General features: G+C 42.7%; 1 non-coding gene across 1 annotated transcript; it reads left to right on the top strand.

Moving 5' to 3' along the window:
- The first annotated feature begins 28241 nt into the window (after window positions 1–28241).
- Window positions 28242–28315, top strand: Trnat-ugu. The gene has a single exon. It is a non-coding gene; the product is annotated as a tRNA-Thr (tRNA).
- Window positions 28316–72089: the final 43774 nt, after the last annotated feature.

Below are 72089 nucleotides of genomic sequence, written 5' to 3'. Positions count from 1 at the left end.
ACAGTATCACACCCACTATCAGATCAATTCAACCGGAGTCAAGGTGACTTAAGGTACTGACTCACACCCCACTGCGTACACCTGCACAATAAAACGGAGAGAAAGCAAATTTATGACTATAATGAAAATAAAATGGTAATGGGTGGGACCTGCAGTAAGATCAAATTACAGTAGGTGGAGCAAGAAAGTTCTATGCTGGATTTTAAGGGATAAGAAAGGACCAAGACGTTGACCTAATGGATGGCTGGAAGATTACATTACAAAATGTTCGTGAACAACATGGATGCGTATGACTAAACACCGTAATACAAGCCTATAGGCCTTTATTCTCAAAACTTAAACTTTTACTCGTACATCTACATACGATTCTTAATCTTTATTGCTTGGTTTCTAAAATTTCTCTACACGTTAGTTGTTCCTAAAATTTCTAGATACGCTAGTGGATAGACTTAAGTAGGTAGTATACATTAAATGGTTCAAATGGCTCTGAGCACTATGCGACTTAACTTCTGAGGTCACCAGTCCCCTAGAACTTAGAAATACTTAAACCCAACTAACCTAAGGACATCACACACATCCATGCCCGTGGCAGGATTCTAACCTGCGACCGTAGCGGTCGCGCGGTTCCAGACTGTAGCGCCTAGAACCGCTCTGCCACCCCGGCCGGCTTAGTACACATTATATTTTGCTTACCTATGTGGAGAAAACAACGAGTTGGACAGTGTGTGCAGAAAAGATACCATTTTTAATTACGTGTTTCTAATTTGCTATTTATGTTTTCTACTGCTATTTCTGAAGATCTGGTCATAAACAAAACTTTTATGATTGCGTGTGACAGAAAATAAAACACATTATGATCACTCCACTGTAAAAATTTTGGCTTTGTAGTTCTTGTTGGGCCTCTTCAGTACTCTTTATCAGCAGTTATCATAAAGTAAAACACCACGCAAGAGCCCTCGGCTCCTTCGCCCTGTAAGTTGTGGAGTTCGGACTGTGGGATTACTAGGCGTTTCCTCGACTTTTTCTGGGCGCAAATTTTACTGGGTACAGTTCGCAGGACACCGAATCCACATCCTACTCTGTTATTAGGCCGTTACTGTCCTTATATGTAGGAAATTTCTTTATTCAAATTGCGTTTGGGACCACGGAAACTTGCTATCCGTATTGTACTTGCTTGATTCTATTATACAGTCGCGAATCCAGGTTTGGGTTGTTTGGTGGGAGGGGGCACAGTTTCCAACTTTCTCCTCTCCCACTCCTCAAATATATCTTGCTATCACTCCCAGTTTTAGCGTATCACATTTGCCTAGGATTAATAATAATAATAGCTAAAATAATTTCGATGTGATGTGAATAACTTGCTTACATTAATGCTTAGCACATCTCTCTAACGTAACTTGTAAAACTAATACATGACTTTAAATCGAAGTGTGCTCTCAACATCGTTAGTATTTCACTTAGTACTATGGTTGTGAAGACGGTCTGCAGACTGGGCTATGCCAACGAGTGTAAACGAGAGAAATTCTATTTGTTTCACTCGTTTCCGCCTACGGTCAGGAAATTCAGGTGTTCCTGTTTTCTTCCGTAGTAGAGGTGGTGAAAAGTCCCTTTAGAAAAATTAATTAATTACTGTGCTGATAAACCCCTTACGTTATTCGATTTTCAAACAGCTGAGCAAAACTGAACGTACTCAGACATTTCTCTGTTTACTTATTCTGATCATCACTAAACTGACACAAACAATTTTAGTGCAACCCAATCTGACTTTCAATAATCCCTACCAAAGAAAGGCCCTGACTAACAACAACCTATACCTTTCATGAATCACTTACCTCACAAAAATCTTCGTTACTCGAACTACTGCAATACAGCGAGCGCCAACACTGCCAGCTGAATAAAAGATTCTAACTACTGAAGGCACTAACTACTGATAGGCATACTTAGCAATGTATTTACCTTAATAACATTCAAAAGTCATCATATATATATCAGTTCATGACATCCAGTCTTACAAATTTACTGTCTCTGATGGAAACACGTTCAGATCGTCCGCTCTCAAAATTCTGCCATTTCTTCTCCCAACATCCACCACTGCTGGCGGCTCACCTCCAACTGCGCAACTCCACGTGCTGTTAACAGCCAACTGCCCAACACTGCAATAGCAAATTGCAACAATGCAAACCAGTCACAGACTGCACACAGCACAGTCAGTGATTTTCATACAGAGCGCTACATGGCGTTACCAACATAAAAAACTAAACAGCCTACTTACAGTGGTACCCCTTCCCGTGTTGCATTTCTCAGGTTCCTATGGTCTACAAATTGACTCAAGCAAGGTGTCCGATTTGGTATCGTCAGTGGGCTAGCCCTCTAGCGGGCAACTGAGTGGTGTCCTTACTTCAACATTGCTTGCAATTTGTTAGAATTCCTTGCCGTTTTTAGATGCTTATCACGCTCCTTTGTCTTTCGAAAGATATGTAAGGAAATTGGAAACCGATACTTTAAAGTATACTTCCAGTAGAATGTTTTTGGTTGTGCATGGGTCATGGCACCCCACCCTCTTCGACACGCAATGTAAACAGAATGTGTTGGACAAGCTGGAGCCGTCAGCCGGGACAGCTACTGAGCCGATGCCAGGCCAGTGGTCGGCAGTCGAGGTCGGAGCAGAGAACAGCGCAGCGGCTTCCTCCGCAGGTAGGGGGGGGGGGGGGGGGGCTGTCTGCTGCGGCACGGGAGACCCATCAAGCACCTGCCAACCCGCCAGATGCGATCTGGGACGCCTCTGTCTTGCCGTTCCGGGAGTCGAGGAAATGAGCCTTCAGCCAGCATCCTATCAGCGGCATCGCAATCCCGAGCCATCTCTTCCTGGGCAGCACGTCTGCCGATAAGGGAAGCTGCGTGTACTTAAAAACTCTGGAAGGTAACAAAGGAAGCACTGTTTATATCAGAACTACTACCGGAATGAAACTGTCGCCCAGCACCTGGCGCACATACTCATGTTTGCCTTGTCCCCACGAACTTGTGGTGCCAAGGTTTCTGACTGACTTTCATTTCAGCTCTTCAGTTCTCATTCCAGTCGTTGCATACAGGTCTTCCTCCCACACGCCCGTTTTCACCTCTGTTCCACATCGAACGATGTCTTTCTCTATTGAACACACTCACAGCCGTCTTGGAACTGTTTGTACTGTACTGATCGGAACACACAGTGCTCACCACATTCATTTTACACAACGCCCAGGTGTTGTTGTTGTTGTGATAGTGGTGATCCTCAAACTGAAAACTGGTTTAATGCAGCACGTTGTTTTATTCTGTACAACTCTCCTCATCTCTGCATACTTACTGCGACCCATTTTCATGTGAACTTGTAACACGCCCGGGAGTACTAACGGGTGTGGGAATGGGTGGGGGGGTTCCTTATACTGACTTCTCGTTTCTTGACCGTGCGCCCTGTCCACACCACGTACCTGACAATTCCGCGGCGGTCGTACTGTTCTGCTCCACAGCTGGCTGTTGGCTTGCCTGAAATTATCTATCGAAAAAATGCATGCGGGTTTAGGGGAGCCACTCAACGTTTAAACACAACACTGTCCTGTGTCTGGTATGAACATCTATATTCTGAGACGATATGGAAACCACAGGTTATACTGTTTACACCAGGCTGTTCCAGCTCGTCAGCTCCGTTGTGAGCCGCGGAGCGCTCCCTGCTCCAGGGAGCCGTGTTGCTCGCTGTGACCAGTAAAGTGGGCCGGCACGCCGGCCTGTGGCACGGCGGGCTGAGGCAGGCGGCAAGGCAAGCGTTTCGATATGCCAGCTGCGTTTTACAACATTCACTAACAGTTTAAAAAATGTCACATCCTGTTGCGGTATAATCGAGTGGTACAACATCCAATAGGTCTTCAGTTACTTGCAGCTCCATGTCGACACCACGCACAAAGACTGCAAGCTGAGCACAATCCGATATGTCGGTGCTTTCGTCAAGCGCTAGCGAAAACGCAACAAAACTCTCCGCCTTTTTTCTGAGTTGTGTCTCTAAATCCGCTGCCATGTCCAGGATTCGACGAGACATTGTTTGCTTCGACAGACAAACCCCTTCAATTGCCTGCACCTCCCTTGGAAACAAACAGTCTGCAACTGCTACCATGCACGATTTTACGGGTGGTCCCACCGAAAACGGGTTGCCACTCGTCGCAATGATGTGAGCGACTCTGTAGCTTGCTCGAATTGCAGATTCAGTAGTGTTGTCTCCGCTCTCATTCACCTGAAAATTATAAACGCATTACAGAAATATGTTGCATGTTTTGATATCCTCCGTATTACGAAACCGTTTTAAATTTGCGTCTCCTGGTATGTCGTTTTTAAGCCTGGCTACCAGTTCTCTGTGTGCAATGCCTTCTACCTGATCGTAGTGCGCTGCGTGAAGAGGTGTATAATGTCGTTGTATATTGTACCTCTTCGCAGAATTAAATACTTTATGACATACAAAACACTGCGGACGACCATCCCTCTCAATGAATAGAAAGGTATCCTCCAATAGAGGTACAGAGCTCACGCGGCTAGTCATAGCTGTCATTGGACACGGATTATTGCGTCAGTTGCGGCTACATGCGGCCAGGGGGCAGAGAGTTCGCTTTCCCCCTCCACGTGGGCTCCGAGCTGCCGCAGTGAGCGCTCCCGAGCGCTCCGGCTCCCTGGAGCTCGGTTGGAACAGCCTGGTTTACACTCTAAATCGTAAACGTTTAACCCAATTAACAATCTTGATGATTAACAGTCCAAAAATATAATTCAGACGAGCGTACGCGTAACCGACACGTTAGCGTAGTCGCGCGGTTCCGGACTGAGCGCCTGAACCACTAGACCACCGCGGCCGGCCCGTAGAATTGGAAGGAGAATGAAATGGAAGTGGTCTCTTGGGTTACCGAAGGAAGTGTTATAGTCCCTCTAATGTTGCCGATCAACATAAAAGGTTTAGGAGGTAATCTGAGTATCCCTCTTAGATTGTTTGCAGATAATGCTGTCATTTACCACGATATCGGATTGGTGTGAAAAGTGGCAATGAGTAAAAGTGTGAGCTCATCCACACGAGTAAAAAAAGAAATCCATTACATTTTGGTTAGACGATAAATCATACAAATGTCAGTTCGACTAAATACCCGCAATTACTAATACAAGCTACGTAAACTGGAAAGATCACATAGGTAATGTTGTGGGAAGGCAAACTAAAGACTAAGCTTTATTGGCGGAATATTTTTGAACATGTAACAGGTCTACTAAAGTGATTGCCTCCACCATGCTTGTCTGTGCTCTTCTGGAGTACTGATGAACAGTACAGGATTGACGGAGAACATCGAAAAACTTCAAAGAACAGCAGCTCGTTTTGTATTACCTAATGTATTAAATAGCCAGAGAGCCTCACGGATATGATAAGCGAGTTGGGATAGCAATCATTAATACGAAGTTATTTTTCGTTGCAGCTCGGTCTTTTCAGGAAATTCCAGTCAGCAACTTTCTCCTCCGAACGTCAAAATATTTTATTGTCGCCAATAGGGAAAATGATCCTCATAATAAAATAAGAGAAATCGGAGCTCATACAGAAAGATTTAAGTGTTCACTTTGCCCACGTGCTTTAAGAGAGTGGAACGGTAGAGAAGTAGTCTGTAGGTGGTTCGAAGAAATGTCAATAGCGGAGTAGTCATGTAGATGTGGATGTAGAGTAGCTATTCGGGCGCTTCTTCATATTTTAAAGGTAAGTGTACACCTTTTCTGAAATTACTGCTACCATAACAAGCATCCATACTGATTTGAACAATAGTGGCAAAGTTAACCTTCGTTGTAACATGTGTGTATCGAAATAACTCCACGAACATACGTCTTATAAACAGAACATGGTGCAACTGCATGAGTGCAAATTTATGGTTTCGTACGTGTACCAGTCAAATATGCTCTTTAAGTATGGTGCCCAACAATGTACGTATACACGCAAGTACAAACCCTCATTAACTGCCTTACGCGCCATGTCATCGATTCATAATTATCTTGCGTTTTATGCAATCACAATACTGTACAAGGAACATTTAAATGCACACAAGTTGCATTTTAAGCTGTGAGTACGCTGCCACCCATTAAAACTGAAATACCATGAAGGCAATATGTAACAAACGTCAAATTAACTTAAAGTTTTCTACATGCTTGTACATGCAAACTTTTAGCGTTTCATCGCAACCGCACAATGCGGAAAGAAATCCCTCTCTTTGATCTAACCCTACACAAGGATGTAGCGGCATAGCGTGGTAAGCCCCTTCACGAGCTATCTCCACGAAGCTCGTTCTGAGCGTGGTGACCTGTTTGTTGCAGATCCATTTCGGTCAGGCTCTTAATCTGTTGTATCCATAGTAATAGTGCTCGTCCTTTAGGTCTTCGACCGCCGACTTTTCCCTTTTATTGTTCTTTCAACTGCCTCTTGCCTTCCGGCCACGTGTCCAACATACAGAGTGTTTCTAAAAGAATGACAACATGTAGACGATAGGTAAATTCGTCATAAACTTAACGCAAAGCACCTCCTTTTACAGACGTTATGGCGGATATTATTCTCTTCTTCACTTATTCTATGTCATGAAGTAAGAAAAAATCGCATGGGGTCATGTTTGATGATCTTGGAGACCAAGAATTCAGGGCAGTGGCTCGGGGCTCCTTCCGCCCTATCCAGAGTTGAGGCAGAGTGTGTCATTGTTGTGCCAGTGCGGTGGAGCTCCAAACTGTTGCAAAACGAAGACATCGGAGTCCTCGTGAAGCTGTGCTAAAGGACATTTCCGCAGCTCACACCAGTCACTGTGTTTTCCTCAAAACAAGGAGCGTACATTTTTTCGCGAGAAATAGCACAAAAAATCTTTACTTTAGGTGAGTCTCTTTCGTGCTCAGTGATGTCATGAGGCTTCTGGAGTTCTCACACGCGCACGGTATGCCGGCTTACTTTACCTCTAACATGAAATCTTGCTTCATCATTGAAAATTAACCGTGATAAAAATGCGTCGTCTCCCATGTCCTCTAGCAGTGCATTGCTGAAGTCAACCCGTTTCCTTTTATCACCAACCCATAGAGCTTGCACTAAGTGTAGTCTGTGTGGTTTGTAGACGAAAAGACCCCTTAACACTCGCCAGACAGTTGCATCAGGCATTTCCACTTCTCTGCATAAGCGGCGAGAAGACTTTCGGGGACGCTGCTCAAACGTATGACAAATTCTTTCCACTATGTCATCATAAGTGCGAGATCGACCTGGACTCTTGCCAAGCATCCTGCCTCTTCAAATTGGCGATACTAATGTTGAATGTTTTTGTGTGCAGACGAATCAATGTCCAAACACCGAAGAAACGCACGGTGGACCGAAATCACTGACTCACTCTTTGCGAACTGCAGCGCACAAAACACCTTCTGTTGAGTGGACGCCATCTTACATCTGACTAACAGCAAACTGAGAAGACGCTTTGACTGGTATCTAACGGTGATTTTCTGAAAGTCTTGGCCACGACCATTCAAAAAACAAACATTTCCTTGCCGGCACGTCCCACGTTTCGTAATTACTGCCGTCCAACATCAGGTCATTCTTTTTGAAACAACCTGTATTCTAACTGATTTTTGGCTCACGAGAGTCGACTGCCTCAGTATCGATTTTCTAGTACGATGTGCTGTCCACGGTATTCGAAATAATCAACTATAGCACTACATTTCAAGAGCATCAATTCAGCGGCGATCCACCGTGTTCATCATCCTAGTTTCTGCCGTATGGATCGCGACTGGGTAGATCAGAGTTCGGACGAGGGTGAGCTTTGTCTTGGCAGTAATGGAGGGGTCTTTCCAGATGGGAGCAAATTTTGCTGTAGAATTTCTTACGTGTCTCAGGTTCGCAATCTCCAGTATAAGTGACAACAACTCCTGAATACTCGAAGCGTCTGACGACCTCATAACCAGCAGTATTTGTGATTTCAGGTCTGTTGGCATTAAAGCGATCTACAATCATCACTTTGGTCTTTGCACTGTTCATTTCGATACAATGTTCTCTGCTTCTTTCATTCACTTTTCGCATTATGGTTTCCAGTTGATGCTCATCTGTTGCAGTTATCGGCGTGTCATCTACATAACTGAGATTGATAGTTTTCCTGCCACCTACAGCGCCGTCGTCATATCAGTCTTCAAGAAAACTTCCGAATACAACGAAAGATTACACAGCGGCTTGATCATAAATCGTAATTTAGTGTTGGTTTTTTGTGATATGGCCGCCTAGTAAGAACAGGAATCGTCAACCAGTCGTGTCGGAATTCGACCTATCGAGACTGCAGTTTATCGTTCCACGATATTCCCACTCGCCTTGATTGGGATCGCATGAGAGTCGTGTGAATATGGAAGCAACTGGTTCGGCAGGGCCTTGCTCAACACCTCTTAGCATCTCAAGGGCTCTGCTCGACTAGCGGCCGAGAGGGCGGTCATATTAGTCACTGTTCAGCAGAGTCTTACAGCCACGTCACGTCCTTTCAGTCTGTGCCTGGAGTTGTTCACAGCTAGAGAATTATCCATGCAGCCACTCCAGCGACGTCTGGTGCACCAAGGGTTGTGGGCACAGCAACCACAGTTGCGGATTCTCTTGACGTGGTGACAGAGAGTCGAACGCCAACACTGATGCGCCCAAAGACAGTAACAACTGGTTCCAATATCCGGTAATACAGGCAGCAGCCGTTATATTTTTGCCGTGTGATGGTCAGTGGTCGTCCTCTGTCTTCTAGGTCTGCACGAATTTATCTTTCAACAAGATAACACAAGACCGCATGTTGCCCATGCTGTGCTTGCCTGCCTTGGAACAGAGGATGCTCGACTGACGTCCTGGCCATTTTGTTCTCCAGACATTTCCACCCATGAGAACGTCTGTTCGCGTGTTGCCCAGAGACTGCAATGCCACCATCCATGAGCCTCTGTGATTGGAGAACTGTGAGAAAGCTGAAGTATCATGGAATGACACACTTGCATCTGTCATCCAAGCTAAGCTCGGCTCGATGCCCAGCTGGATTGCAGCTGTAGATGCTACCAGAGATGGTAGCTATGTGTTTAGCCCAGAACAACTACCAATTTAAGCAGGTATTCTTCCTATTGTACTGCACACTATCTCATCAAAAGTATCTGGACACCTGTTAGCGGACATCAATACGAGATGTTCCACCTTCCGCCTCTATGACTGCTTGAACTCTCCTGGGGACACTTCAATGATGTGCCTGAATACATGTGGAGGAATGGCAGTCCGTTCTTCCTCAAGAACCGAAACCAGAGCGAAATCGATAGTCCAAGTCATCCCAAAGGTGTTCTATTGGGTTCAGGTCGAGACTCTGGGCAGATCAATCCACTTGAGTAATGTTATCGTCCATAAACCACTGCCTCACAAATTCTGCCTTATGAAAACGCTCATTATCATGGCCATACACACAATCATCGTCTCCGAACTGTTCCTTTACTGTACGCAGTGCACAACACAGTAAAATATGTTCATATCCTTCAGCAATTTATCGCAGTAAGGGGACCACACTCTAACTATGAGAAACACTCCCATACCATACCACAATCACATCTGTACTTCGCTGTTGGCACTACACGTCATGCAAGGTAACGTTCTCCTGGTATTTGCCAAACCAAAAAAAACCTCAGTCGGATTACCACCTGGAGTAGTGTGATTCATCACTGCAAATCATTCATTTCCAGTCATTCGCTGTCCAGTGGAATTGCTCTTTACACCACCTCAAGCGTTGCTTAACACTGCCTACAGAAATACACTACTGGTCATTAACACTGCTACAGCACAAAGATGACATGCTACAGACACGAAATTTAACCGACAGCAAGAAGATGCTGTGATATGCAAATGATTAGCTTTTCAGAGCATTCACACAAAGTTGGCGCCGGTGGCGAATCATACAACGTGCTGACATGAGGAAAGTTTCCAACCGATTTCTCATACACAAACAGCAGTTGAATGGCGTTGCCTGGTGAAACGTCGTTGTGATGCTTCGTGTAAGGAGGAGAAATGCGTACCATCACATTTCCGATTTTGATAAAGGTCGGATTGTAGCCTATCGCGATTGCGGTTTATCGTATCGCGACAGTGCTGCTCGCGTTGGTCGAGATCCAATGACTGTTAGCAGAATATGGAATCGGTCGTTTCAGGAGGGTAATACGGAACGCCGTGCTGGATCCCAACGGCCTCGTATCACTAGCAGTCGAGATGACAGGCATCTTATCTGCGTGGCTGTAACGGACCGTGCAGCCACGTCTCGATCCCTGAGCCAACAGATGGGGACGTTTGCAAGACAAGAACCATCTGCACGAACAGTTCGACGACGTTTGCAGCAGCATGGACTATCAGCTCGGAGACCATGGCTGCGGTTACCCTTGATGCTGCATCACAGACAGGAGCGCCTGTGATGGTGTACTCAACGACGAACCTGAGTGCACGAATGGCAAAACGTCATTTTTTCGGATGAATCCAGGTTCTGTTTACAGCGTCGTTGTGGTCTCATCCGTGTTTGGCGACATCGCTGTGAGCGCACATTGGAAGCGTGTATTCGTCATCGCCATCGGCATACTGGCGTATCACCCGGCGTGATGGTATGGGGTGCCATTGGGTACACATCTCGGTCACCTCTAGTTCGCATTGACGGCACTTTGAACAGTGGATGTTACATTTCAGATGCGTTACGACCCGTGGCTCTACCCTTCATTCTATCCCTGCGAAACCCCACATTTCAGCAGGATAATTACATGTCATTTGTAGTATGATATACTTGTCCAATGAATAAGCGTTTATCATCTGCATTTCTTCATGGTGTAGCAATTTTAATGGCCAGTGGTGTATCTGGTTTGTCAGGAACTGCTCGATCATTGTAGCCCGCTCATATTAACTCTCAGCACAGAGTTACTGTGCTGGTTGGACTTCTTGTAGCACTTTGGAACTGACGAGTGATTTCTTGAGATTTTTTCAACCACTCTCAGCAATTCTCGGCGGTCCCTGTCCAACGGTACGTTGAGATCCGCCTGGTCTTCCTGTAGCTGCGGTTGTTCTTTCACATTTCCGCCCACAATCACACCGCTAAAGAGTCGACTTTTTCTTGGTCGTCTTTAGAGGAGTTGAAATGTCCCTGATGGATGAGTTAATCAGATGACATCCAATGACTAGTCCACGTTCGAGGTCACTGAGTTCTCCTCACAGACCCATTCTGATGTTACTGCTTATCTACTAACAGCACAATTCTCCCCGCCTACTTTTATACTGGCGCGTCCGCCTCCCGTGACATCTGGTGACCAATTCCGCCTTACATGCAGGTGTCCGAATACTTTGGATCAGATTTTCTGAAACGGTAAGGATACGGGGATCTGGGAGTGGTAAGCACTTGAGCCCTCACTCGGCAGTAAATGTGTAGATCTTATTCGTCTCCAACAAATTCAAAAGACATACGCTGGTATTTAAGTCAAGCACTCGTAAATTATTACTGAACTGTTTAAAAGAATCAATAAATACATCAAGTACTATAATATCAAAATATTTTAAAAGGCGCCAATAAATAATACGGCCAATAAGACATCCAGAAACTTACGAAAAAGCGCCAATAAACAAATCAGAGACTGTAAAGGTCAAAATAGTTTTCAAGGCATCTACTCGTAAAACAGACAATATACAATGAAGAGCCAAAAAAACTGGTATACGTGCCTAATATCGTGTAGAGCCGCGGCGAGCACACAGAAGTGCCGCAACACGACGTGGCATGGACTCGACTAATGTCTGAAGTAGCGCTGGAGGGAACTGAAACCATGGATCCCGCAGGGCTGTCCATAAAACCGTAAGAGTACGAGGGGGTGGAGCTCTCTTCTGACCAGCATGTTGCAGGACATCCCAGATGTGCTCAATAATATTCATGTCTGGGGCGTCTGGTCGTGAGCCGAAATGTTCAAATTCAGAAGGGTGTTTCTGGAGCCACTCTGTAGCAATTGTGGATGCGTGAGGTGTCTCATTGTCCTGCTGGAATTGCTCAAGTTCGTCGGAATGCACAATGGACACGAAAGGATGCAGGTGATCAGAAAGGAGGCTTACGTACGTGTCACCTGTCAGAGTCGTATCTAGACGTATCAGGAATCTCATATCACTCCAACCGCACGTGTCTCACACCATTACAGAGCCTCCACCAGCTTGAACAGTCCCCTGTTGACATACAGGGTCCATGGATTCATGAGGTTGTCTCCACAACACCACGTTCAAACTCACTTAATTCTTGATAACCTGCCATTGTAGCAACAGTAACCGATGTAAGAACTGCGCCAGCTACTCGTTGTCGTATTTATCCGCTTCCGACCGCAGTGCGGTATTCTGCCTGTTTACATATCTCTGTAGTTGGACATGCATGCCTATGCCAGTTTCATTGGCACTTCAGCGTAAAATTCAGAAACCTTTGCTTTAAAGTGATATCTGTGCCTCAAATTTAGTAACTGACAGAACTCCAGTAACAATAATTAAATTACTACCCACAACCTATCCACAATTCCAAACAGTGGGGCAATACCGACGAAGGACGTCAAGGACTCACCCTGCAAAACTTCGTTCAGAAGCTGGTAAAAGCACAATTACGTGTGGCACAGGTCCCAACAGGCCATCTCATCAGAAGTAAACAGATACAATAAAACAATTAGGTTTCAGAGCTGTAATACCCTAAACAATTACATCTAAACAATTACATATGTTTAAAGACAAGGCACCAGAGTTGAGCCTTTTGCACAAGTCAACAGCGTACAATAAATTAGCTTACCAAAACTCCAGCAACTCGGTTAACGACACCGCCCACCTCCCCTCCCTCCTCCCCTCCCCTCTTAGACATGTCGTACACATTTAAAGCAAGTACCAATCAATGCCTGGAGCACTGTACCTGCGGAATTTAACGGAAAGGACCACACAAATTAGTATTAGCACTACCTTTAGAATCTTAAAATAAAAGGAACACATACCTCTAACATACTTTAACGCCATACTTGATACCTGTTTTCTAAACTTTAAATCCAGAACCAACCTTACCGGCAAGCAGATCGTCGTACAGCCTATCACGCATGAACACTATCAAATTTTACCCGCACAAGTAGTATGTTCACTCGCTTGGGTACAACTAAGTACCATTACGACGTAATTTAGCCAACGGAAGCTCAACATTAACTTCCATCAAATGCTGGTTATAACACTTGCAACGGCCTCATAGTAGGTACACCTCGGTGAACTACCTTCGTGACCGTATTAGAACGTTGATCCAATACATGAAGATGTTCCCACAATAGCAATAGGAGGCCATGAGGCAGTGAAGGTTTTATATGTGGCTGCCAATCACATAGCTGAACTGAAAAATCCGTCGCGTTTCCAAGTTGGTGAACGTTACTAAGCATGTGCAATGTTGTTGCGTTTCGCCACTGCCAGAGGACACGCTCGCCATTGTCCTTCCAAAAACCTAGCCTCAGTTCGGCGTTCGCGTACCGTGGTAAGACCGTCGCATACGGAACTCATGCCCTCTCACGGCGCGCCGATGAAGCTCCACCGGCCGCGGTGGTCTAGCGGTTCTAGGCGCGCAGTCCGGAACCGCGCGACTGCTACGGTCGCACGTTCGAATTCTGCCTCGGGCATGGATGTGTGTGATGTCCTTAGGTTAGTTAGGTTAAAGTAGTTCTAAGTTCTAGGGGACTGATGACCTCAGAAGTTAAGTCCCACAGTGCTGAGAGCCATTTGAACCATTTGATGAAGCTCCCAGCGTCACAGATGGAGACAACCTGGTTACGAAACAAGAGTGCCTATTTTATTATTTGCTGTCATTCTTGATGTTGCAATTGCAGCTGCCAGCACTGCATGTTGCCGCGCGGAGTGACCTCGCGGTTAGAGGCGCAATGTCACGGACTGCGGGGCCCCTCCGGCCGGAGGTTTGTGTCTTCCTTCGGGCATGGGTGTGTGTCTTGTTCTTAGCATAAGTTAGTTTAAGTAGTGTGTAAGTCTAGGGACCGATAGCCTCCATCTGATGTGTCTTCGTACCGCTCTATACGTCTCACCTCGGTGTTCAGCACGCTTTTGGAATCCATTCTTACTCAACGCCTCCATCGCCACCTCCACTGACACCACCTCCTCCCCAATGTAGCTTTCGACCTTCCTTCTCTGCCAACGACCAGCTCCTACGCCTCATTCATCTCGTCTCCCTCCAGCTTAACTCCCGTCGCTCCGACATTTTTGCCTCCCTAGACCTCACAAAGGCCTACGACTGCATATGGCATCCCGGTCTCCTGTTTAAACTCCAGACCTACATCCTTCCTATCAACTATGTCCGTCTGATTGCCGCCTCCCTCTCCTGCCACCCCTCCTAAGTTACCATCCATAACGCCGATTCCCACACCCCTCGTACCCCTCTGCAGGTGTGCCTCAGGGTTCTGTCATTTCGCCTCTCCTCTACCTCCTGTACACAACTGATATGCCCCCTCCTCCGCTCCACCTCCTGCAGTCTGCTGATGACACCGCCTTCCTTGCCCTCACTACTACGCTTCAATGGTCCCAACGCCTTCTCCAGAATCACCTCGACCTTTTTGCCACATGGTGTATCCAGTAGCTTCTCAAAATCAATCCTTCCAGGACCCAAGCAATCATCATAGGTCATACCATTTGCTCATTCCTGCTGGATTTTTCCATTACCATCTGCGTCCATCCTGTCCACCTCTCCCCCACCCTCACCTCCCTTGGACTCACCATTGACCACCACCTCACGTGGGTCCCTCATCTCCATTCTATCCAATCCAAAGCCCACAACCACCTCCACCTCTTTAAACTCCTCTCTGGCTGGACATGGGGGTTGAACCCCTCTACCATCCTCCACACCTACAAATCCTTAATCTGTCCCATCCTCTGTTATGCCAGTCGCACCTGGATATTGCACCCCCCCCCCCCCTGTCCCTCCAGATCCTTGAACACCATGCACTCCACCTCACCTTCTGTGTACACCTCCCATCTCCCATGTGGATTCCCTATGACCGGAGTCCTTTCCCCCATCTTCTCCTTCTCCTCAAATATATCTGAGTCTTCTACACCTCCCACTGACTTGATCCCCCCAATCCCCTGGTCACTCCTCTCCTCTCCAACCCCTGCCCACTGCGGCACCTTCACTGTTGTGTCTCCCCTACCCTTCACATCTACACCCTTCATCTCCTTTCCCAGGGTGGCTTCTGTCCTCCTCCTCCCAGATGATGCCCTCTCTCTCTCTCCATTTGTCCCTCCCATCAACTCTGATCCTCACCTCCCCCTCCTTCCCTCTGTCCTTGCCTCTGGCTCGCTCTGCCTCTTCCATTCTGTTTTTCCCCACCTACCTTCTCTTTGATTCCTTTCTCTCCCCCAAGTCCTTCTCTCCCCTCCACTGCCTTCCCTTCTTGGATCCGCCCTGCCCCCCCTTTTCTGTGTCCCACCATCGGCTCTCATTTTTGCCTTTCCTCTCCTTCCCCCTTTTTCCCTCTTATCTGTCCAGGCCCTCTCCCCGCCCCTCATATGCCTTCATACTCTACAGTGCAGTGTTTCCGTGAGTGTTCAGTGTTGTGAATCCCGCTTTTTAAGTGCTGTGGACAGTCACCATACTGTGGTTAGGTGTGTTTTAACTGTTACGAACAGAAACCACACTGCCACCATGATTTTTTAATTGTGCCTGTCTATTTACTATGTGTTTTAATCTGCATCACCGACCTTTTGTTTTTATATTTTCTTTCCAAGTTTTCATCATGTTTCAGTTTTTAACAATCAACGCCCTATTGTCCGCTTTTATTGTTATGATATCTCCTAATTCTGCTTTTCAACTTTTCTGTATGTTGGAAAGCGGCGTATTACGGTACTGCCAGCCCATCCCCCCTCTGGGGATGGAGGGAGGTGGGGGAGGGGAATCGAAATCCAACACAGAAGAAAAACAAGGGACTTATAACCTCAGCAGTTTGGTCCCTTAGGAATTCACACACAATGCTGTATGTTCTACATTGATAAAGACAACGAGAACGTAATATCATGGCACGACAGCAGATAGTACAAAGGGCGTTCGAGAAGTAATGAAACGCATTTATTTCTGAAGCAGGTTTGTTTTATTCAGCATTCCAATGCACCATATTATTCCCCTGTCTGTTAGCTACAAAACCTAATTTTTCAACACAATCCCCGTTCAGTGCGACGGCATCACACCAACATACTCGGAGGGTCAGTATGCCCGCATAGTACCAACCCTTTGGTCGATGTTGGAGCCAACGTCTTGCTGCAATCATCACCAAAGCATCCACGTACTGCTTCCTGTTGAGTGCATCGTTTATTGGACGAAACTCGTTGCTCTTTATGGTCTTCTGTTAGGTGGCGAGGAAACCGCACACGTTTGAGTATCCCAACTGCTGGACTAATATTTCAGCTCTACCAGCAGAGAAGTCCAGATGAGCAGCGAGGTGTTCGACTGTGATCCATCGATCACCTCGAAAGAGAGTGTCCACACGTTTCAGCATTGTCGGAGTTACAGCTCTGTGCAATTGGCCAGCACGCAGGAGGTTGGACAGGGTTGCGCGACCTTCTCGCGGTGATGGCAGGCGCCTCGCCCAACGACTCACCGTGCTTTTTTTTGTTCACTGCCAGGTCTCTACAGACATTCCGCAAACGGCTATGTATATTCTGTGTCATGGCGGCTGCAGTGTAACACGTGTTAAGTTCGGATCGCGAAATTTAGTTGAATTCGAAGGTGTTCTCGTAGGTGGTGTTGTCTAGTACAAGTGGAAATCGTGAAAACAACAGTGTTCTGTGCAGTAGTGCTATTTTTTTTTTCTGTGCTCCGCCAATATCTTCGAGAAAATGGTAAACAGAAGAGTGAACAGCAGCGCGTCCAGCAGCGGGGAAGCAGCAGGTGCGGCGGGCCTGCTCTTGGCGGAAGGTGCGGCCGCGGCTCCCGGTATAGCGGAGCTGGTCCGCTCTGAGGTAAACGCTGCGCTTCGCGATAAAAACAATCTCGATCTGATAGCAGGCACTATATCAGATACTGTAACGGCAGCAGTATTGGCCAAAATGCGTGAAACTGTTGAGGCCAATACTGCCGAAATTACAGCACTAAAAAAGTCTGTGTCTGAATACGAGAAAAAGGCACGAGAGTTGGAAGTCAAACTATCTGCCGCAACTGACGAACTAGAACAGTACCAAAGGCGAAATAGTCTACGACTGTTTGGAGTAGTAGAAAATAAGGAAGAAGACACGGACAACCTGCTTATGCAGGTTGCGCGTGAAAAATTAGGCGTTGAAGTGACCAAGGCAGACATTGACAGGAGCCATCGCGTGGGACGAAAATTACCAGGTGCCACCAAACCTCGTCCAATAATAATTAAATTTGTCTCGTACCGAAAAAGGGCAGAGATCTTTACCCAGAAGAAGAAGTTAGCAAGGACAGGACTTACAATAAGGGAAGATCTGACACACGAACGGCTAAAGATTTTAAACAGTGCCATATCCCATTTCGGTCTTCAGAATGTGTGGACTCAGGATGGCAGAGTAATCATTAAGACAGCAGCTGGAAAGAAGACAGTCACAAACATGACAGAACTGAATAGTATTAAGTGAAGCTACTCGAGCCAAAAGTGCAAACTTAACACCATTTGCAATTGTAACAGCCCCAATACTCAGATATAGTCTTGTAATTTTATTAATTTTTTAATTATACCCATATTTGTACCTTCAACTAATTGTTTTTGTAACTGTATTAACTTTTCACTATTTTTTTGTGTCTGTAGCTCTAACCATTACTTAATTTTAGTTACTGCTAATTCTTTTTTCATTTTCTCAGTTTATTCTCTTCCGTTCTGAAATAGTTCTATTGCAATTATTAGTCTCTCCTTTAGTTCATTAATCACCCATCTCTTCGGTTTAAATTGTTCATAACAAAAATCACTATCAGTATCACTTTAGCAAATTTCAATCTAATTGTAGCTTCCTACGATAATCACTACCAGTTTCACTTTAGCAAATTTCAATTTAATTCTAGCTTCCTACGATAATCTATTAATTACTAAGCTTACTTCTCTCTGCTGGCAGCATCGGCCTCTTAAATCACTCCCTTCTCCCTTATTTCCACCCTAAGCTGTTTCAAATACGCTAATTACATTTCTCCTCGTACGACAGAGGATACACAGTGACACACAGCCGTCACTATTTTGGTCATATTCTCCTTGCACAGAATACCACTAATCCATTTTCTATACTCCCGCAACCTCAGGAAATCTTTAGCAGGCGCCTTTCTTTCGGCACTCGCGGTGTCACAAACAGGGCGTGCAAAATCTCGGACACCCCTGTGTTATGTCACTTGGCGGAAGCAGCGGCCAGTGCCCCTCGCGGCAGGTAGTGCCTAACAAAGGGACAAACCAGTCTGCCACCCTACTACAGGCTGCTCGGCGGAACGCGTCAGAGCTTTTAGCAGCTCACTGCAACATCCAGTCTTTACCTGCGCATTACGAAGAACTTAGCCTCCTCTTCAACCAACTAAACTACCACGTAATCCTCTTATCCGAAACGTGGTTGAAACCACACATATCCTCTGCATCTTTTCATCTCCCAGGGTACACATTTCTTAGGGCAGACAGATCAAAAAAGCGAGGTGGCGGGGTCGGCGCGTATATACGAACAGATCTCAAAGCGAAAGTCTTATGTACGTCAAATCCTGCTGAAGAAAAAGAGGCTGAATTCATGTTCATTGAAATAAATATACAAGGTCGGAAATTCTTGACTGGCGTCGTGTACAAGCCGCCAAAAATAAGCTCAATGAGTTCCTTCCAGTCGGAATTACATTCACTTCAGTGTCAATACGAACATGCCATCGTAATGGGTGACTTGAACATAGACCTGCTAAGAGACACTCCCTCCGCAATAAACCTAAGAAGACTGTTTAGTTGCAATAGCATGAACATTCTTCCATTACAACCTACACACCATACGGCGCACAGTCATACTCTTATAGACGTAATCGCAACGAAACAGACTGACAAAGTAAGAGATGTTGGTCAAACATCGGCCCCTGGCCTCTCAGCACATGATGTAATATTCCTGGCCTACTCTGTGCCGCCCCCAAGGATCAAATCGCGTTACATAACTTGTAGGAACATGAAACGTATTGACCTTGATGCTCTAACAGCCGATTGCTCAGAAATCTCATGGCATCAAATAAGCAGAAAACCCACAATCGACGGCAAAATTAATGAACTTGGTGATAAGCTCACTGCCCTCTATGACAAACATGCACCTGTGCGCACAATCCGTGTAAGAAAATCTCCTGCTCCATGGCTAACAGCTGAATTACGTCAAATGATGACTAATAGGGATGCTGCCCACAGGCGTTTCAAGGCAGATCCGAAACCCGAGCGTTTCGAAGAATATAGAAAGCTACGGAACAGAGTGAAACAATGCATTCGCAATGCTAAAATCAGGCACGCTCGCTCCCTTGTATGCAGCGATCTGACGCCCACGACTCTATGGAAGAATCTCCGTAGCTTGGGGGTCGGAAAGGCAAAATCGGAAACTACTTTTCATGTGTCAGCTAACGAATTAAATGAATTCTTCTCTGCACCTCTGAATACCAGCACAGCTGATAATTACCGTCCACAAGAATCCCCAAACAGGATAACTAACAACGATACCTTCCATCTAAAACATGTAACAACAAATACGGCAAGAAAAGCAATAATGAGAATCTCTTCTGATGCAATAGGCAACGACAGTATCGGTATAACCATGATTAAGAATGTTGCCGATATCTTAGTACCTGTCTTAACTGACATATTTAATTTTTCCCTCGTGAACGGAATATATCCCACTGCATGGAAAAGAAGCCTAATTCGACCCATCCCTAAGATCGAAAACCCGCAACTGCCTAGTGATTACCGACCAATTAGCATACTGCCTGCTGTTTCCAAAGCGCTTGAGTATATTGTTCATGACCAAATCACTGAACACTTGCATGAATTCAGCCTATATGACAAATTTCAATCCGGTTTCCGTAAACATCACAGCACAAACACTGCTCTAATTAAAGTAACTGATGACCTGAAATATGCCATCGACAATCGAAAGGCAACAATATTGACGCTACTGGACTTCAGCAAAGCTTTTGACACTGTTAACTTTGACATATTGCTCAGAAAAATGCAACAGCTTAATTTCTCTGATAGTGCAATGAGATGGTTTGAAAGCTACTTAAAAGACAGACAGCAATGTGTTGTCTGCGTAAATGAAAAATCTTCCTGGAAACATGTTTCCTCGGGAGTGCCACAAGGATCAGTCTTAGGACCACTTTTGTTTTCTTTATATGTCAAGGATATTTCGTCGGTTCTGTCCTCCTGTAAATATCATTTCTATGCCGACGACCTCCAGCTCTACCTAAGCGTCAGACCTGTAGATGTAAACACTGCAATCGCTCAGATGAATGATGATCTGTCTTCAGTAGTGAGATGGGCGAAAAACCTGGGGCTTAAACTAAATGCAAAAAAGACGCAAGTAATCTTAATAGCCCATCAGAAATTAATAAGTTCAGATTTCCGCGAACGGCTACCTCCTATTCTGCTCGACGGTACTCCAATACCATACCAGAAAACAGTGAAGAACTTGGGTGTAACTTTGGATGAGCATCTCAACTGGGCGGAGAATACAGTCGCAGTGTGCCGAAAGACGTCTGCTTGTCTCTATGCTCTCAAAAAGTTTCGGAACATATTTCCACAGGACTTGAAACGCCAGCTCGTGCAAGCACTCGTTCTACCGAACCTCCACTATTGTGATGTGATTCAACAAGGCATGAGTAGTGAAAACAAAAGACGGCTAGAGCTAACCATGAATGCCTGTGTGCGTTACACCTGCAACATTCGCCGATATGATCATGTTAGTGCTTCATACTCCGAGCTAGGGTGGCTGCGGCCGGACAAATTGCGTGACTACCACACTCTATGTCTACTCCACCGACTCCTCATCGCGCAAGCACCCCAGTACCTTGCTTCAGAGATTAAAAACCTGTCATGTCATCATAATCGAAACACGAGGTCACTCTTATTTGGTATCCTAACTGTGCCCACTCACAAAACAAAAACTTTTGCAAACTCCTTCTCAGTTGCCGCTGTCCGCCTCTGGAACAAACTGCCCCTTACCTTGCGCAAAATTCGATCTCCTGCTGCTTTTAAGAAGAAGTTTAAGCATTTCCTACTATCATCCTCACCAAGTTCTCCACAAAATTAATGTACAAGGACAATCCCCTCATCTGTCAAATAGCAAAGCTAGCGTCTCCTATCTTGCTCCTGAGATGCCTTCCTCTTCATCTTTCTCTATCAGCCACGCAATCTTCTTTTCCTTTATATTTCCTTAATTATGTTTCATCATGTCTCTATTCTTCTCCTCCCTTCACCATGAGTCTCCCTCAAACTCCCTGCTGCCGGCACTCCTATCTAAAATCTGTCTCTTCAATAATGTCTAATTATAACAGTACTTGTGACCTAAGAATATAAACTCTATATGTATGTATTTTTCCTGGTGTACCTTTCAAATTGTTTATTTCACTTTTTGTACTAGATTTAGTTTAACATGCCTACTAAAACATATGAATGTAAAATAAGTAGAATGCCTGGTTAGATGTAAGAGAGGGCCTGATGGCCCTAATCTTGCCAGGTTAAATAAATCAATAAATAAAATAAAATAAATATATCTGCGATGCTCTGGTTTTTTGCAAAAATAAACTCAATGACAATGGAACGCACCTCAGTTACAGACGTCGTTTTGAAGACCATGTATAGCGTGGTCACCAGTCAGTACTTTATGAAACTGTAGGCCTGCAGCGAGAATAGAATATTGCACGAAGACCCACAACAAAATTCGTAATTTTTCAGTCGAAACTGGCCGAGAAAGAAATGTATGGCACATCATATCGTTCGCCCCTCATAATACGACTGTCAGTTAAATGCAAAATTTTTGGACAGACATTCTGGGTCAAGCACATGTCACTTCCAGCAGAGGTTATCGACAGAGACGGACTTCGGTTTGCACTGCACAGACATAATAGGTTGCTTCCGGACTCCGGAAGACGCGCTGCTGTGCAGGAATCGTAGCGGCTGCCGCAGCGATCGCACGTGCCTGCCCGCAGCGGCCTTTTTCCGCCTTCCGCCCCGCCTGGGCCTGAATTTTTCATAGGGCACTCGGTGCAGGGCCGGCCATTACCCGGCAGCGAGAAGGCAGGCGGGCAGCGCGACACGGGGTCGCTGGCTGCGTGCGACGCCGTGATGCATGCTCTGGTCGAGGAAGGTCGTGCTTTCCGCTTCGTCAACAGTGCCCGCAGCACAGTAGAGTAGTGGAAGCCACCGCGCCACTTGATCACTGCGCAGTGACCTCCATATCATGATTCTCTGATACGTGGTACTGTTGTGTACATAGTTCCGTGTAGTCAGCGCGTACACAACTTTCCCACTAGAGCGCGCCCCGCTAAGCACAACAGCGCAGGCGCAGCGCTCGTCCGTCTCCGCACTACGAGATGGCGCTGTCTTAGAGACGGACCAAATTCTGCTTCCGCTGATCCGCGTATAAATATGCAACGCAGCCAATGAGATTGCTGCTAACGTAGAACCTTTTCTCCTCGCGGATCACACTCGCGCAGTGATACCTCAACGCTCGAGGTATTATAATGAGTGTACATCCCTCCGATTAGTCCTTCCTTCCTGTTTTTACCCCACCTCACCTCTCTCTGCCGCCTCCTCTCCCCCGAGTCCTTTTGCATTTCCCTCCTCTGCCTCCTCTCATTCCCTCTCGCGTCTGCCCTGCCCCTCTCCCCCTTTATTAATCCTCTCCCTCCTTGGTTCCCCCACCCCCCTTTTCGTTTTTTTCCTTCCTCCCTCCTTGTTCTTCCCCCTCCTCCAGGTCCCTCCCCCTCTGCCTTTGGCTTGGGAGTGTCATCTTTGTGCCGCCATTTTCGTGCAGTGTTTTACAGTGTGTGTTCTGTGTTGTGTTTTTTGGGAAGTGTTGCGAACGGCCCTCATACTGTCGCTGGGTGTGCTTTTTATCTCTTGCGAACAGAAACCAGACTGTCGCCGTGTATTTTAATTGTGTGTGTACTATGTTACTTGTCTGATTCCTGTATCTTTTGTTAACATTGCCAACCCCTTTTGCTTTCTGTTTTAACTTTCCGCATTTTTCCGCCATTTTACACTTTACGTCACCGTTTTATCGCCTGTTTTTCTTGTTTCTTTTCTTCTTCCGTTTTTTTAAAATAAAAGTCTGTAGGCTGTAGAGCAGCGTACTAAGCTGCTGCCAGCCCGCCCCCTTCGGGGGGAATTGAAAACCAATAAAAGAAAAAAAAACTCCGATTAGTCAGTCAGCATTTGTCTGCGTTAGTCTGCGTTTCTCTGTACCAGTCTATAGTCAAGTTTCAGTCTGTGCCCAATAAGATTATCATATTCCTGTACATAGCCATGAAGAGAAATGTATAGACACTTTGTCAAGTATCAGAGATATGTGAGAATAAGATTAACGTACCAAGACCAAAGGAACTTCAGATTGTCAATTGTAAATACCATCCAGAATCAAGTTAAGTAAGGTTTATGATTTTTATTATTTTAGTAAATCTGTGTGAAAATTAAGGAAGTTCTGTTTAAAGTTGGTCACCGTCAATCTGCTACTCTAAGCGTGCAAGTGGCATTTCTATCGGCTGCCCTAACGGCAGAAGATAAACACACCACGATAAGACCACGAGACATATTGCTGACACTCGCCTGCTTCGTTACTGTGACAAGTCAAATAATCTGATGGTCTGGTTACCGGAGGTCTTACAGTACGCACACCGCAGGTACAGCCGTATACATGTTACGTTATTTGAAGTGAACACTGATGAGCCAAAAACATGATGACCACCGCCTAGGGTGAGAATGAATGCCACCTTGTGGTGAGTCGGTCTCGTGACGCGGTAAGGAACATATATACAGGGTGTTTCAAAAATGACCGGTATATTTGAAACGGCAATAAAAACTAAACGAGCAGCGATAGAAATACACCGTTTGTTGCAATATGCTTGGGACAACAGTACATTTTCAGGCGGACAAACTTTCGAAATTACAGTAGTTACAATTTTCAACAACAGATGGCGCTGCAAGTGATGTGAAAGATATAGAAGACAACGCAGTCTGTGAGTGCGCCATTCTGTACGTCGTCTTTCTGCTGTAAGCGTGTGCTGTTCACAACGTGCAAGTGTGCTGTAGACAACATGGTTTATTCCTTAGAACAGAGGATTTTTCTGGTGTTGGAATTCCACCGCCTAGAGCACAGTGTTGTTGCAACAAGACGAAGTTTTCAATGGAGGATTAATGTAACCAAAGGACCGAAAAGCGATACAATAAAGGATCTGTTTGAAAAATTTCAACGGACTGGGAACGTGACGGATGAACGTGCTGGAAAGGTAGGGCGACCGCGTACGGCAACCACAGAGGGCAACGCGCAGCTAGTGCAGCAGGTGATCCGACAGCGGCCTCGGGTTTCCGTTCGCCGTGTTTCAGCTGCGGTCCAAATGACGCCAACGTCCACGTATCGTCTCATGTGCCAGAGTTTACACCTCTATCCATACAAAATGCAAACGCGGCAACCCCTCAGCGCCGCTACCGTTGCTGCACGAGAGACATTCGCTAACGATATAGTGCACAGGATTGATGATGGCGATATGCATGTGGGCAGCATTTGGTTTACTGACGAAGCTTATTTTTACCTGGACGGCTTCGTCAATAAACAGAACTGGCGCATATGGGGAACCGAAAAGCCCCATGTTGCAGTCCCATCGTCCCTGCAGCCTCAAAAAGTACTGGTCTGGGCCGCCATTTCTTCCAAAGGAATCATTGGCCCATTTTTCAGATCCGAAACGATTACTGCATCACGCTATCTGGACATTCTTCGTGAATTTGTGGCGGTACAAACTGCCTTAGACGACACTGCGAACACCTCGTGGTTTATGCAAGATGGTGCCTGGCCACATCGCACGGCCGACGTCTTTAATTTCCTGAATGAATCTTTCGATGATCGTGTGATTGCTTTGGGCTATCCGAAACATACAGGAGGCGGCGTGGATTGGCCTCCCTATTCGCCAGACATGAACCCCTGTGACTTCTTTCTGTGGGGCCACTTGAAAGACCAGGTGTACCGCCAGAATCCAGAAACAATTGAACAGCTGAAGCAGTACATCTCATCTGCATGTGAAGCCATTCCTCCAGACACGTTGTCAAAGGTTTCGGGTAATTTCATTCAGAGACTACGCCATATTATTGCTACGCATGGTGGATATGTGGAAAATATTGTACTATAGAGTTTCCCAGACCGCAGCGCCATCTGTTGTTGAAAATTGTAACTACTGTAATTTCGAAAGTTTGTCTGCCTGAAAATGTAATGTTGTCCCAAGCATATTGCAACAAACGGTGTATTTCTATCGCTGCTCGTTTAGTTTTTATTGGCGTTTCAAATATACCGGTCACTTTTGAAACACCCTGTAGAATGTATACTTATATGGATATGGTGTATGTTCTTTTACACAAGTCCGAAATAACAGACACCATTGATGACCTGCATCCGTCTAGAACTAAATTGGAATTATATTAATACCTTCAGCTGCTGACGGGCGTTGATATAGTGGGTGAGTCGCGTAAAACGTTAACACCCCCATTCTTCCGTTGGCGATTGCACGTATCGACAAACGGTGTTCGGCGAATCATAGCCGACTATGGGGCACATACTTTGATACATGCACAGTAATCACAACCTTTATATTGACCAAGATGATGAGGCAACTACGTTTTTTAAATGTGACACTATACTTTTTTTAGCCGGCCGGAGTGGCCGAGAGGGTTTTAGGCGCTCCAGTCTGAAACCGCGTGACCGCTACGGTCGCAGGTTCGAATCCTGCCTCGGGCATGGATGTGTGTGATGTCCTTAGGTTAGTTAGGTTTAAGTAGTTCTAAGTCCCATAGTGCTCAGAGCCATTTGAACCATACTTTTTTTACCATCATTCGAACGCTCTGGAAAAGACGCGTATAGTGATGCAACGCATGTTGCTATTGTGATTCAAACTTCGCTTAAAAGACCTGAAGGTCGAGGTGGTCGGAATCGGCTGCAAACTGTAAACACGCCCCGCGCGATCCGCAGGCCGAGTTGCCGTGCTCTATGCAGCATGCACGGCCTCCGCTACGTAGATAAATCCTCATCCGGCATCTTTTAAGCAAAGTTTGAATCACAATAGCAACATGCATTACATCCCTATACGGGTCTTTTCCAGAGCGTTCGAATGATGGTAAAAAAAAGTATAGCGTCCCATTTAAAAAACATGTACTTGCCTCATTATCTCCGTCAATATAAACGTTGTGATTATTGTGCATGTACCAACGTATGTGCCCCATAGTCCGCTATGATTCACCGAAAACCGCATGCCGATACGTGCAATCGCCCCCGGAATAAAGGGGGTGTTTCGTCTTATGCGACTCACCCTGTATATCAACGGAGACAGGTGAAAATGTGTACTGCGACCGGGACTCGAACCCGTGATCTCCTGCTTACATGGCAGACGCTCTATCCATCTGAGCCACCGAGGGCACAGAGGATAGTGTGACAGCAGGGACTATCTCACTCAATATATAGTTGCCAGAACTAAATAGCTCTGGTAACACCGGCCATGACCTTCTTCTGTGCAGATGCACACATATTCCCCGGGACTTGGTAAGAATGTCTTCCACGAGAAATGAGTGTGTTGGGGTGGGACACTACGAATGTAAATTGTGGACACACAAGGGTGATTCAAATTAAAACCTTAAATTTGTAATAACAAATCGAAATTTCGCGCCTTTATCCTGTAAGTTGGTAAGCGTGCTACAAACAACGTTCAGAATGGACTGTAGGTGGCAGCATAGTGCAGATGCACACACACCGTCGCAGTATCAGTATAAAGATGGCCGCCCCATATGCGACTTGCACCAGGGAAGAACAGCGTTCTGTTATTCGGTTTTTGCGTATGAAGGTGTGAAACATATTGAAATTCATCGACGAATGAAGTTTCAGTACGGTGATGCATATTTGTCACAGCAACAAGTCTACGAATGGAGTAGAAATTTCGCAAATGGTGTGACTTCAGTGGAAGATGCTCCTCGTCCATGTCAGGCACAACGAGTTGTGACTCCTCAGAACATTGTAGCAGTTGAGGTCATAGTGAAGGAAAACCGCCGAGTGACACTGAATGACATTGTAGCATGTTTACAGATTAGTCATGGGTCAGCAAACCACATTTTGCATGATGTGCTCCAGTTTCACAAAGTGTCTGCAAGATGGGTGCCACGGCAGCTAATTTCTGAAATGAGATAACGATGTGTTGATGTTTGTGAAGCACTTCTTCGGCGCTTTGAACGAGAAGGTGATGGCTTCCTTGCAAGAGTCGTTACTGGGGACGAAACCTGGGTTCACTTCCACCAACCGGAAACGAAGAGAGCGAGCAAGGAATGGCGACATTCCTCATCACCAACACCAAAGAAGTTTCGAAGACAACCATCAGCAGGGAAGGTTATGCTGAATCTCTTTTGGGACGGAAAAGGCGTCATTTTGGAGCATTACATGCCTACAGGGACCACTGTCACCAGTGCATCATATACAGATCTCCTAAAAAATCATCTGCAGCCTGCAATCAAATCAAAACGACGTGGATTACTGTCAGCAGGTGTCCTTTTGCAACATGACAATGCAAGGCCCCACACTGCACGTACAACAGTTGCAACAGTCACAGACCTGCATTTTGAGTGTCTTCCTCATCCACCATACTCACCAGACCTTGCCCCAAGTGATTTCCATATGTTTGGACCACTCAAAGACGCAATGGGAAGAAAGAAGCTCGGTTTTGATGAAGAGGTACGCCACGTGGTGCATGAGTGGATGCGCGGACTACCAAAAGAATTTTTTTCTAAAGGAATTTATGCACTTTGAAAGCGCTGGAGGACTTGCATTGAGCGTGGGGGAGATTATGTTGAAAAGTGATACAGCTTTGTACCACTCCTGCACAATACATAACATGTAAAAAATATTTAAGGTTTTCATTTGACTCACCCTCGTACAATTTGAGAATGTGGGTCTCGTTGGAGGCGTGCGCGAGAAAGCGCCTGCAGTCCCACTATCCTTTGCGTCCTCGGTGGCTCAGATGGATAGAGCGTCTGCCATGTAAGCAGGAGATCCCAGGTTCGAGTCCCGGCCGGGGCACACATTTTCACCTGTCCCAGTTGACGTATATCAACGCCCGTCAACAGCTAAAGGTATTAATACTACTCTAATTTTGTATACAGAATGATTCCGTGATGATGTCACAAACTATCAGGGCCGGAAGGAGTGGCCGTGCGGTTCTAGGCGCTACAGTCTGGAACCGCGAGACCGCTACGGTCGCAGGTTCGAATCCTGCCTCGGGCATGGATGTGTGTGATGTCCTTAGGTTAGTTAGGTTTCAGTAGTTCTAAGTTCTAGGCGACTGATGACCTCAAAAGTTGAGTCCCATAGTGCTCAGAGCCATTTGAACCATTTGAACAAACTATCAGGGATGACTCTGGTCCGGAAACGTCCGAATCGAAATTTATAAGTAAAAATCGTTCTGATAGCTCTAAAACTGGTACCGGTACTGTTGTTGTTACGATTATAGGATAGACGACTTTCATAGGCGGTAGTATTGTGAAAGACGTACGTTCATTTCAGCACATCTTTCATTATAGTATACCCTATCAACTAGGTACAGTATTTTATCATTTTTATATGCCATCTTTATTATACTCTACTCGGACGAGCTCCTATAAGATGTGATTTCTGGGGTATGTGTTTCATACTCAGGCTTCCTTCGGACTGGTCTGTTCTGTTGCCGTATACTGTGCCCCAGTGTGGCTCAACAGCACACGTGTGAGAAAAATTTATGTAGAGCTATATGCAGCAATGAGGACAATAACAAGCTGCATCAAATATACTCCTCTAAAGTGGTTACCACCTCTAAGTAACATTGCGCCACCAGACCTCCGAAGACAGATCGCCCTCCTCAAGGAATACCAAAAATTACTTAAAATTCCCGAGCTTCCAATGCACTCTGACCTTCCTGCACTCCGAATGAACCGATTAAAAACCAGGCAGCCCTCTATCTTACTGGCAGAATCGCTACAGGCAGCTACTTTCAGTATCAACAAAAAGTGGAGAGAAATGTGAAACACTATTGCCCATGAGGAACATCAGACCCTCCAAAGACCTTGCACAAGACCAGCCGGTATGGAACTAACGCGACGTGCCTGGAAAACAATTAATCGGATCCGCACAGGCCACTGCATCTGTGCTGGAATCCTCTACCAATGGGGAAGGGCTTCATCTTCTCAGTGTGACTGTGGAAATGAACACCAGACGATCCATCGATACTTGGAAGATTTCTTTGAAGTGACAGAGGCAGCCCTTGAATGAACCGACAAATTAGATATTAATTTATAGACTTATTTTTCAAATTATAAATTATGACCGAGCGAGGTGGCGCAGTGGCTAGCACATTGGACTCGCATTCGGGAGGACGACGGTTCAGTCCCGCGTCCGGCCATCCTGATTTAGGTTTTCCGTGATTTCCCTAAATAGCTCTAGGCAAATGCCGGGATGGTTCCTTTGAAAGGGCACAGCCGACTTCCTTCCCCGTCCTTCCCTAATCCGATGAGACCGATGAACTCGCTGTCTGGTCTCCTCCCCCAAAAACAACCCAACAACAAATTATGAAATTAATATATTTTTGTAAAATTTTGTAAAACAATGTAATCCACAGTTGCTAGTCGCTGTTCTTATGTAATGCCATACGCTAAATAAATAATGTTTCATTTAATCCCAACTTTCCCTTTTCGTCAGCAGCCTCTGTTTCCTTAACACTCCATGCCTTGCATTAACTTCGTTTTGTTAGTTTGGCTGAGGGCTGAGGGAATTTTCTGCTCCCTCGGAACTCCGTCGGAATGCACGGGAGAATAGCAGTGGGGAGAATCGAAGAAGAGGGAGACAAATGGTGGCCGAGGACCCCACCCGCTCCGTCTAGTGGAGCTCGTAAGTGGAACGATCGTCCCCGCCGAATTCGTGGGCGAGTGCTTCCGGTGGCTGCTGGAAGTTCGCGGTAGAAGCTTCCACATCGTTCGAGAAAATCTGTCACTTAAAACGGGCGAGCAAAGGATCCGTAGCGTGCGTTTTTTGCCGAGAGCTGACTGGACCGTCATGCTGCGTCCAGAAGCTAGGCCCATGATAGAATGAGTGTAAAATAGTGAGTCCTCTCAGGAGTGTTGTGGAGCGACAGGGAGGCAGCTGGAGATGGGACGAGCTGTAGTCTGCACGCAGTGGAAGTGCTGTAAGCCGATAGAGACACGCTAAGCCCCTGTACAACGAGGCAATATTCGTGACACGCAATGCAGATGCTTGCCGACGTACTGTTATTTTGGCTGCGATCAGCCACTACTCTGCGTACAAAACTCTTTCTGAATTGCTGAAATTTTTGCCAGGTGTGTTGTAGGCTAATTTTAAGCCGCTCTGTTTTAGGTTGACCAGTGGTTTAGTTCTCACGCTTCAATAAGTGTAACTGACATCAATTTTTCTCTCGCTCTGCCCTTGTCCCGTGCAAATCTGTAAACGTAACTGTAAGTTTATCAGTATTGCGAACCACTTTTAAGGAGTAACAGCAAATTTCTCTCTTGTTCTTTGCTCTCAGCAACGCCAATCTCTGCTGCAACATGCTGGCTCGCACATAAGCTTACAGAATCCTTTCCCTTGTTCCCTCCCCTCTCCCCATGCTGATCACTTGGACTACCAACTTATTGTCCTCATTTCGTAAAGGACCGTATCATTCTTTTATCTCAACCCTCGCAAGTAATTTTCAGATGAATCAGGCAACAGATTAAGAAATAATACTAAACAGGAAAACATTACCTAATCTTCTGCAAAATTGTATTTATTTTCTCACGAATCGGCTTTCGGCTACTCAGGCCATCTTCAGGCAACAACTACATGTCCCAAACACAGAGCCGGCCGCGGTGGTCTAGCGGTTCTAGGCGCTCAGTCCGGAACCGCGCGACTCCTATGGTCGCAGGTTCGAATCCTGCCTGGGGCATGGATGTGTGTGAAGTCCTTAGGTTAGTTAGGTTTAAGTAGTTCTAAGTTCTAGGGGATTGATGACCACAGTTGTTAAGTCCCATAGTGCTCAGAGCCATTTGAACCCAAACACAGATAAACATGATGATTACACAGATATTATTTGTACAGAAAACACAAAAGGAACAAGGTGTTTACATTGGATATACAAGAAAAATATTACAATAATTACGTTAACTAAAAAAAGGGGTAAACAAAGGAAGCTTTTATGTGGAGGTGCGTTGAAATATTTTTCTTATGTATCCTATGTAAACATTTTGTCACATTTGCATTCTTGCGGCGTATGTATGTATATGTAATCGAAGGCACTGTGACAGCTATACAGTACAGCGATGGGATCGTCCTATACGATAACTGGGAAGGACAGAATAGTGTTTCAGTGGTTTGAGGAACGTGGACACCCGTCGATGTCTTCGCCACGAAGACACACATCTTGGACACTACAGGGCATCTTCTGCACCCCCACAAACTAACGAGCTGTAGTTTACTGGAATTGCGTTACCTGTGCGTAGATACCTGGTACCACATACCTGTAGAACCAGAATACAGAATCATAGCTATATTGTGTTACAAAGGTAGGACGAACTCGCTATCCAGCAGGTGTTTATGTTTTGGTTCATCAGTGTAAATGCATATATGCAAGTTTAGGGGACTGAACTGCTGTCCTCCCAAATGCGAGTCCAGTGTTTCAACCACTAGCCTTAGTCAGTCGGCGAAGCTTCAAGAAGATAGCAGAATGCCATACATGGTCATAGGCTTTCCCGAGGTCAAATGATGCTAAAGTTCCCCGTTTACTGTTGTTAAGTGTATTTAACAGAAAATATATCAAGTAAAGAAATGCTCATCAGAGGAGAAGTTGGGATAGAAGCCGTACTAATTAACAAGAAAGGATTGTTGCATGTTCAGATGGCAGAGATTGACATCAAAGACCTTGCTAAACACCGAAAGTAATGCTGTTGGGTGGCAGGAGGAAGTACCTCTGGGGTTGGGGGGACTGAAGAAAAGTACTTTACAGGTTCTCCACGGGTATGTAAGGTAACGTGTGGACTGGTTATATTTTAAAGATTAGAAAGGGCTACAAGGCAGGCAGGGGGAATACTTTTATAGATATTTACTGATAACAGGGGCAGACTTGAGTTTATTTTATAGTACTTGTTTTTTGTCATGTGATGTGATATGTCGCCCAAGTATTGGAAGACGTATGTAAGGGGTGGTATCTAAACGTTCATGGACTGAAGGGAACAGGGAGTTGTCGAGGGTAGTCACGAGCTGTGCGGGTGGGTGTCAGAGATATGGTACAAAGTGGTCAGCTTCACTCACGGTGTGAGGTTATAGAGCAGTGGGTAGGGGGAGTCTATTGCAGGGAATCGGTGGAGTTCTTCCAAATACTTGAAGGTGCTAATGAACAGTGTAGAGGTAAGTCTGGTGCAAGTATGGCCTCAGTCTGCGCGTTTTTCAGCATTTAGTGAGATTCTGACATGAGCCGGTACTTGCTGGTGGTGTGAGAGTTCATAGCCAACGGTCACACCAGTTCCAATCAGACCACCGAAGTTTAGCGCTGTCAGGCTTGGCTAGCACTCGGATGGGTCATCATCCAGATCTGCCAAGTGCTGTTGGCAAGCAGGGTGGACTCAGCTCATGTGAGGCCAATTGTGGAGCTACAGGGTACTTGACTGAGATGTAGCGGCACTGGTCATGAAGACTGACAACAGAAAGGAGAGCAGTGTCCTGACCATACACCTCTCCACATATGCACCCAGTGACGCTTAAGGGCTGAGGATGGCTCGGAAGCCGGTCAGTACCATTGGGCCTTCAAGGCCTCTTCGGACGGTGTTTGTTGTGAGTGTTCATACAGGTCACGAATCAGTAAGAAGGAACTGTACAGTCAATGGAGAGGTGTATAGCTTGTGTGGAGGGCTGCAGTGGTTGGGATAGACGTGGTAGGAATGGGATTCGATACAGCGTTTGACAAACTGTACTGCAGGAGGGTGTCTGCGTGAGAGATATCATCAGAGCGTTAGAAGGTTAGTGGGTAAGTTCCAAAATGGGTATCTGTCGATTACCATTGGGGTCTCAAGTTGGTGGGGAGTAGTTTAGGATACATTTACGATGGATATCTGGTTGCAATGAGTGAGGATGTAGTAGTAACGAGGGCATGCAGGTGGTGTCTTCCGATAGGATGAAGGACTTCTACGGCGATATATATGAAGAAATGTCTATTAGGAACATTACGAATGTAGATTGTGGATAGTTGGGAATGTGGGTCTCACGGCAAGCGTGCAAGGGATAAATCCCTGCAGTCGCGCTATTCGTCTATGTCCTCGGTGGCTCAGATGGAGCCAGCACGGTAGCTCAGCGTGTTCGGTCAGAGGGTTGCTCGCCCTCTGTAATAAAAAAAAAAAAAACTGAGTAAAGGAATCAACGATCAGCTTGAACGGATGTCTTGTGACGTCCGCCTAGACCAAACGGAAAAAAAGAAGAAAAGAAAAGAAGATGGAGAGAGCGTCTACCATATAAGCAGGAGATCCCGGGTTCAAGTCCCGGTCGGGGCACACATTTTCAACTGTCCTCATTGAGGTAAATCAACAACACCTGTCGCCAGCTGAAGGTTTCGATTAATTATCATTTATTTTACTACAGTGATATGTCTAAGAACTTTAGCTGATGCTAAGATGAGGTCTGTGGTTGTGTTACTTCCAGTACGAATATAGCGTGAGATGGGGACTACATTACCATCACCTTGGAGGGAGTCAACAAACTGATGCCACTGCTGGAGCTCTACAGAAGATCTGTTATTGGTGTTTAGATAATTATGTAGGCAATAGTTTAAGGTTTTCAAAAGGAAGATAAGGATCAGGCATCCGGTGGGAGTATTATACAGTGTTTGTGGCTGAATGGAGATGTTCTTCTTGTGGCCAGTTCCAAGCCAGCTTATGTTGGGTCGTGGGAGGGGGATCACCTGCATGATGTAGTATATACAGGGAGCTCCGGATGTGTAGAAAAACTGAAGAAAGGTTCTATACAAGACTAAGTTTATACTGAAACAACTGTAGGGAATGGATAATGTGGAGCAGAATGTTGTACTGGTGTCGTGCAGTGATAAGGATCAGGGAATGGTTTGTGAGGGTGAGGACTCGAAAGACTTTACACATAGGTGAGGAAGCAGTTGAAGACGAAATATAGTTGATTGTGGGAGCAAGTAGCTTGTGTGAGTGTGGTGCAGGAAATGTTTGGAGTGGAAAGTAGCTTGGGTTGTGTGGGCTAGTTTCGACAAGTTTTAAACATATTTATTAATAGCAGAATTAAATAAATCAGAGCACAGGAGTAAAAGTAAAGCGCGAGGAAAATGACCAGCGCCCAATCCACAAATATGCATTATCTGAATATCTAGCGTAACATGTCAAACGGTGGTATTGTAAGTAGGCTGTTTATGTTTTCTTATTGGTAACGCCACGTAGCACTCTATATGAAAAATCACTGGCTGTGCTGTGTGCAGTCTGTGGCTAGTTTGCATTGTTGTCTGCCATCGTAGTGTTGGGCAGCGGCAGCTGGATGTGAACAGCGCGTAGCGTTGGGCAGTTGGAGGTGAGCCGCCAGCAGTGGTGGCTGTGGGGAGAGAGATGGCGGAGTTATGAAATTTGTCATGAACTGCTATATTTATATATGATGATATCAAGGTAAATACATTGTTTGTTCTCTATTAATATCTTTCATTTGCTAAGTATCCCTATCAGTAGTTAGTGCCTTCAGTAGTTTGAATCTATTATTTAGCTGGCAGTAGTGGCGCTCGCAGTATTGCAGTAGCTTGAGTAGCGAAGATTTTTGTGAGGTAAGTGATTTGTGAAAGGTATAGTTTAATGTTAGTCAGGGCCCATTCTTTTGTACGAATTATTGAAAGTCAGATTGCGTTGCGCTAACAAAATATTGTGTGTCAGTTTAAGGACAGTTGTGTATAATTTTTCAAAGGGAACATTACATATGGCGACCCTGCCAGGATACCTCACTGGAATCTTCTGATTTTTTGTTGTAGTTTGTGTAATTAGTGTAGATTTTGTTTATTGCTAGTGCGTAATTGTAGAGAAAATCTCCTTTGTAGTTGCAGACTTTCATTGTTGTACAGTAAAACAGTTGTGGCATGCATGTAGATTTGCACCAAGTATTTCGCAACTGCAATTAACTAGATATTATTTTCAGTGTTGTGTTAATGTGTTCCCCTATTTTTGCTCTTCAAATTGTGCTTTTCTGTGTTATCGTGTGAAATATTGTGACAATTATGGCGTGTGAAAAACGTAATACTAGGCTCCAAAGTAAACTGAGAAATGACAGTGAAAATGAAAGCAGTGTGTTAGCGCCACCGAGTAATGAGTTAACTGATGTTCAAAGTAGTAATTTGGTAATTGTGCATAGGGAAATGGAGCGGGCTGCAAACAATGGCGTGGACAGTGAAACAATTAGTGAAGAGTGAAGCATTATCGATCGATCGGTCGGCAACAGCTCGCCTCAGGAATCCGAAATGACAGAACACAATATTGCAAATACTGTAGACTCAGGTTTTGGGTTCTCACCGTTTTCTCAAATGAGTCAAGAAACATTTTCTGCTTGTCAAAATGTGAATGTTGCCGGTGCAACTTCACTGCCGAAAAGCACTGAGGAATATGTTTCAGACACCAGTGCATTGTTATTACAATTAATGCAACAAATAGGACAAAAGCTTGAAAAGTTAGACACAGTGGAACAAAATCTCAAAAAGTTAGACACAATGGAACAAAATCTTCAAAAGTTAGACACTACACTTGAACAAACACGTGAAGATTTAACCACTGAGTTACATAACATCGAATCGAAATGTCAAAAGGTCTGTAATGACGTAAAAACACAAATTTGTGAGCATTTTCAACCTATTTTTTCGTGTCATGAAAATGTATTACAGAATCACGAAGCAGCCATAAAAGAACTGCAAACTATTGTTCATGAAAATCATGAGACCTTGCAAGCTAAAATTGACTCAGTTGCATCTACCGATTCGGTTACGCAACTTGCAAGAACTTAGGAAAACTTAAAGGACACAGTAGATACTCTGAAACTTGGTTCAGAAAAACACACTGAGGAAATAAGTACACTATCGGAGAAAGTAGCCGAACTTTCGGATCAGGTCACTAACTTATCTACAAAGGTAGATGATGATCTGAATGACACAAGACCCGTAGCCTTCACTGACACAGAAGAGTATGAACAAATTAGAAAATTCAAACAAAATCAAAATCAAATCAATACACAGTACAAAAGAGAAATCCGGGAAGTGCAAGATCAGTTGGCACAAGTAGTACAAGAATTACGTATTTCAGAGGACACTCGCGCCCCAATACGGGAAGAGGGACATAGAAATACGGAATAACCACAAAATAATAACACAGCGCATTTCGGAAATTATGAAAGAAATTGGCAATGTGCACCGAATTTTGAGATTGAACAGCCGACACGACGTAACAATGACCGACATGCGACTCGCCGACATGATGATTTTGACTATAAACTGTTCATTACTACACGTAAATTCAAAACATTTAAGAATTCCGGCAACGACATTCATCCACAAGCGTGGCTCCATCAATTCTCTCATTGTTTTCCTCCCAACTGGTCATTGGAGCACAGGTTAGAATTTATGTGTGGCTATTTAGAGAATGAACCAGCTGCAAGAATGCGATCGGTCATTCGCGATTGTCACAGTGAAGGAGAATTTTACCATGCCTTCCTCTCAGCATATTGGTCTCAAGCTACACAAGACCGAGTAAAACATGGCATCATAATGATGAAACATTTCGAACAATCTGAATTCTCCAGTCTTGTGAAATATTTTGAAGACATGTTGCACAAGAATCAGTACCTGTCAAACCCATACAGCCCCTCAGAACTCATCCGCATTTGCTTAATCAAATTACCTGAACATTTACGACATATTATTTTGGCAGGACGTTGCAAAGACGACATTGAAGCTTTTCAGGGACTGTTACAAGAACTGGAAAGTGACACTGACAATCGCGGAACGCAGGAGCACAACAATTACAGATCACATCAGTCGCAATTCCGCGATGAAAGAAATAATAACTGGACGCGACAAGGCTATTCTCACAACACAAATCGTGACCGAAACAGACACCACCCATATGACAACCACTGGCAGAGTAATAATAGTTACAGAGAAAGATCGCATTTCCGTAGTAATGAATATGACAGAGATAACCACAGAAACAGACAATATGGGAACCAAAACAATTATTACCAGGGGAGACAGAATAACTTCAGATGCAACAATTCAGCGCGGAGTTACGATTCAGGGAGAAATTCTCCATCACGTGACCGACAAGGAAGAAACTACGGAATCTACCGACATGATGACAGACGATATGATCATAACGACAGACGTCAATTTCATCAGAACTGGCGGGATTCTAACACGGCTGGGCCCTCTCGGCAAGGCGAATTTGTAGAAGTTAGGTCTCCTAATCCCAATAACGATGCGCGCCAACAAAGGGACAGACAAAGACTCGCACCGCAGGCACCCACGTGCTCCGGCTGGCTCAGAGAAAAATAACGTAGAAGCTAACCTTGAGAAAAATTCCAGTATTCTTTACCGATGTATACAACATGATAATTGCTTTGAAGTTGAAACTCTGTGCACTAGGAACAATAAAAGATTGTACCACATTTCAAATGTAAAACCGTTTATTGAAAGATAATCTACTTTTTAACTTTGTCTTTGCCATAAAACTTTTCACTTCACATTTCTAGTATGCTTTGTCAGACTTAAGAAACTGTTAACATGCAACAATGTTTGAAGTTAAATATCCAGTCTAGAACCTAGGGAACATATGTAGACCGTAATTACCACTGCATTGTGATAGTGAACAGAGGACACAGTGTTATTGTGTGTGTACACTCTTGCTTCTTAATTGCACGATTACGTAATGACTATAAAGCTTACATACTTAGAACATTTACCAGTACTCTTAATGAGATTTTAATGCAATATATTGGTTTACTTGAAAATACATTCTGGATTTAAAGTACTTTCTGTGAGATACCAGATGACACAGTGGTTAGTTTATGTGACAGCTACACGACAATATCACGACGCTATTAATGTGTGACACAATTTACCTCGTTGCTTTTGCGGTGTATCTGTTATATGTCTGCACAGTTTTTCTGAATTCTTCTGGAAAGTAAAACATGTTTTAGTAGTAACTTTTGTGGTACAGCAACAATGAGACAGCCTTTTTTGTGGCACAACAATACGTTACTGTACAGTAATTTCTTCATCACGCCAATAAACACAATAACTACGATATCTATTCGCAAAGCATTTCACTTTCGTTTATGATGAGGTAAGTACATTGACTTCAGCAGAACTTTGCTTACAGAGGACGATAACTACGACACTTCCACAGAATTATCTTACAGCAAGACGCACATTTAGCGCTACAGGACACGCATTTGAGTGATCAATTTTGTACTTAAACCATTTATTTTTCAAGATTTTTGAATTAGTTTTCAGTGATACATTTCATTTCATTGCTTTAATCTGTAACACCTGAGGGTATAATTACATCAATCCTCAGGGGGGTACACGCTTACTTTGTGTACCATGTGTGTGGCAACCACAAGGAACCCTAGCTAATATGGTATTTGCTTATACAACTTTACACATCGGTACCATATTTCTCTAACACACAAATTACACAGCTATCTGATCATTTAACTGAGAGATAAACATTTTTTTACTACATCAGTGACACATGTTTTCGCAATACACAGTTGGGTAACTTCACACTTATGAAATTGTATTTTGTCTGTACTTTGTGAAATGCTCATATTTTTCGGAACCATTGTGATACTATGAGAGCTTTGAATGATGTATTTGGTATGGGATTATGATTTTTAAAGTACGTTTGAGGCAGATGACACTTTTGACATGAGCAGAGAATTTTTTTAGGTTTTGACATTAATGCAGAAAGCTGCGACGTTTTTGAGATTTGACTGAGGTGTAATGATATTATTACGACGACGATGTGTATTATGCTGTTGAGGTATGTTTATGATCAATAAGATGATGATACCATATATGAGGAGTTTGATTATGCTACGTATTTCTTATGATGAAATACTGAAGAAGTGTCGATGAATAAGGTAAGGAATAATGAGTAGTGATTAGGGACTCTGATTTGTGGAAAAGATGTTGGAAACCAAGAATCGTACTTTAAGAGTTATGAAATGTGTGTATATGTGTGAATGTATCACAATGCTGGCGAAAATTTTTTGGACACTGTTATATCAATAGCATTTTGTTTCTACACATTTGCAACGCAAATTCTTGACCTGTGAAACATTTTATATGAGACTGTCACTGTAGCGGAAATTGCTGTCGTAAATATTTCCGTAAGAAAGTTAAGTGACCACCTGCACGTGCGTCGTCGGCACACAGCTGTGTCAGACACCTGGAGAACAAGCCATTAGGGTGTGCCTTTCCGGAAGCACAGGGAGAAAAAAAAAAGGGGAGGCCATTATCCTCGCTATTGACATTTCCTTGTCGAAAGCATACTGTGGAGCTCGTAATTTATGATATTTACTGAAATGCCCAATGAAATGACGAGAAATATTTTTACATCTGCACACCTGATTACGACAAGCGTCTTTCTACGAGAGTTGAGAGAATTTCTACTAATTCATGAAATGTCACATGACTATTGAATGATATTTTTATGCTTTGCTTTTCGTAGTTGCATATTTCACTTGATATCTGGTTTCCAGCTGTGTTGCAGCATTGCTTTTATAAAATAAAATGCATTTGCTAATGTGAACACTTTCTGTCAACAGATCTATTAAATAATAATTTTGTAATCCACATTCTTTAAAAAAGGAGCACTTGGAAAGGAAAGAACAATAAGAAGGGACTAGTAACAGTAACTGGACACATAATTTTCTTTTCAAGTACATGGTAATATTTTTTTTACAATAAGTTGTTGTGGTGCACCACTTTAATTACATAGACATTAAGATGTGAATATACATTTCCCTTATCTGCATTGTTGTTTTTACTGTAATATTTTTTCTGCTTGAGCTATGTCATGTTTAGGTATAAGTTATTTCATTTTCTGATGTTGGTTGCCAGGCATAGTGCTACTGAATTTCAATTTGTGTTACTCTGCTAAGCCAGATTTATTTTTCTTGTTTGCTGCACATTGCCTCATATTAGTTGTAATGTTGAATTGCTTGGTAATTTAGATTTACTGTAGCTTGCTTTGCAAATTTCCATTTTTTTATTGCTGTTTGTATTAATTGTTTTGTGCTGCTGCATTGCCTCGTCCCTTAGTTTAGCAACTGAGCTCAGTAGATTTAAGTTAGCTTAAGAGGGGGTAGCCTCTAAGAGAATGAGTTGCGATGAATTGGAAGAAATGCATTGAGAAGTTATACGAAAAAAAGTACAGAAAACAGGTTTAGGTAGGATTTTCTTGGAAATAAATGTTGAGGTAAGAAATGTGTGAACATATAAATACAGAAAGCATGCTTAGATAGAATTTTTTTGGTGGAAACAAAGGATGAAATAAGAGGAAAGATATATGAAGTTTTGGATTGGACTGCAGTACCAAATGTTACACTGAAAACGAACCTTGTCCTTTCCTATTGGTGTTATCCCACTATGTGTTTGTGTACCCTTGTATATTTGTTTTCTTCCTGTCTCTGTGTAGTTTCATAGAATTTTTTCTTCTTTTAATATTAAGCTACATTCACTATGATGAGGAATACTGTTATCCTCGAATATAATTGGCATTAATAATATGTTATTTACTTTGTAAAGATGTTAGACATTATTAATTCTGTTCTGTTTAATGCTCATGTGTGAAGTTGATGTTTCAAAAGTTATTGTGATCTTTTATGTATGTACTCATGTCATAATTCCACTGATGTATATGTTAGTTCGATTCTTTTGTAAAGCCTGTACTACAAATGTTATCTGTATAGTTATGTTTTTAATGATGTATTTTGTACCTTTGTTATTGTATTCTTATGTTATAAAATTGTAATTGTCACCAGTTCATGATATTATTAACATGTAAGTTACATTTCACTGCACACGTTTCTGTTGGTCATAGTATATGGACAATATGTGAGAAGTAGGGACTGATAGTGTTTGCACGTGTGTTAATAATTCAGCAAGGGACTGGATAACAGCATTGCTGGTTCTAAGGACAGGTCAAACAAATTTTTTGTGAGTGGACAAGTGGTGGTTTATGGACTTGCTATATTCTCCGCAAGACTCTTCGATGGTGATTGTGGACCTGCACAGTCGCAACAGATGGCTGCTGGCTGTCTCTTCAAGGACTACAGTGGGTCTACATCTTTGATGATCCGCCAATACCATTATTTCTACAAGGACTGCAGTGGGTCTGCACCTCTGGTGGCCCACGAATACCACAATCTCTACCAGGACTCCAGTGGGTCTGCTCTGTGATGACCTACCCACCAATATTCTTCAAAACTTCGACTGACTCCGCTGTGGGTTTGCTCTGTTGTGGCCCATTACCTGTCTGCATGTCAAGAGTCAGCACTGTCTTTCCGTTGGAAGGACAACACTACTTCTTCAAGACGGCATGGAAGTCCACTACTTCCGTGTGCATTGTCTTTTACTGCTCAGACTTTGAGAAAAGAAACGGCAGTTTCACTGTGATGAATGATCAGGACTGTCTTTATAGACTGTGAGAAAATTTGAGCTTTTGACCAACATAATATCAATAAGTGTGTGCATTTGATTTCTTTGTTATTGTAATTATGAAAAAATTTTTCAAATCTGTATTGGCCACTGCCCAATCCAATTTGTAAAATTTTTTGTGGGGAGCATGGGGGCTATGTAAGTAGGCTGTTTATGTTTTCTTATTGGTAACGCCATGTAGCGCTCTATATGAAAAATCACTGGCTGTGCTGTGTGCAGTCTGTGGCTAGTTTGCATTGTTGTCTGCCATCGTAGTGTTGGGCAGCGGCAGCTGGATGTGAACAGCGCGTAGCGTTGGGCAGTTGGAGGTGAGCCGCCAGCAGTGGTGGCTGTGGGGAGAGAGATGGCGGAGTTATGAAATTTGTCATGAACTGCTATATTTATATATGATGATATCAAGGTAAATACATTGTTTGTTCTCTATTAATATCTTTCATTTGCTAAGTATCCCTATCAGTAGTTAGTGCCTTCAGTAGTTTGAATCTTTTATTTAGCTGGCAGTAGTGGCGCTCGCTGTATTGCAGTAGCTTGAATAGCGAAGATTTTTGTGAGGTAAGTGATTTGTGAAAGGTATAGTTTAATGTTAGTCAGGGCCCATTCTTTTGTACGAATTATTGAAAGTCAGATTGCGTTGCGCTAACAAAATATCGTGTGTCAGTTTAAGGACAGTCGTGTATAATTTTCCAAAGGGGACGTTACAGTATTCCTGCCCTTAAAAATAATTTCAGCTTCACAGTAACAATGAGTGCACAAAACATTAGGCAATAGTACCACTAATAACGGTACAAGCTAGAATGAATGACAAGAAATATAAAATAACAAGTTTCTAACTATGGAGACAATATCCGAAAACAAACACACCATATCCCGAAAACTAACCCAAAGAAAACTAATCACCAGAGATAAAGCTAATAAATAATCAAGACACACGGAATATTCTACATAAGTGTGGCCATAGGATAAAATAAATTAGACCAGTAATCCAAGAAGGGAGGCAATAGTAGTCAGAAAGGAATATCAGTCAAGAAGAGTTGGTAATAAAATAAGGCAAGCCCTTAAGATTTAATTCGCACAAAATTTTCTCCTACCACAACGTATCCCAGATATCAACACCAGGCTTTGCAGCAGCCCCACCATTATGGAAATACAATTAGTAGCACAGCTGAACCTGAAACACAGTCACATACAGGTGTCTGCACGACCATAGTTCCAGCTAAGCACAACCGACCCGACGCACTTCGTATACACCATCGCCCAAGACCACACGTCGCAGCTGATGTCTGCTTCGGTCTCGTCAGCACGACTTTCCCTGGAGCCAAGACGGCCGGCACTGTCTGCTTTCCGATAACAGGAACCGACGCTCCGTTGAGTCCAAATGACTCCCATCTCAGCTGATCGCTTGCTGTTCTTCTCCGTTACCGGTTCTCTCCTTACTATTCGTCTCGTTTAGATTCCAGTCCCTGTGATGGAAGTGGTCGTCCCATCCTGCCGTACACACAGGTCCTTCACCAACTGCCGCCCATCTTCCCAGGCATCACTTCTCGCTGGTGAACTCTCTGAATCAGCCATTCCGGTATATAAACAAGACTTGAAACTGCCCAGTATCACACGCAATGTCTCACCCTGTTGGTGCTGTCCACAGCTCTCAGCACTGACTCCAAGTTCTTGCCTCCTTGTTGTCCCAACCAGACCCCTCTCCACTGTCACTGCTAGCCACTCGGTTACATCATAGTGCTGCGTCGGCAATTTCTACATTTTGTGAATGTTCTGGCGTAGCGGGAAAACATCACCAGTTGTTACACGAGGGACCGTGTTTGTGTGTGAAAGAAAGGATTTGGTGGTGAGAGGTGTTTGAATGGCAGGTGCACCATGACGTGGAGGCAGGATACGGTGCGGGCAGGGCTAGTGTGTGTGTGTGTGTGTGTGTGTGTGTGTGTGTCGGCAGCTGGGCTGGAGCTGGATCCGTGCCATAACTGGTGTCTGCCCACTTTCCGCGATGACCACTGCCAGTTGGCTGGGCCATGCACTTCTGTCAAAGTTGATTACACCCATACAAAGCAAACGGTTAACCATACAACAAAGGACAATACGTCATATTATAACATCCCCCTGCTTCCCGAGATTTGCGAAATTACTAGTTGACAATGACCGTGAATTATGAGCTTAGACCCGCGTCGGGATAAGGCATCCGAATCCGAAGTAAATAAAGATTATTCCGCGGGAAACAGGAGACGTTACAACTTGATCGTTATTGAATGAGTAATTTCATTCAGTAATGATCGATAAATCAAATAATGGAAATAATTTGGAAAGAAATTTTGTCAGTGAAAATTTTGCCGAAAGAAATGATTAAGTTGTAAAAGCAATTAAAAAATCGGTCGCCATCTCAACTGATGAGCGACAGTACTGTTAAGTACGTGAATAATTGTGTCAAAGATAAAGTTTACCTGTTTGTAGCGCAGCAGGTGGAACGGGAACTTTTACATAAGTGCTGTGTCAGGCTCAGTAATCATATAAAACAATGTCATAACAATCTAACTACACTTAAACATTAATGGTTAACTTTCAATAAGTATTATGATATTTATTTTGTTCATAATTTGTCAGCTAAGTGCAATGCTGACAACACAGATAATTATCTATCGAGATTTTGAATAATGGACTGTCATTCTGTCTTTAAAATTAGGTACTTTGCACAGTTTACTCTACTGATAATGAAATATATTCCCAATAATTGATTAACTATGTTTTGAATGATAATAATCCATTAATTGGAGGATTTTCAGGTGGAATAAGCTTTATAGTTTCATGAAATATCCTTGAACTAACTTCAGCTGAATATGCATTGAAATAAATCTTAATAATCAAATTTATTACTTCAGTCTATTATTAAGTTACTACGGTTGGCCTAAGCTTATTAACTGCAACAACTAACTACGGTAACCAGTCTGAAATTTACTCTTCACCGTCTATGCAAATAATCTGATAATTAACATATTTTCTCTTGATAATGGCGTGACATACTCGGTTCAATAAGGTAAGGATCGGAAGGAACCCACTTGGTGTTATTGTCGGGTGGAATGTAACTGCAACACATCGACTATAAAGTGCTTGTTATTAATTGTTGAACTTCAGAGAAAAGCACAGTCACTGGTAAGCCTTCTACAATTTTATCCTACGAAAATTACGCAGATCTTACTTCCCTCGTTGTCGGTGGATCGACGGAAGTCCACGGCAGCGATACAATGTAGCATCGGGGTTTTACTGTTGCGACTTGGGCCCACAGTGCGCTTCACATTTAAGTCCTCGTTTCTTCAGCACTATGCCCATTAATCCATAATAACTTGCCCGGCCATGCTTCCAGATATGCCGACCATTACTTTCCCGTCGTACTTAGATCCACGCACTAGCCCTTAGACGTAACACAGCTAGGCCTAGCAGCACTCGACTGTACGTCTTACTCCGAGCACGGCGTCACTGCTACTACTGCCCGCTGGCGCGCTCCCGCTCCCACTTGCCACTGTTAAATATTACATAATTTAAACATAGTATTTACAATACATATCTACACTAGACAATACATCGTATACAAACAGTTTCATGTGTTAAATAAGCGAAAAAATTCATAGCAAGGACTGCGTTGTAGCGTCACAATATGAAAGAGGAGACTACACGAGTCTGCCACTGTGTAGATATCGTTTGTAGTCATAATATTTAAAAGGTATAGCATCGACATGTTTTCCTGTTAACGCCAGTCAGCAAAAGTATAATATTTTTTAAATTTATCCATTTATATACACACAACAAACTGCAACACACACTGAGACAATATACACACACAGACTGATAAACACTCACAATCAGGCGTCTACAAAATAGTATGTAATTCCTACAGATCCCTTTATATAGGCCAAACTGGGAGAGACTTCCAAACAAGATATAATGAACACATAAATGCTTACCACACTAACAATGACAATAGATCAACAATGGCCACCCACATAAAAGACACAGGCCACCCATTCCATGATATTGCGAATGATCCTCATATATTACATAAAATGGATGAGGGACACCAAATAGACCCATATGAACAACTGGAAATATTCATTCATGGTACAGCACATGGAGATGTATTATTAAATGATAAGCTTGAAAGTAATAATGTTAACTTCTTCAAAAACTTCTCCAACATTAAGTGTTTATTTCATTGACTGAATAGTTTTCATTAAGCATCCATGTAACATTCTCCATATTACCTATACATCTAGACAAAATTTTTCATCTTCACTACAGCTATATATTACTGTCTTTGAAATTGTAAGTAGTTTATCTTAGATTTTAAAACTCTTTGGAAAGTTGTAAACAGACGTTTGTGAAAATGCCAAGTTGTGATTACCTGTTACTGTGCTCTGTGTTCTATAAAATGAAATCGCCAACAAAAATGTAATCAAACGTATTAATATATATTACCTAATCATGTTATCCACATAATGTACACACTGTAACAGATGTATCCTTCTATACAGATTTATTTTTCGATTTTTAACCCCAGTGGCACACACAGCTAATGTACATAACCTATCAGCTGTATAATGCACCTGATGATGACAGCATGCTGCCGAAATGCATTGTGCTAGTAAAATATTAGTAAAAAGTGACTGCAGCAGTATAAAATTACTCCACATAAATGTATGATAATTTCACTACTAATTAATGTACAGTGAAGAGGAGCAGTCAAATTTTATCTCTCGATGAGATGCTTTGACAAGTATGTACACACTATTTATAGCAAAATTAATTCAGCAGTGACAGACATTTTAATTGGAATTAATTGAATATTGATACAAAATCTCCTGCAGAGCAAGTACACAACACTAAGGCAGTAGGCATTAGTGGAGATCATTATGTGCAATTATCATCATTAGTTCTTAAGTTCTACAGTTTCTTTTGTTTGTTTAAAATTTTGCCTAGTTTCGTCCATAACTAATGAACTATTTTTTTTTTAATTTAATGATATGGCTAGGGCCTCCCGTCGGGCAGACCGTTCGCCTGGTGCAGGTCTTTCGATTTGACGCCACTTCGACGACCTGCAGTCGATGAGGGTGATAGGATGATGATGAGGACAACACAACACCCAGTCCCTGGGCGAAGAAAATTCCCCGACCCAGCCTGGAATCGAAACCCAGGCCCAGAGGATTAACAATCAGTCACGCTGACCTTTCAGCTACCGGGGGCGGACAGTGAACTATTAAAGATGTGTAAATTATGTGTAGTGGAACCAAAAGAGCAGTAAGAATCCGTTAAGGCACAAAGAGAACAAACTTATTTTGAATATTACAGTTAAGTTTGCAGTTACTGAACTTTAATTATTAGGTGACATGTTACAACTTAATATATCATTTTAGATTATAATTTAAGCACGCAGCTGCTTGCGCCGTCAAATCATTCATAAATACTCTGTATCAAAACATGTAAGTGAGACTGGTGAAACTGTGAATCTCATTAACTAATGCATTCGGGAATTTCGAGGAGAGAATGGACTGAGGCTACATAAGGTAGACGGCCATCATGAAGTGGGGAGAGTTCGGTATGACGTGGTTGGCGCAGGACCTGTGCTGGTCGGAGGATATTCTGTGCGAGCTAGCTGAAGCAATATCAAGGTCAGGCTGAGAGGTAATTCCAGCTGTGCACGCTTTAGGGAGATAAAAGTTTTATGGGTAGCCCAGGGTCTGTAGTACTCATGGGATAGTCAGGTATCCGAGTATTTTCTGGCAGGTGACCGTCTACACTTTTAATTCTCGCGTGATACGGCTTTTGGACTCTGTTCTCAGTTTTATCTGCTAAGATCTCAGATGATTTTTACCACAAATTAGCCTTAGAATTTAGCGCGTGTGTCGCTTTGACTCTAATTAGGTACGTGTTAGTCTGCAGTTTTGTCCTTCAATGATTAGCAGTGAATATGTTTTCCAGCACTTTTCAATTTATTAAATTTTGTACAGCGAGCTTACCTGCCGCTACACTGGGACCTCGAGTCGTTTGAACCACTTACTGAAATAGTTGCTTTCACCAGTCTTTGGACTTATGTGAAAATTTTAAAGACAATAAACCTTTATTAGTGAAAATTGAAGCAATATAGTTGCAGGTCGTCATTTCACATAATTTTCGCCTAGATAATGCCTAGTGACTAGTTGTCCTACTGATTAATTGCTTCAGGAACAATTTTACTTCATTATTCCAATCACTAAAGCGCACAGTAAAGAGAAGCTGTATTTATCACCTCCAGTAAATGCAAGAAGAGCCATCGTATTTAATTTACAACCCAATATATTTTTTTCCCATACAACCAGCTGCCAAGGAGGGTGGGACTTCATTTGTGTTGTAAATCGTTAATTCATGGCACAAGTGTATAAGAAGATGGAATATAGAACCGATGGCAAGGGATAATTGTTGTAAGGTGTGTAGATATTGGAATGGGTAGATGTTTTTTAGTATAATGGCCAGAAATCTTAAATTAAATACAGCACTATGGGGAAGGTGCAGGAAGTTATTGCAAATGAATAAGACTATTAACGGAACGGAAATGCACAGCTAGTTCTGGTTTGGCAGATAGGTGTTTGGCTGAACATTTGTCAGAACAGGCAGGATGAGTGTTGTAAGGAGTGTGTCAGAACTCTCCATTACATTGAAAAACAATACAGCCAACTTAACGCTATTCTTTGCATTGTGTAAGCACTCAGCTATCGATAGCAACAATCTGAGGGCGAAACATGGGAGCGCGATTGTAAGGATTGTTGTGAAACGAGGTCTGTCTGTGAGAGTGAAAGTAGTTGTGTCGGTCGAGAGCTCGGAGACACAAGGTGTGTCACACTGGTCTCACGTCCGTGATGGCAGATCTTACCACACTAAGGGCCTGTTTTCAGTTATATAGCCAGGACAGACTTAGATGGCTTAACTACGTCTGAAGATGGAAATCAAGGTAAAATTCGCAAGCACAGCGCAAAAGCAATTGCTGGGTTAGGCTCGTGATGTTAGTCCGAGTTAGCAATAATCCCATGTTTTGCTTGTCAGTTAAAGACGCCTCCTTATCCTCCAAATAATAATTATTATTCTCCATATCTAATTAATATATAAATTCTGTGGTTATTAAATGTTACATTAACTTTGAAATTGAAATAAACTGTTAATGTGGCACTCAGCCATTATTGATACCTATGTCATTGTAATTGTTATTGTCTATTATTGGTTATCGTTATGATGATTCTGAAGTTTTAAATAGACTTAATTTATGAAATCCCTTACACAAGCTTTTAGTAGTTAACAGGACCCAAGCAAACCCTTTTTTATTTAATTCATTCTTAGTAACAATAAGCTTTAGCCGCTGCTGCTGCATGCTGCTGCGAATTGCTGTAAACCATATAGGAAAAGGCAGTCATCTAAAGATGTGAGTGCAAACCTTAGGGCCAAAACAGAGACACTAAAACACCACAACATGGCTTGTAATCTAATCCAGTAATTCCGTTGCACAAGTCATATTCCGTATCATTTGTAATTTCTTATTCAAATACGCAGTCAGGTAGCTTATCCAAATGTTAGTTTTAAAGTTTTTCATGTAACGATCTGTTGAGGGCTTAAATGACATTGAAACTGACACTCATACAACACGCATGCAGTGTTATGCAGGTTAGATTCCGTTTACTGATAGCTCGGGTTTCTTATCGAGCCTATTTTCACAGATGAACATAGGCAACATTGGCTGTAGCTAAGTTGCATATACGTTACAGTGTCGAAGCGTGAGCAAGGATAAGAGAGGTTGAGACATTAATATATGAGAAGCGTCGTAGTGAGAGATGGTGGGTTTTCTTTACTCTGGCATGAAGGGAATATTGTAATGAACGCGCATGTAGCAGCGGTAGAATGTTGTTGTTGTTGTTGTGGTCTTCATTCCTGAGACTGGTTTGATGCAGCTCTCCATGCTACTCTATCCTGTGCAAGCCTCTTCGTCTCCCAGTACCTACTGCAACCTACATCCTTCTGAATCTGCTTAGTGTATTCATCTCTTGGTCTCCCCTCCACACTGCCCTCCATTACTAAATTGGTGATCCCTTGATGCCTCAGAACATGTCCTACCAACCGATCCCTTCTTCTCGTCAAGTTGTGCCACAATCTTCTCTTCTCCCCAATCCTATTCAATACTCCCTCATTAGTTATGTGGTCTACCCATCTAATCTTCAGCATTCTTCTGTAGCACCACATTTCGAAAGCTTCTATTCTCTTCTAGTCCAAACTATTTATCGTCCATGTTTCACTTCCATACATGGCTACACTCCATACAAATACTTTCAGAAATGACTTCCTGACACTTAAATCTATACTCGATGTTAACAAATTTTTCTTCTTCAGAAACGCTTTCCTTGCCATTGCCAGTCTACATTTTATATCCTCTCTACATCGACCATCATCAGTTATTTTGCTCCCCAAATAGCAAAACTCCTTTACTACTTTAAGTCTCTCATTTCCTAATCTAATTCCCTCAGCATCACCCGACTTAATTCGACTACATTCCATTATCCTTGTTTTGCTTTTGTTGATGTTCATCTTATACCCTCCTTTCAAGACACTGTCCATTACGTTCAACTGCTCTTCCAAGTCCTTTGCTGTCTCTGACAGAATTACGATGTCATCGGCGAACCTCATAGTTTTTATTTCACCTCCATGGATTTTAATACCTACTCCGAATTTTTCTTTTGTTTCCTTTACTGCTTGCTCAATATACAGATTGAATAACATCTGGGAGTGGCTGCAACCCTGTCTTACTCCCTTCCCAACCACAGCTTCCCTTTCATGTCCCTCGACTCTTATAACTGCCATCTGGTTTCTGTACAAATTGTAAATAGCCTGCCGCTCCCTGTATTTTACCCCTGCCACCTTTAGAGTTTGAAAGAGAGTATTCCAGCGGTAGAATAGCCAGCGGGATTTCAGAGTTTCAGTTTAGTGGCTGCTATGATACATCGTGGCTCAAGTATGTCTCTCTGTAGGCAGATTTAAGGATGTAGGGTAGATATCGCTTTATATCAATGAATGCTGTGGCCCTTGGAAGCTTTCAGTACACAGTGATACCTCTTTGCAGTTTTGGGGCTAGCCCTCAACCAGAAACGTTTTCATGATGTACATCATGTCAGCCTTTCTGGACATTAGTTAGCAAGATTAGGTTTAGAAGTTGGTTCTACACACAGCTGCACCTCCTGCAGAGTGGTTATTAGCTTTCGAGGTCGCTGAACCAACGACTGTGGCCAACAGACTAGTCATTCACCCTGTATTAACTGTACTGTTTCTGTAAAATGCCTCATACGTTCAATAAATATCAGGTCTGGCTGTCTGGTGGAAACGTTGCCTCGAAACAGAGAAGTCGCGGATCAAGTCTCGGCGGAGGACATGATTTTGAGTCTGTGTTAGCTCTGAGCACTACGGGACTCAACATCGGATGTCATCAGTCCCATTGAACTTGAACTACTTAAACCTAACTAATTTAAGGACATCACACACATCCATGCCCGAGGCAGGATTCGAACCTGCGACCGGTCGCGCGGTTCCATACTGAAGCGCCTAGAACCGCTTTGCCACACCGTCCGGCTCAGTCTGTGTTGAGTCTAGCCTTCATAAGTCTTTGAGTTTTGTCCAGAATTTGCAGAAAATCGCGGACTCGTTCATGGACCCTCACGGACGCTAGACTGTTTAAAAATTTTATAGTAGATGAGCGTGATTTTACGGCAGTACTTTTACTACATCCAAACCGTTTTTTTATTTCGTGACAGACATATACTGAATCGGGAACCTTGTAATTATCCACAGGAAGTGTTGGTGACAACCTAGCGCATTTGATTCATATGAGAATATATTGTAATGTTTCTGATGTAGCTGAATTTGTTTCTTTTAGGTGTGACTTTCTCATCATACCTTTGATCTCCCATCCTGAGCCTCTTCTTTGCTGAAATTTGCAAGGACACAGTAACGAGCTTCTTGGAGATAAAAGAGAGGCTGTTTGTTCTGTATGCTTCCAGTTCATTGGTTGGATCCTGGAATTTATCTGAAGGAAATCAAAACTGGTGCTGGGCAGTTTCAGAGATGAGACTTTTTTTTAAGTTGTCTTGTGAGACATAGCGAGCTTCTCAACCTGCATCAAATAGATTTTTCACTAGTAGACCTATAGAGAAGGACAAAGTGGATCGAATCTGCCGCCAGTGGTGCAGTTACATTGTATAACATAAAGGCATGTGGCGAAATTACCAGAACCACGTCACAGACGCTCCTCCACGATTTTGCACAGCTATATGGATTGCTACAACCGGTTTGTTTACTAATATTAAAAACGATGTAGGCCTTATAAAATTTATTGTGTTCTGTGTTATGAGAAACGTCACATCTTATTAAATGAACAGGCTATAAGCATAGATCAGGAGAGATGAAAGAAACAAGAGACATCAGATTCAAGCAGAAAAACGATTTAGCTGTCACCGAGCGCTGTCTGGAGTGCAATAGTGAAATGAGGTATGACAAGACCAACATCTTGGTGTCCTCTGGAACATTTTAATCCAAGGTTCTGTCCGATTACAGGTGCGTGGTAAGCTAGTAAACAGTAATATTTCACTGTATGGACCGCTTGCCATCTGGAAACCAGTATCTTAACAATTCGCAGACATCTCACCTTACGCATGTTTCGTCGAGTACTGGTGCAGAAAAACAGACATGCAACACAGGGGTGCGACATAATCGGGGGTCGAATTTGACAGAAATAAGTGTGTTGCTACTACCTGGTAATCCTAGAATCACAGTGAATTCTGTTAATAAAGTAATTCCCTTTAGCAGAACGAGAATTCTGGAACCACTTAAGTAACCTTTAAGAAGGAAAAGTGGAATTCAGACAGCGTGTATGTCTAAGATGATCGCTCCCAGCAGCCGACGAAATTGACTACTTATTTGTCGCAATATAGTAAAACAAAACTGGATTATCGAAAGGGATGTTGTTCTGATATAGTGGATGAGTAAAATTCTGTATTTGTGGACTCCGAGAGACACTAATACACATAAAAACAAATAACTGTAGGAAAGAACGGTTCCATTCTTGACTGTTGATAACCTCAACGTAATAGTGTCAGAAGAAAGTGAAATTGTATTTGCTGCTTACTCATTGCTACATTTCCACAGCATAACATTAAACACGAAATGCATACTTAAACCCCAAAATTAGTATCACTAGAAGTGTCCCTTAAAATTAACTTACCACGACTCTGGTAGGGGAGACCTGCGTAAATTGTACCATTTTTGAGATTTTATTTAGTGTAGACTAAACACTAAGTTACAAAATTATTTAAATATGTCTTCCTCAACTGTAGGATATTGTTCTTGGTATCTGATTTAAAGATTGACAAACCTGAGAAATATGAACACATTACACTTAATTTTTTTTAAAACCTGCAAGTAAGTCAGCTTAGGAATCTAGTTCCTTAATTTGTACCAATGGACGCTTAAACTGTACCATTCTTATAAACTGCGTCCCTGAGCTTAAATATATGTACTAGTCTGAGTTTAAGGGACTGTTTCATACCTTAGTTCTTACGTCACTATTTGCAGGCATGCATTATAGCTTTATCCGTCCTTACCTTAAACCCACACACTTTTCATGAATCCACATTTTGTATGTCATGTGTGTGATAATTTCTTTTATTCGTTCTTCCTCGCACAATTCACCATACCATTCCCATGTTTAAAGAAATAGTTTATGTGGTGGCTTCTCCTCTGAGTTTCCAAAACTCTTCCTTTTTCACAGGTGGAGCTGTAGTTCTAAATTTCTTCTCGTTTGTTTGGTTAGCTTTCCTTGCATGGGTTGTTCGTCAGTTCACAGGATCGTTTGCGAAGCGTTGAAGTTTTGCACGGAGCTTACATCATTTTCCCGGACTCGGCGACATTTCTTGTACAGACACCTTCATCCCACTTTTTGTGTGCTATGGCTCCTTCTGCATTGAATTATAGGGAAATCTGTTTCTTTCAGCAACGGTGAACTTAAGTTTTCTAATGGCCGACATGCTTATGGCGACCTTTCGTCTCTTCAGATGTGAGCATATGACCTTCCAATTCGTTTTCAACTTCGCTGGAAAACGCTTCATTCGGACCAAGATTTTTAAATCCCCGTTTGTATTTTTGTTTTTATTTTCAGCGCGCCACATAATTGTTAGGTTAGTTACACTAATTTAATCTGTGATACCCCTGTAGATATACTGTTAGAGCTAAATACAGCTCCTGTGTGCCCCCTTCTCATAATACCTTTCTGTTGTCATACCTTAACACGAAACAATTACTTACCTAATGAGTTAGGATAAAGAATGCATTATACAATTTCATCATTTCTAAACACTGTGCTGTACTAATAATGCTAAATGCATTTTTAAGCTCACAGTACGAGTATGTTCCTTAAACTGTACCGGTACAATACGGCAAACTTACAGCGGTACTGTGGTGTCACCACCAGACACCACACTTGCTAGGTGGTAGCCTTTAAATCGGCCGCGGTCCGGTAGTATACGTCGGACCCGCGTGTCGCCACTGTCAGTGATTGCAGACCGAGCGCCGCCACACGGCAGGTCTAGAGAGACTTCCTAGCACTCGCCCCAGTTGTACAGCCGACTTTGCTAGCGATGGTTCACTGGCAAATTACGCTCTCATTTGCCGAGACGATAGTTAGCATAGCCTTCAGCTACGTCATTTGCTACGACCTAGCAAGGCGCCATTATAAATTGCTATTTATCTTGTGATGCATGTACCGTCAGACCGATGTTCACCAATTATGGATTAAAGTTAAGTATTCCAGCAGCTACGTACTTTTCTTGCTGGTATAACTCCTTTAACTGTTCCAGACCTCACGCCAGCCTGCGTGAGCTTAAACGTGTGCCTTTCGGCTACCCGTCACTGTGGATTGGCTGTCATGCCAGTCCACAACAGGTACATTATATGCAACGTCAACATTTTTCCTTTGTCAGTTTCCTACAAACGAACCACAACGAATACAGACTCAGAACCGTTTGAAAACTAAGCTTATTTCAAGTACGTTCACCCATAAGTAAAACACTGTGTGGCCACCTACCTTCTAACAGTAATTCTCTTTATAACATACGTTGAAAATCAGATGACAACCAAAATTCGACGCTGTCTTCAGATGATCTGTTCTTCAAGGCATAGAGCTTATAGCTGACAGTAAGTCTCCAAGCAGCACATAGTTCACGCTGATCTCATTAAATGCCGTGTGGTACAAGAGATGCGAATTTTATAACAGTGGTACAAATTTGGAGCCGGTACAATAAAGAAGGCAACTCTCCCTTATTTGGCTAAAGATATAAAAAGCTACCGACATTTGAACCATTGTCTCCACAGGCTTGGAGTATAGGAGATTCGATCACAAGATTCTACAGAAAGTACTGGTAGCACATCGGCATCAAATCTGGTGATCTCGAAGGTCAGCCAACGCAATAACTACAGGTCTTGTAGAAGCATAGCTGTTCATCTGAATTACTTAGCTTTACTGTACTCTTGACTTTTGTATAAGTTAATACCTGCTCTACCTATATCTTCTGTTACTTTTCGTCAAGAAATGACATAAATCGTATCTTCATAGGTTCACCTGGCGAAATATTACTCGACCCATTAGAACAGCGCATTGGTACCTCTGGAGCGCTCTAGGTGGTGGAGATAGTGTGAAGCTTGCGTCCGTAATAAGCCGTTTCAAAACAACTAAATAGCACTGTTTGCGGTATTAAGAAATACGATGCAATGTTCCTTCGGGCATGCATACATGCAGCGACTAAATTCATCGAGGAATACAGGAAATGTATTGGCCCTTCTTAATAACACAGGCACTGTTGTTCAGTATTTATTCGGCAATACCAGACCCTCGACCCACAGTAAATATGTGTTCCTGGACGGCAATAAACGTGAAGTGCGAGTGCAGGTTGTGGTACAAGGACGTACGGAAGTTTGAGTCTGGGTGTGGTAGCGACCCGTGCACGGATAGCCGAAGCTGTTAAAATAAAGGTCACCGCTAGCGCTAAGCGGGAAATCCGGAGTCGAGTCCCAGTCCGGTGCCGGCCGTTGTGACCGAGCGGCTCTAGGCGCTTCAGTCCGGAATCGCGCTGCTGCTACGGTCGCAGGTTCGAATCCTGCCTCGGGCATGGATGTGTGTGATGTCCTTAGGTTAGTTAGGTTTAATTAGTTCCAAGTTCTAGGGGACTGACGACCTCAGATGTGAAATCCCATAGTGCTTAGGACCATTTGAACCATTCTGAAACCAGTCCGGTACACATTTTTAATATCGTCGTTCTAATATATAGCCAAAGATGGTCCGCATTCGAAACAATACATTTCGCGAGTTTCAAAACTAACAGGAAATGGTTCCACCAATGAATGCAAAGCCATCTCTGCCAATTTCTGGCCAAACATTGCGTTCATTGGACGTTGGGTACTTCACCCTCGCAAGATGCCGTTTCTCAAAAAAAAAAAAATAAATAAATAAAAAAAAATGTTCAAATGTGTGTGAAATCTTATGGTACTTAACTGCTAAGGTCATCAGTCCCTAAACTTACACACTAATTAACCTAAATAATCCTAAGGACAAACACACACACACACACACCCATGCCCGAGGGAGGACTCGAACCTCCGCCGGGACCAGCCACACAGTCCATGACTGCAGCGCCCTAGACCGCTCGGCTAATCCAGCTAGGCTGCCGTTTCTCACATCGGCACATAGAGCTGCTGCCCCTTTTCAGTGAATCGAACAACACATAAAGTGTGCAGAATAGGACTGGAGGCGTCCATTGCAGTCCGAGTTGTCACAATTTCGCTTCTCTTCAAGTAACAGGAGGTGTCGAGTGCAGTGACCGTGCACTGACGCGTTTAACCTGCAGGCTGGCGGGGGATTAGATCGGGTTGAAATTGGTACTGCTATGTTTTGGGTGGATTTTCTTACAACGACTCAGGTTACCACCAATGATGCACGATATTTATTTAACCATTCTCGAAAACCATCTTCATAATGGTATGCTTCCCACGTTATAACAACAGCCGTGTTGACAGAGCTGCAGGCATGCGTCCACAGTGTGACGAATATTCAGGCAGGCTATGACACACCGAGTGGCTAGATCGCCGATCTTAACTCGATAAAAAAATACCTGGACAGCAGTTGAAACGTTGGAATCAGCATCCCCGCTATTCTGTAGGTATACGGGATCAACAGTTACTTCTACATACTGTACGTACTGTACTGTACTGTACCGTACTGTACTGTAAGCCACCTCGCGGTGTGTGGCGAAGGGAATCTTGTACTATTACTGCTTATTTCGTTTCCCGTTCCACTCGCAAATTGAGCGAGAGAAAAGCGACTTTGTACGTGCCTTTGTATGAGCAGTATTACTCTTACCTACATCGTCCTTACGTGAAATGTACGTTGGCGGTAGTAGAATGTCGCCTTCCCACCAGGGATTTCCATTTGAGTTCGCGAAGCTCCTCCGTATCAACGCGTGTTGTTCGAACCTTCTGGTAATAAATCAAGGTAGCCCGCCTCTGAAATGCTTCATACATAACAGCGTCATCAGCAAAGAGCAATAAATTGCTGCTCGACCTGTCCGTCAGATCACTTACATATATAGAGAATAATACGGGTCTTCTCACACCTCCCCAGGTCACTCCGTGCCTCTGCTGAATACTTGCAATCGAGGACAATGTACTGAATTCTATTACATAAGAAGTCTTTAGGCCACTCAAGTATCTGGAAACCTTTCCTGTGTCCTCGCACTTCTGTTAACAAATCAGCCGGATGCAGCATAAAGAAGAAATTTGTTGGCGCTCTTTCTCGACGACTTATCAAGGCTAGAATTGGTACTTCATGGCATTAATGTGTAATCAACTGGAGGTGACTTAATTTTGTGTGTGTGTGTGTGTGTGTGTGTGTGTGTGTGTGTGTGTGTGTCAAATCTTATGGGTCTTAACTGCTAAGGTCCTCAGGCCCTAAGCTTACACGCTACTCAACCTAAGTTATCCTAAGGACAAACACACACACCCGTGCCCGAGGGAGGACTCGAACCTCCGCCGGGACCAGCCGCACAGTCCATGACTGCAGCGACCTCGACCGCTCGGCTAAACCCGCGCGGCAATTTTATTTATTTATTTATTTTTGGTGTGTGGTGTGGTGTTGCACGAGGGGCGTTCAATAAGTAATGCAACACATTTTGTAAGTAGGCTGTTTAGGTTTTTTTTATTGGTAACGCCACCTCTGTATGAAAATCACTGGCTGTGCTGTGTGCAGTCTGTGGCTGCTTTGCATTATTGTAATACACGCCATTGTAGTGTTGGGCAGTTGGCTGTTAACAGCGCGTAGCGTTGCACAGTTGGAGGTGAGCCGCCAGCAGTGGTGGATGTGGGGAGAGAGATGGCGGAGTTTTGAAATTTGTCATGAACTGCTATATTTATATATGATGATATCAAGGTAAATACATTGTTTGTTCTCTATTAATATCTTTCATTTGCTAACTATCCCTATCAGTAGTTAGTGCCTTCAGTAGTTTGAATCTTTTATTTAGCTGGCAGTAGTGGCGCTCGCTGTATTGCAGTAGCTTGAGCAGCGAAGATTTTTGTGAGGTAAGTGATTTGTGAAACGTATAGGTTAATGTTAGTCAGGGCCATTCTTTCGTAGGGATTTTTTTTAAAGTCAGATTGCGTTGCGCTAAAAAATATTGTGTGTCAGGTAAAGGACAGTCGTGTATTATTGTTCAAAGGGGACGTTTCATATGGCGACCCTTAGCCAAGGATAATTCACTGGAATCTTCTGATTTTTTGTTGTAGTTTGTGTAATTAGTGTAGATTTTGTTTATTGCTAGCGCGTAATTGTAGAGAGAATCTCCTTTGTAGTTGTAGCCTTTCATTGTTGTACAGTAAAACAGTTGTGGCATGCATATAGATTTGCACCAAGTATTTCGCAGCTACGCTTGCAATTAACTAGATATTATTTTCAGTGCTATGTTAATGTGTTCTCCTATTTTTGCACTTCAAATTGTGCTTTTCTGTGTTATCGTGTGAAATATTGTGACAATTATGGCGTGTGAAAAACGTAACACTAGGCTCCAAACTAAACTGAGAAATAATAGTGACGACGAGCGTAGCTTATCAGCGCCGCAGAGTAATAAATTTACTAATGTTCAAAGTAGTAATTTGGTAACTGTGCACAGGGAAATGGAGCGGGCGTCAAACAATGGCATGGACAGTGAAACAATTAGTGAAGAGGGAAGCATTATCGATCGATCGGTCGGCAATAGCTCGCCTCAGGAAGCCGAAATGACACGACACGATCTCGCAAATACTGTAGATTCAGGTTTTGGATCCTCACCGTTTTCTCAAATAAGTCAAGACACATTTTCTGCTTGTCAAAATGTGAATGTTTCCGGTGTAAATTCACTGCCGAAAAGCACTGAGGAACATGTTTCAGACACCAATGCATTGTTATTACAATTAATACAACAAATGGGACAAACACAGCAAAAGCTTCAAAAGTTAGACACAGTGGAACAAAATCTTAAAAAGTTAGACACAATGGAACAACACCAGAGACAAACACAGCAACAGTTAGACACAATGGAACAAAATCTTCAAAAGTTAGACACCACACTTGAACAAACACGTGAAGATTTAACTACTGATTTACATAACATTGAATCGAAATGTCAAAAAGTCTGTAATGACGTAAAAACACAAATTTGTGAGCATTTTCAACCTATTTTTTCGCGGCATGAAAATGCATTACAGAATCACGAAGCAGCCATAAAAGAACTGCAAACCATTGTTCATGAAAATCATGAGACCTTGTGGGCTAAAATTGACTCAGTTGCATCTACCGATTCGGTTAAGCAACTTGCAAAAACTCAAGAAAACTTAAAGGACACAGTAGATTCGATTTCAACACAAATGGACACTCTGAAACTTGGTTCAGAAAAACACACTGAGGAAATGTGTTCACTATCGAAGAAAGTAGCCGAACTTTCGGATCAGGTTACTAACTTATCTACAAAGGTAGATGATGATCTGAATGACACAAGACCTGTAGCCTTCACTGACACAGAAGAGTATGAACAAATTAGAAAATTCAAACAGAATCAAAATCAAATCAATACACAGTACAAAAGAGAAATCTGGGAAGTACAAGATCAGCTGACACAGGTAATACAACAATTACGTATTTCAGAGGATACTCGCGCCCCAATACAGGAAGAGGGACACAGAAATACGGAACAGCCACAAAATAATAACACAGGGCATTTCGGAAGTTATGAAAGAAATTGGCAATGTGCACCGAATTTTGAGATGGAACGGCCGACACGACCTAACAATGACCGATATGCGACTCGCCGACATGATGATTTTGACTATAAGCTGTTCATTACTACACGTAAATTCAAAACATTTAAGAATTCTGGCAACGACATTCATCCACAAGCATGGCTCCATCAATTCTCGCATTGTTTTCCTCCCAACTGGTCGTTGGAACACAGATTAGAATTTATGTGTGGCTACTTAGAGAATGAACCAGCTGTAAGAATGCTATCGGTCATTCACGATTGCCACAGTGAAGGAGAATTTTACGATGCCTTCCTCTCAGCATATTGGTCTCAAGCCACACAAGACCGTGTAAAACATGGTATCATAATGATGAAACGTTTCGAACAATCTGAATTTTCCAGTCTTATGAAATATTTTGAAGACATGTTGCATAAGAATCAGTATCTTTCAAACCCATACAGCCCCTCAGAACTCATCCACATTTGCTTAATCAAACTGCCTGAACATTTACGACATATTATTTTGGCAGGACGTTGCAAAGACGACATTGAAGCATTTCAGGGACTCTTACAAGAATTAGAAATTGACACTGACAATCGCGGAACGCGAAACCAGGAACACAACAATTACAGGTCACATCCGTCGCAATTCCGCGATGAAAGAAATAATAACTTGACACGACAAGGCTATTCTCACAACACAAATCGTGACCAAAACAGACACCATCCTTATGACAACCGCTGGCAGAAAAATAGTTACAGAGAAAGATCGCATTTCCGTAGAAATGAATATGACAGAGATAACCATAGAAATAGACAATATGGTAACCAGAACTATTATTGTCAAGGGAGGCAGAATAATTTCAGACGCAACAGTTCAGCACGCAGTTACGATTCAGGGAGAAATTCTCCACCACGTGGCCGACAAGAAAGAAACTGTGTAAACTACCGACAAAACGGCAGACCTGAATTCCATCAGAACTGGCGAGCTTCAAACAGGGCAGGGCCTTCCCGTCAAAGTGAATTTGTAGAAGTTAGGTTTCCTAATCCCAATAACGACGCGCGCCAACAAAGGAACAGACAATGACTCGCACCACAGGCAGCCGCGTGCGCTGGCTGGCTCAGAGAAAAATAACATAGGCGCTAACCTTGAGAAAAATTTTAGCATTCCTTACCGACGTATAAAACATGACAATTGCTTTTCAGTTGAAAGTCTGCGTACTAGGAAGAGTAAAGGTTTACACCACATTTCACATGTAAAACCGTTTATTGAAAGATAATCTGCTTTTTAACTTTGTCATTGCCATAAAACTTTTCACTTCACATTTCTAGTATGCTTTGTCAGATTTAGAATCTGTTAACATGTAACAATGTTTGAAGTGAAATATCCAGTCAAGAACCAAGAGAACTTATTTAAACAGAAATTACGAATGCATTGTTATAATGAACAGACGACACAGTGTTGTTAGTTGTACATTCTTGCTTGTTAGTTGCACGATTACGTAACGACTATCAGGCTTACATACTTAGGACACATACTGGTACTGCTAATGAGATTTTAATGCAACATTTTGGTTTACTTGAAAATATATTCTGGATTTAAAGTACTTTCTGTGAGATACCAGATGACACAGTGGTTAGTTTATGTGACAGCTACACGATTTTATCACGACGCTACTAATGAGTGACAATATACAATGTTGCTTTTGTAGTGTTTCTGTTTTATTTCTGTACAGTTTTTCTGTTTTATTCTGCAAAGTAAAACATGTTTTAGTAGTAACTTTTGTGGTATAGCTACAATGAGATTGCCTTTTCCGTAGCACAACAATACGTTACAGCACAGTACTTTCTTCATCATGGCAATAAGCGTAATAACTAAGATATCTATACATAAAGCATTTCACTTTTGTTTATCATGAGGTAAGTACATTGACTTCTGCAGAACTTAGCTTTCGGAGGACGATAAGTACGACACTTCCACAGAATTATCTTACAGCAAGACGCACATTTAGCGCTACAGGACATGCATTTGAGTGATTAATTTTGTACTTAAAACATTTATTTTTAAAGATATTTGAAGTACAATGATACAAAGGTTTTCAGTGATACATTTCATTTCATTGCTGTAATCTGTAACACCTGAGGGTATAATTACATTAATCCTCAGGGGGGTATACGCCTACTTTGTGTACTATGTGTTTGGCAACCACAAGGAACCTTAGCTAATATGGTATTTGCTTATACAACTTTACACATCGGTACCATATTTCTCTAACACACAAATTACACAGCTATCTGATCATGTAACTGAGAGATAAACTTTTTTTATTACATCAGTGACAGATGTTTACGCAATTACACAGTTGGATAACTTCACACTTATGAAATTGTATTTTGTCGGAACCATTGTGATACTATGAGAGCTTTGAATGATGTATTTGGTATGGATTCATGATTTTTAAAGTACGTTTGAGGCAGATGACACTTTTGACATGAGCAGAGAATTTTTTTAATTATTGGAGGAAGCTACGACGATTTTGAGATTTGACTGAGGTGTTATGATGTTATTTTTACGACGACGATGTGTATTATGCTGCTGAGGTACGTTTACGATTAATAGGCTGAGGCTATATGAGTTATTTGATTATGCTTCATATTTATAATGACGAAATATTGACGAGTGTCGATGGATACGTATATGTGTAATAAGGTAAGGAGTAATGAATAGTGGGTAGGGACTCTTGACTTGTGAAAAAGGATGTTGGAAACCAAGAATCGTACTTTAAGAGTTATGAAATGTGTGTAAATGCGTGAATGTATCACAATGCCGGCGAAAATTTTTTGGACAACGTTATATTCATAGGATTTTCTTTCTACAGACTTGCAACGCTAATTCTTGACCTGTGAAATATTATTATGTGAGACTGTCACTGTAGCGGAAACTGATGTCGTAAATATTTCCGTAAGAAAGTTAAGTGACCACCTGCACGTAATGCGTCGTGGGCACGCAGCTGTGTCAAACACCTGGAGAACAAGCCATTAGGGTGTGCCTTTCCGGAAGCACAGGTAGAAAAAAAAAGAAAAAAGGCAGGCCTTTATTCTTGCCATTGGCATTCCTTTAGAGAAAATATTGCAAATGCGACACCCTCATTACTTCCATTAACCTTGCTATTGACATTCCTTTGTAGAAAGCATCGCAAATATTACACGCTCATTACCTGAAAACATATGATTACTCGTACTTTGTGCTAATTACTGCAATGCTTATGAATTGATGGGAAATATTCGTACATCTGCACACCTGATTATGACAAGTGTCTTTCTATGAGAGTTGAGAGCTACTGACTTACGAAATGCCACATGACTATTGAATGATATTTTTATGCTTTGCTTTTCATAGTTGCTTATTTCACTTGATATCTGGTTTCCAGCTGTGTTGCAGCATTGCTTTTATAAAATAAAATGCATTTGCTAATGTGAACACTTTCTGTCAACAGATCTATTAAATAATTATTTTATGATCCACATTCTTTAAAAAAGGAGCACTTGGAAAGGAAAGAACAATAAGAAGGAACTAGTAACAGTAACACATAATTTTCTTTTCAAATACATGGTAATATTTCTTTTTACAATCAGTTGTTGTGGTGCACCACTTTAATTACATAGATATTAAGATGTGAATATACATTTCCCTTATCTGCATTGTTGTTTTTACTGTAATATTTTTTCTGCTTGAGCTTTGTCATGTATAGATATAAGTTTTATATTTTTTATATTTTTTATATTTGCTGCTGCTCTTTGCCAGGCATAGTGCTACTGAATTTTAAATTGTGTTACTCTGTTAAGCTAATTTTACTACTGACTTATTTTTCTTGCTACTGTACATTGGCTCATATTAGTTGTAATGTTGCATTGCTTGGTAATTTATATTTACTGTAGCTTGCTTTGCAATTTTCCATTTTTTTTGCATTGCTGTTTGTGTTAATTTGTTATGTGCTGCTGCATTGCCTCGTCCCTTAGTTTAGTATCTGAGCTCAGTAGATTTAAGTTAGCTTAAGAGGAGACTATATAAGAAACTAACTATTATAAATTTATAAGAAATGCATTGAGAAGCTATCAGAAAATGGCCTGGCAAAATAAAAAGGATACTGTACAGTGGAGAAAAACTATTATCGACAGAGGATGTGAACAGAATACAGAAAGCAGAGAGAAAAACTATTATTGACAGAGGATGTGAACAGAATACAGAAAGCAGAGAGAAAAACTATTTTTGACAGAGGATGTGAACGAAATACAGAAGGCAGGCTTAGATAGGACTTTTGGGAATAATGATGATTGAAGGGAGATCTCCAAGAAGCAAAGAAAGTTTTGTTTGCAAAATACTGCAATGAAACAAACCCTGTCCTTTCCTTTTGTGTTATCCCACTATGTGTTTGGGTACCCTTGTGTATATATGTTCTTCCTGTCTTTATATGTTTACCTCATCAGACTTTTGTTGTAGAATTTTTCTCATACTCAGCTACATGAACTATGATGAGGAATACTGTTATCCTCAAATATAATTTGCGTTAATAATATGTTATTTACTTTGTAAAGATGTTAGACATTATTAATTCTGTTTTGTTTTAATGCTCATGTGTAAAGTTGATGTTTCAAAAGTTATTCTGATCTTTTATATATTTACTTATGTCATAATTCCTGTAACTCTGATGGATATGTTAGTTCGATTCTTTTGTAAAGCCTCTACTACAAATGTTATCTGTATTATTATGTTTTTAATGATGTATTCTGTATCTTTGTAATTGTATTCTCATGTTATAAAATTGTAATTGACACCAGTTTATCAAACTAAGTAACTTGTAAGCATTCATTTCACTGCACACATTTCCGTTGGTCATAGTACATGGACAATATGTGAGAAGTAGGGACTGATAGTGTTTGCACGTGTGTTAATAATTCAGCAAGGGACTGGATAACAGCATTGCTGGTTCTAAGGACAATTCCAAAAACTTTGTGAGTGCACAAGTGGTGGTTATGGACTTGCTATATTATTCGCAACACTCTTCGATGGTGATTGTGCACCTGCACAGTCGCAACAGATCGCAACAGATGGCTGCTGGCCATCTCTACAAGGACTACAGTGGGTCTGCATCTATGATGACCCACCATGCCATTATTTCTACAAGGACTGCAGTGGGTCTGCACCTCTGGTGGCCCACCAATACCGTAATCTCTACCAGGGCAACAGTGGGTCTGCTCTGTGATGACCTACCTACCAATACTCTTCAAAATTTCGACTGACTCTGCTGTGGGTTTGCTCTGTTGTGGCCCATTACCTGTCTGCATGTCGAGAGTCAGCACTGTCTTTCCATTGGAAGGACAACACTACTTCTTCAAGACTGCATGGAAATCCACTACTTCCGTGTGCATTTTCTTTTACTGCTCAGACTTTGAGAAAAACGCTGCTATTCTCCTGTTATGTACGATTAGGACTGTCTTTATGAACTGTGAGACAATTTTAGCTTTTGACCAACATTGTATCAATAAGTGTGTGCATTTGATTTCTTTGTTATTGTAATTATGAAAAAAATTTTTCAAATCTGTATTGGCCACTGCCCAATCCAATTTGTAAAATTTTTTGTGGGGAGCATGGGGGCTATGTAAGTAGGCTGTTTAGGTTTTTTTTATTGGTAACGCCACCTCTGTATGAAAATCACTGGCTGTGCTGTGTGCAGTCTGTGGCTGCTTTGCATTGTTGTAATACTCGCCATTGTAGTGTTGGGCAGTTGGCTGTTAACAGCGCGTAGCGTTGCGCAGTTGGAGGTGAGCCGCCAGCAGTGGTGGATGTGGGGAGAGAGATGGCGGAGTTTTGAAATTTGTCATGAACTGCTATATTTATATATGATGATATCAAGGTAAATACATTGTTTGTTCTCTATTAATATCTTTCATTTGCTAACTATCCCTATCAGTAGTTAGTGCCTTCAGTAGTTTGAATCTTTTATTTAGCTGGCAGTAGTGGCGCTCGCTGTATTGCAGTAGCTTGAGCAGCGAAGATTTTTGTGAGGTAAGTGATTTGTGAAACGTATAGGTTAATGTTAGTCAGGGCCATTCTTTCGTAGGGATTTTTTTTAAAGTCAGATTGCGTTGCGCTAAAAAATATTGTGCGTCAGGTAAAGGACAGTCGTGTATTATTGTTCAAAGGGGACGTTTCAATTTTTTTTTCTCTGCCAGTTTCGGTTGAAAAAATGCGTAATTTATTACGGGACAACGTTGAATATTCCCACTTCAGTCCCTACTGTTCCATGAAGTTACGATATGTGACGGCCCTGTACGTAGCCTACAAAATGGTGTCTATAACAGATGTACGATCTAAACAGGGAGCTCCCGTTGAAGTTTTTTTTCGGAAAACCAGAGCATTGCAGATATTTATAGGCCCCTGCAGGATGTCTACGGAGAGACCTGTCATCATCACAACAAGATCGCTCCACCTGCCCGATCTACCGAGTGCTAGCTGACCGCACACAGTAGTGATCCTGTAGTGTTGGAACGTGCGGACACTCTCATTCGAGGTGATGGACGCGTCACAATCAAACACCTCGCTGCACGCCTGGACTTCTCTATTGGTAGTGTTGACACCCGACAGAAAGTCACAAAATTTCATTGGACTGTTCTTCCTCATTCACCCTATAGCCTGGATCTTGCACCTTCCGACTTCCACGTCTTTGGTTCAGTGAAGGATGCACTCCACGAGAAACAGTACGTGGGTGATGTGGAGGTTATTGACGCATCACGACTTTGGCTCCGGCGCCGACCAGTAGAGTGGGACAATGTGGGCACACAGTCCCTCCCAGTAATGTAGGGAACGCCGTCGCATTGAATGGAGATTATGTTGCAATATAGGACTTTGGAGCCAAAATAGGGCACAATAATATGGCGTATTTGAATTCTGAACAAAATCAATCTTCTTTCAGGAAACAAAGTTTTGCTGTACTTATTGAACTACCATCGTATGTGAATGAGTGAGGGAGGTGGTAAAAAGGGTTCAAGGATGTTTAAAGGCCGTCCAGGGTGGCCAAGCGGTTCTAGGCGCTACAGCCTGGAACCGCCCGACCGCTACGGTCGCAGGTTCGAATCCTGCCTCGGGCATGGATGTGTGTGATGTCCTTAGGTTAGTTAGGTTTAAGTAGTTCTAAGTTCTAGGGGACTGATGACCTCAGATGTTAAGTCCCATAGTGCTCAGGGCCATTTGAACCATTTTTATGTTTAAAGCGGCGGTCGACATAGTGATCTGCTTCGTCCAAACGTCATAATATGTTGTTTCTAAAGTTGTCTCTCATGGCGTTAGACTTCAGAACCAAGGAGATACGCAGACGAGGTTCGAATACTTACACAATAAACTGAAAAATAAATATAGGTTTTAATGCTGGTTTGACTTTTTTTTTGTGGGAAGGATTCAGCACATTGCCTTGGATGGAGAGTCGTCGACAGATGTAGAAGTAACTTCACGTATTTCCCAGGGAAGTGCATTGGGACCGTTGCTGTTCGTGTTGTATTTTCATGGGTTTCCAGACATTATTAATATTAACCTCAGACTTCTCGCAGATGATGCAGTTATTTATAACGAACTATGAGAAAAGCTGCATAGGTAGTCAGTCAGATCTTGATAAGATTTCAGAGTGCTGCTAAGATCAGGAACTCACTTTAAATGTTCAGAAATGTGTACTTCACAAAACGAGAAAACGTGGTACTCTATGACTACACTATCAATGAGTCACAACTAGAGACTGTGAACCCTTACAAATTCCTGGATATAATAATTTGTTGGGACATAAACGTTTATACAGTCTCAGTCGTGGGTAAAGCGGTTGGTTGGTAGAATACTAGGGAAATGCAATGAGTCGACAAAGGAGACTGCATAAAAAACAGTGATGTGATCCATCCTTGAATCTTGCTGAAGTGTATGAGATCTCTATGAAATAGAACCAAGATGGGATATTCAACGGACACAAAGAAAGGCAGGTTGAATGGTTAGAGGTTTGTTTGACTCTTGGGAGTGTGTCTAGAAGATGCTGAAAGAGCTGAATTGGCAAACGCTTGAAGATGGACGTTATCTATGTCGTGGAAGCCTAGTCAGAAAGTTTCTAGGTCCAACTTTTAGTGATGAATCTACGAACTTACGAGGTGCGTTCAATAAGTAATCCAATTTTTTCTTGGCCAATTAAGGTCGAGAAAATGCAGAATTGTTGTGGGACATCGTGAAGCATTCACGCTTCAGCCCCTATAATTTCAGAAGTTCAGATAGGTGGCGACGCTATGCATAGTCCTCAAAATGGCGTCTGTAACAGAGATAGAAAGAAAGATAGATAGAAAGAAGGATCCTTTATTGTATGATTATATGATAGCGGAACAAACGCTGGTAGCAGTTAGTTCTGTAAAACATCTGGGAGTATGCGTACGCAACTATTTTAAGTGGAATGATCATATAAAGTTAATTGTTGGTAAGGCGGGAGCCAAGTTGAGATTAATTGGGAGAGTGCTTAGAAAATGTAGTCCATCAACAAAGGAGGTCGCTTGCAAAACACTCGCTCGACCTATACCTGAGTATTGCTCATCAGTGTGCGATCCGTACCAGGTCGGGTTGACAGAGGAGATAGAGAAGATCCAAAGAATAGCGGCGCGTTTCGTCACAGGGTTATTTGGTAAGCGTGGTAGCGTTACGGAGATGTTTAATAAACTCAAGTGGCAGACTGTGCAAGAGAGGCGCTCTGCATCGCGGTGTAGCTTGCTGTACAGGTTTCGAGAGGGTGCGTTTCTGGATGAGGTATCAAATATATTGCTTCCCCCTACTTATACCTCCCGAGGAGGTCACGAATGTAAAATTAAGAGAGATACGAGCGCGCACGGAGGCTTTCCGGCAGTCATTCTTCCCGCGAACCATACGCGACTGGAACAGGAAAGGGAGGTAATGACAGTGGCACGTAAAGTGCCCTCCGCCACACACCGTTGGGTGGCTTGCGGAGTATAAATGTCGATGTAGATGTAGATGTATGTGTGTTCCAAGCAGAGAGATGTCACTAAACTTCTTCGGGCGGAAAACCAGACCGTCTCATATAGTCATAGGTGCTTGCAGAATCTCTGTTCAAACCTGGCAGTGAATAAAAGCACTGTGATTCGTTGGGCGAAGGGTCTATCGTCATCGCAACAAAGTCGCGCAAACCTTTCTGACACACCGTGAGCCGGTCGGCCGCAGGCAGCTGTGACTTCTCCAGCGCTGGAACGTGCGGACACTCTCATTCGAGGTGATCGAAGGTTCACACTCAAACACATCGCTGCACAACCGGACGCCTCTGTTGGTAGTCATGACTCACTCGTCTCCCAGTTGCGGAACTCAAACGTCTGTGCCCGCTGAGCTCCTTATCGCTTAACAGAAGGCCATAAAGAGCAGCGAATGACCATCTGTGCGGAACTTCTTGCGCGTTACGAGGCTGATTGTGACAATTTTTTGTCGAACATCGCCACAGGCAAGACGTTGGCTCTGATGTCGAGCAGAATAGTGGTACTATGCGGTCATACAGACCTTCTCAGCAAGATTTCGTACGGTCGTCGCGCTGAACGGAGATTACATTGAAAAAGAGGATTTTGTAGCCAGAGCAGAGGGGAGTAATATGATGTACTAGAGTCCTGAATAAAAACCACATGCTTTCAAAAAAAATGTGCTGCATTTCTTTCTAAACGCCCCTACATCTACATCTACATACATACTACGCAATCCACCATACGGTGCGTGGCGGAGGGTACCTCGTACCACAACTAGCATCTTCTCTCCCTGTTCCACTCCCAAACAGAACAAGGCAAAAATGACTGCCTATATGCCTCTGTACGAGCCCTAATCTATCTTATCTTTGTGGTCTTTCCACGAAATGTAAGTTGGCGGCAGTAAAATTGTACTGCAGTCAGCCTCAGATGCTGGTTCTCTAAATTTTCTCAGTATCAATTCACGAAAAGAACGCCTCCTTTCCTCTAGAGACTCCCACCCGAGTTCCTGTAGCATTTCCGTAACACTCGCGTGATTATCAAACCTACCAGTAACAAATCTAGCAGCCCGCCTCGGAATTGCTTCTATGTCCTCGTATTACAGCCCCGTAGCTATCGCTCCCGTAGAGATCACGAAGACCAGATTAGACAAATTGACTCGGCAGTTAGTAGAAGAAATAACTCCATAAACCTGTTTGTTGGAAAATTAAAAAAAAAAACTGTATAACTTATGCACTTTTCATTGAACCAGAAATTATTTTCTACTGCACATACAGAACAACATTTCCACCCGTTTGCAGTGTTCGGACAAATTCCAGGTGCTGTACTTTGACTAGTAAAATTAAAAAAGTTGATGGATTTGTTTCTTTCTTCCAACTGATCGAAAATGTGACTAAAAATAAAGAAATAAATCAATAATGCCTTTCAAATTTTATTCAAAATTGTAAAGACATAACACTATAGGCTATTGTAAAAATGTATATAGCTGAAAAGTTTAAAAGGGCAACAACTATTTGACTCCAACAACGCGCAGAAAGTTTTAGCGAAAAACACTTGGACACAAAAATCACTCATCATCATGATCAGCTGGATCTGAGGTGGTAAGCCAGTTCATTAAGTCCTCGTAGAAGTCTTTCTTTTCTGTAGGTATGTAGGTGATTATCTTCTCTACGTATTGCATTTTTTCTCATTTATGGGCATTTTTCCTGTGTTTGCAGTGTCTGTAGGAAGCGTTATTTCATCCAATAACTTTGGTTTTTGAAGGACAAATCTTGTCTAAACGATGCCATCAATGAATTCGGAGGCTATCACAGAACCCTTCGAATCAGTTCAACATTGAAGTTGTCGGTGTTTAGAAACACAAAAGTTTGAATGTTTGTCAGTAATTTTCGTTGCTGTTTCGAAGAACTTTGGCCACCAATCCTTATAGTTCATAATTTGTGCTGAAGTCACCTTTTTCACAGAATATCCAGATTCTCTCGCTGTTTCTATCAGCTCACAGTATTCGCCCGGCGTGTATATTCTTCCCATTTTACCAATCTTGCACTTGGCGGTACCAAAGACCCTATCACATTGCAGCAACGAATGTCCACGAATAGGAAAATATTGATGAATTTTAGCAAAACGGTTAAGTGATACCAAGGCAAGTAGTAACGTGACGACAGTATTATTTCGGTTTTGTCCACCGCAAGGGTCATTAAAAATGTGAAGTTCTTTAACAGTTGGACTCATGTCCTGAATCTTCGAACAAAGTAGGCTACATATCTCATCAGGACCTCTTTTAGCCACACATTCTGGATATGTGTAGAAATTTGCTGAGCCTGTTTTCACATCATGGATACAGAAAACGTACAACCGAAGCTTTCTTAGATAGAACGTCTCTTGCACCGGAATTTTCGGCAGTGGAAGATTTTGCATGTAGTCAGAGACGAGACACCCTACTTAATTTTCATTGCACAGTTGCAACACTTCTTTTTGTTTGGAGTAAAATTTTTTGGCTTGACGTAAATGGACCATCTTTTCAGCGACTGGGACACGTTTTGCGGTGTCGTTCAGAACTGGTGATTTGATCTTCGTTTCCAATTCCTCACATGTCTTACGTACGTCAATTTGGAGCCTCCCAAATCTATATCCATGGTTCTCATTATAATATTTCAGATAAAAATCG

Source organism: Schistocerca piceifrons, chromosome 5, assembly GCF_021461385.2.
Source record: "Schistocerca piceifrons isolate TAMUIC-IGC-003096 chromosome 5, iqSchPice1.1, whole genome shotgun sequence".
NCBI lineage: Eukaryota > Metazoa > Arthropoda > Insecta > Orthoptera > Acrididae > Schistocerca > Schistocerca piceifrons.
The sequence above is the reverse complement of the archived record's forward strand: the minus strand, read 5'-3'. Positions and strand labels throughout refer to the sequence as shown.